Source organism: Rhamphochromis sp. 'chilingali', assembly GCF_963969265.1.
Source record: "Rhamphochromis sp. 'chilingali' genome assembly, chromosome: 2".
NCBI classification, from domain to species: Eukaryota; Metazoa; Chordata; class Actinopteri; order Cichliformes; family Cichlidae; genus Rhamphochromis; species Rhamphochromis sp. 'chilingali'.
The window spans coordinates 6,190,540-6,242,793 of record NC_137930.1 but is presented as its reverse complement, the minus strand read 5'-3'; the positions used below and the strand labels follow the sequence as shown (position 1 = coordinate 6,242,793).

Below are 52,254 nucleotides of genomic sequence, written 5' to 3'. Positions count from 1 at the left end.
AAGATACTAACCCCAACTTGTTCTCCATCGGTGTATGAATGTGTATGAATGTCGTTAGAAAGCACTAAGTGTAGATTAAGTGCTTGTGAGAATGGGTGTGATTGGGTGAATGAGGCATGTTGTATAGAGCGCTTTGAGTACTCCGTGAGAGTAGAAAAGCGCTATATAAGAATCAGTCCATTTACCATTACCATAAATACTTGAAATGTAATGACAATAAAACTAATTGGAAAATACGAATCTATAACAGCTCTGCTGAAACCTCCCGTTGCTATTCTGTATGCAAAGAAGAATTCTGCATGTATCATGTGAATGCATTCAAGCTAAATTAATTAATGACAACAATAACAGCAAGTTCAGAGATGAGACTAATGAGAAAAGACAAAACCCACGAGCACAGTTTAGAACTGACCATTTATTTAAACTGAATAGCATATGCGTACAAAGTCTCTACAAAGCTAGAAAATATCTAACATACCTTTAGCCATGAGGGGGGAGAAAGTTACAAAGCAAAGATCAGACCCTGTGCAGTACCAATAGACACACATCACTAGCTTTTGGATTTCTCCTAAATGTACTCTCTTCACAAAATAGGATAAACATTAGAATATCAAAGATATACACAACATCTGTAATAAACGTTATTGTCACTTTTATACAAAGCACCTTATCAAAAACCCCTCGGTGCACGACACACGCGTGCTGCACCGGAGCGAAAAAGATTCAAGGCCATTTTGGAATTGATTACAGACAGGATTTCTGCGCCTCACGTGATCCGTAATAGAAGATAATATCCAACTTGCACATACAAGACGACATTAACAACACAGACGACGATGACTGAAAAACTCAGTGCTTCACTGGACTTTGTGACCTTTTGAACGACCTTTTAGACTTCACTGCTTTAGTGTTATTTCATTGTCACCACATATTCTCCAGCTGATTACAGCAAATGGACAGTTAACAGTTAAGCTGTGCAGCTGAGTCCTTGTAATGTTTAACGGACAGTTAGAGCATTTTAATGAGTCACAGTTTAAAGAAGCCTTTTCCTGACAGCCAAGATGGTAAGGGGCGTCCATTTTTGATTTTGTTTTTTTATGTTCATTAAGCGAGCTTTAATAAATCACTTTCCTCTTTACTTTGTGTCACATGACTGTCTTTGGTAAGCAGGTGCTAGATACTGTTTGGACAGAGGGTCATAGCTGCAGCTTTTGTTGGGCTATCACTTGCACGTTACGTGTCCATCCTCCTGCAGAAGGCCTAGTGTTCGGTCTACAAACAACAAATACTGGAGTGTGAGCCACAAGTCTGGGAAAGTCAAGAGCAGGGGAATTTCCTAGCGGGATGATTCACGAGTGTGAGGGGGGAAAGCGTGGTTTGTAATCCCGACAGACACCCACAGGGGTCTTTAGTTTAACAGAGTCAAAACCTAGTGGTTTTGGATAAACACTAATCCATTTCAGCACAAAGGCAGGAGACGTGAATCACGTGTGAGTCATAACTTGTTGAGGCTAAATTTTGAACAGCTGGCCATTTCTGAGCAAAGATGTGTCATTTGAGGTTTGAAGTTCCTACAAGTTACTGGATCTTCTGTACCGCAAAGCATTTTCGGCCAACATCATTGTATCAAGGTTTTCTTATTAAAACATAAAAATCTCTGGGCCTCATTTATTCACATTGCTTCATTTTTCCGACCTTCTAGTGTTTAAACAGATTCCCACATGTAAACAAAAAAAAAAAAAGAAATCTTTAAGAGCTGCAATGAGTTACAAATCATGGATTTTAATTCCAAGAGAAAGAAGCTTATCCAGATAAATCGGTAAACCTAGTCAGTGTAGCTTATTATAGCTGCCTTTTCAGTCTAACTTGAAAGAATCAGTTTGGCACTCTAACAAATACATTTCTTGTTCGGTTTGTTGTGTGAAAGCTGCTAATGCCATGAGTTTATCACACCATGAAAACATGTGGAAACAGCAAAGCTAAAAGTGAAACTGCCTACTTCTCAAAAGTATGCTTGGACTGCTGGAACAAGTCTGAGAGCAGGCAGTCTGACTCAGTTTTAATTCATTAATCTATTACTTTTTAAAACTAGCCTTCCAAACACCGGTGGTTGGGAATACAGGCCAAACTTGCAGAAAATCTGCAAAAGCTAATTATGAGTACGCTAAGCTAAGCTAACCAGCTATAGGTATGCGAATATATAACAAGACAAGATGATTTGAGAGCTGGTTGACTTTTAGCATTTCTTCTTATTTTTTAAACTGCCTAACTTGACTATATGCTTTTTTTTTTAAAACATACCAAACAAACACAATATAATATGTGAATTTGCTAGCTTTAGAAGGGATTATGAGCACTGTTTCCACTTGCTTTCATTGCTATGCTAAGCTAAGCTAACCTGCTAGCTGTAGCTGTATCAGACAGAGATATTAAAGTTGTAAAAAGTTAATTGATGGCATCCACTACTTTTAACAGCGTCTATATAAAACAGATAATCAAAATGATTCTACAGCAGGTTTGTAAGAGCAGGTCGTCCAAACAGTGACAAGTCCAAACAATTGCATTTTATGAACGAGGCGCCAGGTAATATCTAGTGCACAAGCTCTGTCTACATGAATCCGTCATACATGTAATAAACAAATGCAAATACATGGAATAAATACTGCCAATAGATACCACATGAACAAGAATTTATCCCAAAGACATCAGAAAAAATTGAAAAATTAATCAGGACTGTCCACAAATTAAATTAAAGAACCACTTTTACATGGAATTTGGATAAACTGATCCCAGGACACAGAAAACAGGGGCATGTGGGACCAAAATGTTCCTGTACAATAAAATGTTTTTGTTTTTTTGTCCCATGCACCACCTACAACATCAAATTATCAGGACTTTTGGGAAACACAATAGAAATGTCTAATGCTGTTTCCAGCCAAAGGCACTTCATGCTGCTGGGCATGACACAGACAAACCACCAGACGACACCTGCTACAGTACACTCCATCGAGAGTTTTTGGTTTTTTAAAATTCATAAATTACTTTTTAAATATTATATAACCAGAAAAACCTGTGTTGTAGTGGTTGAGGGGAACTGTGTCATCTAGAGTTAAAATAACCCTGACACTGAGGTGAGAATGCTTCTGGTCAGGGCTGTCCCATCTAAATATGGATGTAATATTCAGGCTTGCTTGTATGGGCATGGTCATCACACTTACCTAAGATAACATTAAAGGGGACATATTATACTTTTCCTTGTTTTCCATCATATATAAAGTTAAAATGGTGGACACTTGGAATAAACTAGGCCAACATTTTAAATAATATGTCCGGGTATGTATAAGTAATCCCTGTGAACCAAAAGCTCAGGTTTCTGCTTCAGATAGCAAAAAAACAAAACAAAACAAAAAAAACCCTCTGTGTACAAAAGCCCCGCCCACCTGCTGAGCCTTCTGTTTGCAGGAAGTGGCCAATTAGAAGAAGTTGGGTTTAATAATGGGAGGCTGACTCAGACATTGAATGAACTGAAGGGCTACATCAAGGACCAAAATAAGATAAAGGAGGATTATTTTGAACTGTGACGCATGCAAAGCTACTCTAGGAGACTAAAAGAATGAAAATTTGGAAATGAACACAATAGGTCCCCTTTAAGTTGCAAAAGTAATTTACACAATAAAAACAGCAGTAAAACTTTTTTCCCTACGTGTACACCATGAATGGCAATGTATAAGGTTTAAAATTCACAGTGCTTTTCAGTAGACCAGAGTATGCTTCAGATTATAATCCTTAAGATCTGCAAACTCATATTAATAGTTGATCATAGTTTGTAATCACATTTCTATCTGTTAATCACCCCTCTGGTTGACAGCTGTCACGGTTTGGGATGAAGCCTGCAATTCCACGTTGAATCCATTTATGGAATCCAGTTTTAGCATTTCTAATGACGTCTCAGTGACGTCAGTTTCACCGTTTGCCGTTCTCCCACAGAGCTGGCATTTCCTACAGCTGCTGCTTCACAATAAAAGCCCACAAAACAGGATTCTGAAATCTTGAGGATTATAATTTCGTTAGTCTTTTAAGCAAAATAAAGAGTCACCTGTTGCACAAAAAACAATTCAGTTCAATTTCACTTATAGTTTCTTATTATTAACATAAGGTTTAGATAGTGATTGTGGAATTAAAATAGAATCTCTATGCTATTATCAATAAACAACTCCCCAAAGTTTAGAAGATTTTTTTCTTTTCTTTTTTTTGTAAAGAAAACATACAAAAAGGTAAAAATTTGATTTCTTTTTCTTTGGGACAAACCTCTTGTATAAGAATTCAGCTCACACAATTTGCAGTGTCCATCTGTACAAATCCACCTCTATATTCTACTATATGATAATGCAGTAGTGTTATTTCCTCCAGCTTTCTCTGCTTATTGATGATACACAGGGTCTGACCTTCAGCGCCTGTCAGTTTCCTGACAGATAACACACGGGGGGGAAATTATGAGATCTCACTCTCTCTGTTTTTTGTTGTTTTTTTGTTTTGTTTTTCTCCCCCTCTCTTTCTTTCTTCTCCCTGGGTCGACTTTCACCAAAACTCATGACAGAAACACCACTTTCATTTCCATCATCAAGATAGGAAAGAGAAAAAAAAGACAGAAAAGAGAAAAAACTGGGAGAAAGAGAAGAAGGAACCAATTAGTGGAGACGTGACATCCCCTGGTGATATCAGAGTCAGGATGTTCTTGGGGAAATGCACCAGGTCGATTCTGATGTGTTTTTATGGCTGCACTGCCACTGTGCTTTTTTTATTATCATTATAGCTAATGAGCTACCGATCACCAGGTTTGGAGTTAGTGTGGATATGCTCCTGTTGAGGAGGTTTCTGCGGTGTCACATCTGGTGTTAATTAAAAAAAATATTTTTACCCCCGTTATTTTCAGTGAAAATGCAGCCTTTTTCTTTTTTTCACGAATTTGTTTGGCTGAAACTAATTTTTAGAGACATTTTTAGCTCTGATGTCACAAAAAAGGAAAAAAAAAAACACCAAGCAAAGGCCATACATGTGTTTCAACGTGAGTGTGTATATGTGTGTGTGTTATTCCTTGATGAGTCGATAGATGTGGTGCTGTGCTCCGTGCTCGTTGTTGGACACCTCGAACACACACGCCATACACAGCAACGTTTCCTGAGTGTCTCTGTTGCTCACCACCTGGAAACACACACACGGGAATGAAGAACACACAAGAGGTCAAGGTTAAGCACACTCGTATACATATATCATTCGAGATCAAGAACTGCACAAGTATACTTCTAAACTCTTATCCTCCTTAAGGCAACAACTAATATTTCAACATGTATTCACAGCTGTAGGATATAGAAGACAATATGCTTATACAAAGCACATGAAACAATTACAGCACCTGAACAAAAGCACTTTAAAAGGTCTACCAATGCAGAAAGGTGCCACTGAGAAATTCACATGCACAGTTTTAGTAGCACACTGAAGGTGCTGGTTTATGGAGAAAACCAGAGTTTGGTTAATCCCATTTGTTTTGGGGTTGTGTGATTTTTGCAAAAAAAGTGGATAAAGTAGCAGCGAGAGCTCTGCACAGACGCTGAAGAAGATTCTCATTATCTATTCCCAGTGAATGTAGTGTCACAGAGACCTGGCACCGGCTGGTGTTAAAGGGGACCTACGCTGCTCATTTCCAGTTTCATGTTTTTATTCTTGGACTCCACTAAGGTGGCTTTGCATTAGTTTAAAATCACTCTTGTTTATTTTGTACTGGATCTTGGTGCTGCCCCCAAGTTCATTCCATAGACTGTATATAAAAGTAGGTCAACACAGATGCTGACTAGTGAAATCCTGTTGTGAAGTCTTGAGCTAAGCTTTTTCACTGCTGTCATCTTCCCATTTTAAAGCCAGACATGATGAGGGAGGGGTTGGTCTGCCTGGGAAACTGAGACACACTGAAGCTCATGTTGTAAGAACTGCTCCATCACCTTCCCTGCCTTATCTTCCCGTGTGTTTGATGGGAAGTAGGATCTTAATATACTCCTCTTTGCAACCAGCTTGATGAATCAACCACTTTGATGTTCCATTCCTTTTCCAGACCTAGAATCTGTGTGTGGCGGGGCGTGGTCTGTGGTGCCGTTGCAGGGGAGATGGATGCACGTGCACGACATCGGCAGTCACGCGTCGTCGGCTGGAAGATCTGCACTGGGTCCTGGGTTATTGTTGTTGGTGATGCGTGCGGCTGGCAGCGGGAGAGCTGAGGCCATTCGTGTGTGTTTAACAGCAACCGAGTTAATAAAGAGATGCTGAAAAGCACAAGCCTGTGGTCGGGTCCGTCATTAATGCCATACTGTACATCTTTGATATACAGTCTTTACCTTATCCACTCTCTAAAGCAAGCGGTTTTAGCTCTTCTCCCTTTAAAATCTCCCTCTCTGTAATCCAGCTTTCTACTGATTGGCTGTCAGTGTGAGATGATCATATTAAGGATATTAATAATTAGCTTCTATGACTCTGACATCACAGAGGTCTAAGAGTTTAAAAACTCAGTTTTTAGACAGGATGAAACCGGAGCTTTTATCTCATGGGGATTACCTGTACATATGTTGACCTCATTATTTGAAGCTTCATGTTTAATATAAGCAATCGCCATGATAACAGTAACGATATAACAGAGAATGAGGAAAAGCGGAAGAGACGTCCCAGACTTGGATTAACTGCATTAGTGTAACATTTTCACCCATCGAGAGAAGGAAGGTGGTAAATATATATTTGCATAACATAAACAGTACAGCACACAGAGAGACGCACCAGCAAAATAGTGAAGTTCTCCAGCACGCTGTTCATCATGTATTTCTCCGGCAGGTGTTTGAGCTTGTGGATGAAGTTGATCATGTATTCGCACATCGGCGAACGACTGATTCTGTAGACAAAACGCCCGTTTTCAAACCTCGCGTACTCCGTCTGTGAGAGAGGGGGAAGCAAAGGAAGATGCTTTAGCCAAATAATATTACACAACGCACCAATGAAAGGCACCTCCATCAGTTTTACACATCAAAAGCAGCTTTCTAGCGAAAAGCTCAGCCTTTGAAAATGGTTGTGTAACATTATGTGCAGCTGTGGAAAACTGTCAGGCCTGACATAATCATTTTTGCTAGTGTCATAAGGGATTATTTGATGCCATCGAGGGCTTAAGGTGAAGAAAATGAAGGATGTGGTGGTTTTAAAGCCCACATAGGGAGTTACAGGACATTTTGCAAGTATCAATATTTTTTCAGTCTGAATGCAGAAATCACCTGCTGTGTGAATAAACCCCACATGTTTCTATTTAGCAGTTATCCTCAGTCCTCACCTCAACCTTCTCAACCACCTGCTTGCCAAAGGAGCAGACCTTGGTGGAGCAGGTGATTGTCATGTTCTCCGAGCTCTCGTACTGGCTGGTCACACCGTAGAAGGCTGCGGGGTCGTCCTGCACGTTATAATTCAGGTCCGCCTGGAAACCACAGAGCAAAGACGACAACGCAAACATCAGGTCACAGAAAACAAGCACGTTTAGTCCTGTTGCTTTTCTGAAGCTAAAGTTTTCCGACAGTGCCCTCTGCTGGTACTGCACCATAAAAGGTCTCCAGAGGACGAGCAAATCCATGATTATGATGCTGAAACTGACATGAAAATGCAATGTGCAACCTTATTTTTCAGTACATGAAGTAAAAGAATCATCTCCGAGACTCTTCCTCCATCCATCAGTGCAGAGTGCTGTTTTAATTGGGCACTAAAATGTTCTGAAACCTTGCATATGCATGTTTATCTCCTTAATCACCTCATAAAACAGTTAAAATGCAATTTGTTGTGTAATCTTTAGAAGAAGAAAAAATGTATTGTTGTAAAATGTGGGGATTGACCTTTATAACATCCACATTTGTTTGTTTGTTTGTTTTATTTGAACCAAACCTTTATGCAGGTGTTTTATGAGACAGGAAAGAGGCAGGTACAGGGGGGAAACAGAAGAAAGAAACATTTTCTTATACAACTTTGTGCGACTGAAGTTGAAGCAGAAAAATGTTTAATCAGAGCAGAGAGAACACGCTGCACCTGGACTGCAGGCAGGGAGGAGCGAGGAAGGGTTTGTACTGTTTGTAATGAGTCCTCTGAGGAGCACCGTGCGTCTCGGGGCTCAGAGAACACACAAACACAAACACCATATGCTTACTCACTTACATTTACATCCATTCACGTGCACACAAACATCAAACCGTGCTCTATTAAAGCTGCAGATTATCAGAAACACACTCCATTGTGGTAGATCTGAGAGCTTTTTAATTAAATTCAAGGGAAGGCTCTCTACATGACACACACACTCTCTCTTTATTTGTTCGCATGCTGCAAGCACACCTCACCACTTCACAAGCCTGCAGGCTCCTGTCCTCTCCTGGATTATTTCTACTGTCCAACAACCTCCTCACCTCACAGTGATTTTGTCGGTTGACCAGCCCCACCCCAGAACAGGAGTTCTCCAGTCATGGAGCTTAGCAGCTGCAACTAACAGGAAGCCTTGGATTTCTGCTCATGTTGAAGCAGTGCAAGTGTAACACATGCAAAGAGGATGGTGTCGTTTTAGAATTACATTTATGACAATGACGGAAAGAGGAAAAGGTGTCGAGAATAGATCGTCTGCTGTAACATGAGCTCATCTAGCTAGCAAATCAGTGTGACTCCTACTAAGCTAACTTGCTTACGAATTAGGGCTGTGACAACATCTGATATCCAACTCGAAATGCTTGTGGTTAAAAAGAATTACACAATATCCACTTTATTTTACTTCTCCAGGCAAGGATTTTAGCTACTCTGATTAGCGACTAACAATACAATGTAGCCACACGGTCACAGAACATCAACTCAAAGGCCACCGCAATGCTACAGCATAATAACTATGACATAGCATCATCAGACTGAAGTACTGTCTGAAAACATGAAGATAAAAGCCAGTATGTTTTTCCACCGTGAGCACTGAAAGCATCCAACAGCTCAGTTTGTCAATCACCAAATCCAATTACTTTAATTGACCCATTCATCTGAGATGATTCTAAGAAAAACTACTTACTACACCTTTACACACATTTAATTCATATTGCAAATGACAATGACGTTTTTATCTATAGATCACATTTCATTACATGTAAACTCAATCCACCTGACGCAGAAGATAGAGACATAAAAACCTGTGTATGTTTGCAATGCCTTAAGGCAGTCAAAGCTGCACAACAAAACAACGCCAACGCCTATTAAGCGAAGATCTGTGTAAATAAAAAGGTTTGGGGTCTGTTGTTGAATGTATGCACACATGTAACTGAGAAGAGAGTAGCTTGTTCCAAAAAACAGCAACACAATAGCTGAAAGCGTCCGCCTATGGCGTTATTTTTGTGCCACTATTCTGAGCGCACGTAAAAAAAGTTTGCAGGTGTAAGTGTTGCATTTTGAGGAGAAATTTATTTTGAGCGAAGAAAAGCTGAATTTGAGTGAACAAAAGTCATTCCTGCAACGCCTGTTACCCACCAGCTGACCGGGTGGTCACTCAGGTTAAACATAATATATGAGGCTGAACTGACAAAAAATCACCGACTACTCCACCAGGTATTATAGGAAAAACAATAAAGCCTTTGAACTAAAACAAACGCTGTTGTGACAGTGACGTACACTGTCTTGTTGGTATATATGTATGATTTATTTCACCTTCATGTTTCCAAACCGATATGATGAGCAGCAGCTTTTACAGCTGTGGCTCCAGCAAACATCAGCTGATACTAGAAATTAATTTTAAATAAATTCTAACAACAGCTGATCAAGCTTGAACGTGCTGCTGTTGTTGTTTAGCGCAACATCTGCTGGTTTCCTGTTTCTGGCGCAAAGTGGGAGATAAACAAACAAGAGAGACGATCAGCTGATCATTGATCAGTTTCATGATTGAAGTAGCAACAGGAGAGAGAGGGGAGAAGATGAGAGAAGAAGAGGCAGCTCACAGCGTAAAGACAGAATAACTCCAGCTTTGTGTCTTTTTCATTGTAGCTGAAGTCCGGGACTAATCGCGTTCCTTTTCCCCTCAATACGGATGTATTGTAATTGGTCCAGCCCAGAGTTGATCATGACGAATTGGCTAATCCACCACCTTTCATTGTTTATACAGTTACAAAAACAAACAAACATAAAAATGAAAAATCATCATCGGCTCACCGGGGCCGGTTCCAGTCCAGCTATGCGGTCAGCTGGTGGGTAACAGGCATCTCCGAAAACGTTAGAGCACTTATGCAAAAATGTGATGTCTTGATGAATCGAGCAGATATTAGAAGTTTACACAGCACCATTCTCGCATGAAAATATCTTAAAAGTTTATTTTCAGACCCAGAAAGAGCAATATTTCAAACTCCGCCACTCTGTGTTCCTCCGCCACTGCCTCGATTGAGTTTTGGACGAAATGGATTCTGGGATATTGCATTTTGTCATTTCGAGCTGATTGGAGACCAAAACAGCCAATCAGATTTTTTTGCATCCAAGTCTGTGATTGGCTGGTTTTGTGGCACAAATATAACGGTGTAGAGAAAGAGTTGAGCGCGCACGGGCAGAAATGTTTAGAGTGCGAGCAACACATTGCGAGCGAGCGCAAATGCAAAAACTGACCGAACTGAGGGGCAGCTATTGTGCGTTTGTATGGATAATAGCAAACACTGAAATACATTTTTTGCACGCAGCAATGAATTTTGTTCACTCAAATTCAGCTTTTCTTCACTCAAAATAAATTTCTCCTCAAAATACAACACTTGCACCTGCAAACTTTTTTTTACGTGCACTCAGAATAGTGGCACAAAAATAACGCCACAGGCGCCCACTTAGATCCAATTATTGTCATCTTACTGGGTTTTTTGTTACTGACTTTTTTTCGTAGAGGCTATAAATTATTAGTTTGAGAGTCGGATTTTTGGAAGTCCTATGGTACAGAGGAGTTCTGAGAAAGGACAGTAAAGTCAGCACACACACACAGGTGAAAACAGCTACCTGTGAGTCTGGAGGTGAGCAGGTGTTCAAACAAAGCATCTGCGCTTTCATCAACCCACCACCTCCATATTCCAGGTGGACAGATGGAACTCACACAAGCACACACACACACACACACACACACACAGTGCTGCGTAGAAAAATAAGGGAACTTTCCCTGGGTGGGGGCAGAGGTGCATGGAATGCGGTTCTTGCTGACCCTACTCGGTGACGTCCAAAGCATTTTCAGGAGGAAAAAACATTAACCTTAGTCCAGAAATATTTTTAAGATATTTGACAGGTACTGGAAAAAAAAACTCAAGTAAACAGGAAACTGATTAAAAGTTTGTCTGCTTACCCAGAATTTGATCAGGTAGAAGGCGTTTTGTGGGCCCTTATCAAACAGCTCCTTCAGACCTCCCTTCTTCTCGGGGAACTTGTCGTAGATTTGCCGGATGTCCACACACTCCAGCAGCGGATCGCTGTAGCTCAGGCTGCTCTGGCTGATGTGCACAAAAAGGTGCTTGTTGTACTGAGAAGAGAGAAACATTTGAATCAGACGGACGCCAGAAATGTGGAGATAAACACACTGGGTACGCCTAAAGTTACTTCAAGGATCCTGCTATAACTTTTCACTGTAATTTTGAACCTAACAGAGAAACAGAAAAATATAAAGTTAGATCAGCAATCTGGTGGATTGTTAAAAGAAAGACTGCACATCATCACAGCACAACCAAAAGCCAACAAGACCACAGAAGTCATTGAAAGTGCAACGAGTTATCTCCATGGTTTAGAAAAACAACTTACTCTAAGCATGAATTGAGACGCTCCCGTTCATCGAGGTTGTCAAGTTCTGCAACCAAGAGACAAGCTACTCTCTCCCCCCGAGGACCCAAAAAACCCTCAGAAATGTTTCTATCACTAGCTGTGATCTCAACCCAGCAGATCATGTTGTTCATTACTGAACTAATGGCAGAGAAAACACCCAAACAAGCCGCCACTGAAGGAAGCTGCAGTAAAGGTCTAGCAGAGCATCTCAAGGGAGGAAACACTCGATGGTGTCCATGGGTTCTCCACTTCAGGCAGACTGCAAATGGCTTTCATCCAAGCAGTGAAAAAATCCTCATAATACCTTTGAGCCTCTGAAAACAGGATTGTGTATAAATGGCTGTAATTCCTCAACAGTTAATGCAAATTTAGTGTTAATTCCCCTGAATTAAAGCTGAAAGCACTTCAGTCAGATCTTCGTTGTTTGATTTAAAGTCAAACGCTGCAGTCGCTGCACAGGCAAAGCTGCAAAAACTGTCTTTGTCCAAAAGATTAGGAACCTAAATGTGTGGTTATCATTTAATCGTTAAATTTAAGTCAGGTTTTATCAATTATAACAAACTGAATGCAAGCATAGCTGCTAGAAGTTATGGCTAAAACTACAAAATTAAACTGAGGGATAAACTGCTAATAATTCAACTGTAATCTCAGTATCCATGTAAGCTGCTGATTAATACGCTTATGTTGAAAGCAAACTTCAAATTTCTATTTCTGAGCTCAAATAGAGGCTTTACTGACTTACTCCCACTGACCAGTTTCAGAACAGGACCACGGCAACTTTACTGGGCTGTTCTCTGACCTGCTTTTCTTAGACAGGGTGTGAGTTTGTTTGGCTTTGCAGCACAATAAATCATACAGTTTAATGCAATATTGGCCAGCTATACAGATCACAGAGGGCAAAAAACTTAATAGAAAGATCTGCTAGTCTGGTTGGTTAAAAAAAATACATAATTTTCTGCATTTTTACCCAACTTTGTCTTTGCCTACTGATAAATCTGCATGTTAAATGTGACTTCAGTGGGATGGATCTACATTTAAGGACTCCATTTATTCCCACTAATGTAAATGATGCCGTTTGACAACAGAATCTATTTCACTGTACAACAAAGTCACTGTACAACAGTTTTTTTCCCACTAAGCAAACAAAAAGCAACAAGATGAATGCCAGCTGTCTATGAGCCCAAGGTAGAAAAATGGCAGTGAGTACGCAGCGTGGCAGGATGACAGATAGACTGAGCAGACAGAGAGATAGAGCTTTACAAAGGTTATTCATACTAGGCGACACACAAAGGGCTTTAACGCTGTTCTCTGCTGTGGGGTTATCTGTCATCTCTGTTTATGGGACAATAGGGAGTGCTTATTGTAGTCTGGTGCTGGATATGTGTGCATGTGTGCAGAGTAACTCACTGCCTCCTGGTCCCTCTGTGTCTCCAGGAAAGATGAAAACTCCACCAGTCGTAGTTTGGTGGTGCCGATGGAGCGACCCTGCCATGCCGGCTCTCGGTGCGTTTGGGCTGCACTGGGAGGTTCATAGCCTTGAACACACACACACACACACACACACACACACACACACACACCATTTAATCCCACTTCACCACTGCAACATGTTCAATCGTGCTTTTTAACGGGCTTAGCAGTAATGCAAACGTGTAAAACTTTAAGCCATTACTGGAGGCCCGAGGACAAAAGCCGGCTGAGGTAAAGGCGAGGCACTAAAAAGCGGTTAACAACAGTATATGTAAAGGGGTAACAATGCAGGGGCCACAGCGAGACCCCCGGTTGCTGCCTCAAAACTCACTCGCTCCATTTTCAAAAACCTCGCCACTCTCGTCACTTAGTTTCATGCTATTGTAACTAGCACACCCCATCATCCAATCTGAAGAGAGGAAGCTCAACAGTGCCGGGTGAGCCAAGTGACGCGGCGCCTTCTTAAATTCATGAAACGTAACTTTTGTTGACCTCATCTGTGGTCAGTCATGTGGCTGGCTCAGTTCTGGCTCAGTCTTTTTCTGATTTGTCATGAGTGGATAAAAGATTAGAGATGTTTTGGGGCATTTCCAGTGGCCGTGGTTACCTAATTTTCTGACAAACTGTCAAATTTTAACTTTTTCAAGTCAAGCACGCACTAAGGAACTCGTTAGTTTGGGTGCCCTGTTCCACATTTGAGAGGACAGGCCACGCAGCTGAGGTTGTTTTCCACTCTGAAACAGCAAAGCTAACAAGGTGTGTGCAATCAACAGGTCAGCCAATAAAACTAACTTTTGTCATTTCATTAGTTTTTCATTGTTTGACAGGATCGTAATATAAAAATTAGGTAATATATTTAATAAAAATATTAAAAATGAGACCACCTCCAACTTTCTCAGTTGGTACCATCATGTAGCGATGGTGAACAGAGGCCACGCTAAACCTAAACTTGCTGAAGAAACTGGCTGTGCGCTGCTTGTCTGTCATCTTAACCTCAGTGACGTTGTTCATTCCTCGCCACATATCTCTTGTGGTCGCGTGTGGCCTCCAGCTTCACCCTTACGTGGACTCTCACTCTCCTCTGGGAGTTCACTTCTTCCCTGTCACCTTAAAGTGTTTCTTCTTTATACTAAGCAGTTTTTGTGGATGGCTGCGGCTCAGGAGGTAGAGTGGTTTGTCTACTAATTGGAAAAGTGGTTCGATCCCTGGCTCCTCTGACACCTGTATGTCAAGTATCCTCGGGCGAGATACTGAACCCCGAGTTCTCCTGATGCATCATTTTTTTCAGTTAGGCAAAGAAAAAGCACTTTTGTGAATGTGTGTGTGAATGAGGCTTGGAGTAGAAAAACACCAAGAGCTTAAATTGAATAGAAAACAAGTACAGTCCATTTACCATTTCTTTTAGGTCACTAGGTATCCCAGGCTTGGTCTCAAAGTAGCATACAGGCCTGGCTCGTATCATCACAAAATTGGATCTATTCTTTGATGCAGCCAGTCGAACTAATAATGTCGTCTGATGTAGATTCCAGACTGTAGACTCAAAGCAGCTCCTCTGGATAAAGGTTGTAACAAGAGGAACCAACTTCGGTGTGAGCAGCACTACATTATGGACACGTCACTGGGTATAGTTGTCTTTCTTGCTAACATTATCGGCAGCAAAATCATATCCGAGGGATATTTCTATCTGGATAGCTTGCCAGCTGTTTAATGGCAGATGTATAAGTTGACTTTTTGCAGTAATAGTCAATGTGTGAGCACGAGCTGCACACTAATGTCCTCAACACTGGAGTTCACTCAGCGGCAATGGAGGTCATTATTGATAATGGTTTTCTGAGGTTACACAGAGTTTTTAAGTTGACAGGACCAAATGAACGCTGCTTGCTATCCTGCTACTCCTTGTATTAAAGGGTATATGGCTCCAAGATTAAAATTACTAGCATTTTCAGGCAGTAAACAGACAGGCTCAGCAGCTGCACGCAAGCTGCAAAAGCTATGCCAAGCAATCAAAGTGCAATTTTCCCAGGAATTGCACTTTCCACCTGATATTTTCAAAGCTGCTTCTAGAAAAAGCAACACAAACTTTTAGTACAGATGACGTAAGAAAAGTCAGATCGACACCTTTTCCCTCTCACGACCTCTTCACGATACAAAAGCGGGAGTGCTGGAGACCCAGGTGTTCAGACAGATTCAAAAACCATCCTGTAGTGAGGCAGCGGTCTAAATGGCAGGAGACAGGACTGCAAGTCCGCTTTTAAAAAAAAGAAGATAATTGCGCTGTGGTCCGTCTCACCTGAGATCGTGGTGGTCCCTGCTGTCTGCACAGAGTAGGCTTGCTGAGAGAAAGGCTTGATGCTGAGAGAAACAGAGACAGAAGCAGAAAGGAAGCATTGTCACTGTACTTACATTATACAGCGAGGAAGTCTGCTGTGCGTCTTGTATGAACAGTAGTAGAAGCACAGAGATCAAGAGCAGCTCCGAGTTCAGTAAAAGCTATACCAGCCCTATTTCCAACCATTATCATCATCTCACGGGCACGTAAGAGCAGCAGGTGATGAAATGAAAAGGGGGTTTGAACTTGGTGCAGCTAGCCATGTGAACAGAAACTAGGCCAAGAAACCAGCTTAACCATGTTGGAAATCAAATGTACCGTTATTTTCTAAGGAATTGGAAGATTCCACGTGTCACTCCTGCAAACTAATCAGATTTATGACTTCTGAATTGCCACCTTGTTTAAACATCCATTCATTTATTCTGATTGCATGCATCTGGATGTGTCTGCGAGACTCTTGTTATGATTCTGTGTGCTGCAAAAAATGCATCAATAACTTTAAGCCAAATCCAGACTGACAACACTGAGAAATCTTTGTGTGTTTGAGTTCTGGCTTGTCATATTTCAAAAAGCACTTAGTAGTAAATGGGATGAACTAGGGCTGGGCGATATGACCCAAAATTCATATCTCAATATTTTTTAGCTGGATGGCGATATAAGATATATATCTCGATATTTTTTTTAAGCCATAAAGTAAGAACAAAAAGAGAGTTCTTAGTCAAAGCTGTGTCCCAGATGTCACACAGGCACTTTTATTAACATACAGCACAGATGTACATGAAAAATTACTCAAAATTAAATTATGAGCATTCATTAAATAATAATGCTCCATAAATAAAAGAAAACAAGGTTGTTTTTGTGCTAAACAAAGAGCTCACAATTGTGCAGTCAAAATGTAAACTAAAAGACGCTGAGCGTAATAACAAAGACAGACAGATTTTACAGCTGCTCTGTTCCCAAGTTTTACTGTGTGACTGATAGCCTGGAGTTTGAAATCCGCTTCATAACCACGTCTCTTACAGGTGCCATTTATGGTCCTTATACACACACAATACGGTAATATTACGTTGATGCACAGTACGTATCACTCCGCGAAGCTCCTCGGTAGCCGTAATGCGCCGACAATCTATCAAGCGGTGCAGCTCCGTAGCTTACCAAAGTCGTACTCAAACATTTTTGACAGATTGCTGAGCGCCGTGTACCACATAAAATCGGTTCGCGGCCATCAAGCACAACCAGAATTCATACATAAGGCGCGCTATCAACTTTTGAGAGAATGAAAGGATTTTAGGGTTAGCGCTGTTAGCTCGTTAGCATGTTTAGCTCGTTAGCACGTTGACGCCGTCCAGCCCCACGCATGGGGCGATGCGCAGTAACTCGTTAACGGAGATTTGCCGTGTCCGTCTTGTCGCTGCCTGCACGTGAAGCGATGGGGGAGGAGGGGGAGTTGTCTTCAGTGAAGGCGAGGCGGAGTAACGTTGCGTAGAGACAAAAGTGGACGAAAGAGAGGCAAACTTGCGGCTCCACAACTATAATTATAACGTAACATAGACTATATCGATATAAAGGATATTGTCACATCTTATATCTCGTATAAAAATATATCGATATGTTTTAAAAACTCGATATATCGCCCAGCTCTAGGATGAACCCTCTCTGACATTTCAAAAACATAGCGAGTACTCAGTAATAATGTCTACAGCCAGAGGAGTGAAAAACTCCTGATGTGAGGGTTTACAAGTTCACTTAAATGAAACAAAGTGCATGTTTCACTGTGTTTAGTACAGTTAGTGGTTAGTATGGCCACTGTCAGTGAAAATGGAAATTACAGAGCAGTTTAAGATTTAAAAACTTACAAATTTAGAAGACATCTCATAGATTTTGGGGGGGGGGAAATAGGTCTTTTTTTCTCTTGGTCAACGAACTATATTGTGTTACTTTGCAAAGGTGTAACAACCTCTTCACACCAGTGCTGCTGCCGGTGCTTGACATGTGTTATGCCTCCAGTGGATGAACTAATCAAATTTTAGCCTTCTTGGCAATCGGATTAAGCCATAAGAAATTACCCGTGATTTTAGAATGACCTGTAACCACATTGAGCATACTATCAGAAGCATCCCGGCTTCACGGTGCTGTAAATTGGGCCTATTTAGAAGAAAACAATACGCTGATTTGGGAGAACTGACAGCTTATCAAGTTCCTTGACTTAAAAACGAAAATCTCCCAAGTGTTTGCTTGTGAATTCTTAACTTTATCGACAGATTTTACTTTCAAATCATCGCAATCTTTCCATAAAGTCGTGAATTGATCTCAAGTTATTTCTCAAATCCTATCCCACACCTGCAGACCAGTCGCTGTTATTTCATTTTACTACAAAAGGGCATAATATGCATGATAGTTTGCAGTTGTGCAAGCATGGACAAAAGAGAAAACATGTAAAGTTGGATGAGAACGTGTAAGGTGACTGCGACTCACTCTTCTGCGGTGGAGCTGGACTGTCCTCCAGGAATCATCCCCTGCCACAGCTGGAAAGACACACATGCACATTAATACACTGGACTGAGAATGCAAACCATGCATGCAATGCAATCTCTGCATGTTTTTTGTGCACTGCCACTTCAGATTGCTTTATTTCTATTCATCCCCTACTCCCTGTATTTATTCACAGAGAATAAATACAGCACATCTGTGTATGTATGCATGTATGTATGCACGTGTGTGCGCAAGTATTACCTGTGCATTAGCAGGGAAGCTGGCACGGACTATCCCAGGCAGCAGCTTGCTGTGTATGGCCGTGGCTGAGACGATCTGAGCAGAGGACATGGAGGAGATGCTCTGCAGAGCTTTCTCCTTGGCATTCTGGTCCTGCATGTAAACAAACACCACACACTCATTAACATCGTCATTCCTCTGAACATTGTCATTACCGTGCAGCTTGTGCAGATCAGCAGTGAGTCATAAAAAGCCGGAAAATTCATGAAATTGAGAAGAAGAATCTGAATTGTCTTGAATAATGGAATCTTAAATATTAAAGCTTGAGGGGAAAACACTGTCCCTGTGTGACTGGATGTGATCAGGCTGCCACTTTCCTGCTACTTTTTGATTGCACAAATTAACGTACAGCAATTTAAGTAAACTGCCCAACATGGAGCAGCTCATTTGCCAACAAAACACCGTGTAGCTCCAAGCGAACAATTACAGGAGCTTCTTTTACACCCTTATCAGGGTCAGACTACATTCTTTCGTATCTAAATCTCTTGCTTTGTAAAAAACTGTCCCTGTGACGTTTCAGAGCGATTCAGGGGACAGGGCTTTGTCTTTTTGTGCGTGTCATTTGGGTGTGGTGATGTTGCTTGTGGCCTCGAGGGAAAATCATGGCGACATGAGTGGTGAGCGGCGAGGACAAAGTGTACAGCAGAGCTGAATGTGCTTCAGACGGCGCGGTGAACATTGCTGATCAGAGCTGCTGCCTCGGGGCAAACGATAACATATAGCAGATTTATAAGCTTGATGGTGTGGGCTTATTTATAACGTGAACAAAAAGGCAGCATGAAACTCATGAAACAGCTGAAAGAAATGGAATTAGAGCCACTGCCATAGCTGGAGAATCACTAATTGGCTGCTTCACTCAAGTTAATTGGCACTGAGAGAAATCTCTCCTCCTAGGGGAGGTAATAACATTATAGGAGGTACTGAAATGGGAATCATGCTGGATTTTCATATTAAATACCAGGAGCCATATGGGTATGATAACCACCTTGACCTCAACTCATTCCTTCAAAATCACCAATGATCCTGTTCCTGTTGAATGAGGAAGTATTGTGAAATCCACACAAAGAGTCGCATACGTAGTTTGATTTTTAATAGATGATCAGAAAATGTATTAAATCTGCGAAGCAGCAAATGTTACTCGGACAGCAGACACACTATCTGATGATCTTGTATCTTGAATGGTCTCATGGTCTGGGATGTGATCTACACTGAGCTCACACTTTCCCCATTCTTCCCACTTTTCTACAATATTTCGGTTTTCTAAATGGTCAAGTGTTACGCACAGAGGGTGGCAAAGAGGACAAACTCCACCGAAACTCACCGGAGCATTGGTTTTGGCAGAACAAAAGATCAAGCTCAGCCAGCAGTACCGGTAGCTCAGTCGATCTCAATCCCTGCCCACGTACGCTGACGCCTAAGCTGATAACCATCTTCACAACCAATTGGGAAATCTTGCATGTGTAATGATACCTGCATACAGTTGCTGCCTGCCCTACAAACTACTTTGCAACCCATTTCCTGCCATTTCTGTCCTAATCAATCTCACAGGTGGCTTCTAGGTGCTGTTAAAACCTTCAGGGGCTACAGGTCAATTCATTTTAATGGATTAGTGACGGGCTCTGTGACCTAATCATCTGATCAAGCCTTCATTTTACTCCAAAGACTGTCATACAACCTTTTGGCCATAAGAGCCATCCATATACACAGTTAATCACGTCACACGTTACAGTCACGTAAGAGATGCGTGCAGCTCTTCAAGAAAGCCACGTGGTGACGAAATTAGCACTCACACATACACGTTTGTCTGTTATAAAACGTGTACGGCCCAAGAACTCGCGAGCATCATCAGTGGCGTGATCTCATGTAAGATTGTCTACGGTTAAAGAGGTCTTTCCACCTCCTTTGTTGACAATTACCAACTTATTTGTGGGTTAAAAGGTATAATATTCAAGAACTGAAATGAATGTATAGACACATAAAGAAGTACTTGCTCTCAATCGTCACTTATACCCCACTAGAAGCTTTTTGTCATTAGATGTGTAACCAATTAGAAAATTGTTAAGGGGGGTAAAAAATAAATAAATAAATCAGAAAGCAACACTAGAGACATGCACAATTTTTCCTAAACATATAGTGTATCATCAACAAAAGGATCTATATGAATTTGAATAACCTTTATTATAAACTTCAATTAACCATCTGTTGTTTCTTTTATGAAAGCAAACAATTGTTCTCATTCCGACTGCTCTTCTCGGAAAACAAGCGCTCCCTTGTTGCTTTACATAAAGTTAATTACAACCAACTGTGAGGAAGAAAAGGAAAGAGGGGTGAAGAAGGACAAGATACTAAGGACACGAGATTAGCAGACTCAAAGAGAGAGAGAGTAAGAGGACAAGGACAAAATAATGTATGGATACAAGAGAATGACAGGAAGAGGAGGAAACATGAGAGAGTGAAAAACCTAAACAGACCTAATTATACACCTAGGAAACTGGTGTCAACGTGACAGGCGTCCTCCCAGCTATAGCGTCACATTAACAAGCAAAGAGCAAAGCAGCCAGCTACAGATTCCCACTGCTTCTTCAGGACAGCTTCAGAGACTCCAAATTTTAAAAAGTGATTTTTCTTTCATTCCATTTCTTAATGTTAACGTAGAAAAATCTGTTTGCAGTTGTGTGGATGATGCTGTTTTCACTCTGTTCATCCACTGTAGTCATCACAGCAAATCCTCACTAATCATCTGTGTTTATAGCAAACAAACTGGAAAAGAAAAAACAGCAACACTTCCTGAGCAGCAGAGGATTTTTCTGGAAACGTTTCTGTGCGGTCTCTTACCTTTAGCTTGGACTGAAATTCCCTGGATTTTCTTCGGGCCAATACTTGGATGTGACTGGATACCTGGGGGAGAGGAGACGAGAGGAGAGGACGAAGTGAAGGAGGGGTTGAAGGGTAGGAAGGAGAGGAGGAAGAACCAAACAGTGAGTTGCCATGGTTATGAAAGGACTGTTGCTACACTGGAAGGGTGCACACACACACACGCACACACAGACACACACCTACCTCCCCTGACAACAGTGAATAGACCCATCTATGCACATCTTTTGAGCAAGCAAAATGACACCTGGGAACACGGGCCAAGAGCTCAGATACTAAGATTACACTTCACTGACATGCAATAATTAAAAAATAAATAAAAATCCAGACACCCAGTTAGTGTTTCTCAACAGACGGGTGGTATAATCTATCATTCTCCTGTATTTATATCATTGCTCAACTTGTAACAGTAGCGCAGCTGCTAGGCAGTTAGTCGGACAATACGTTCCTGGTTTCCTTTCTAGTAGCACAGAGAAGATGTCACATTTGGTTGTTGTGACAACAAACACAACACTTTCCAACACAGTTTATTTGACTGGACGACTGTTATGTTAAAATGAAATGAAACTGCAGAATAAACACATTATATATGGCACACAATATGACATAATACACATATACTCCAATTAAAATCCATCAATGGAACATAACCATAGTCAACAATATGAGGTCCAAAATGCACGTGTATATAATATAAAAGGATGGTTGGTCGTCAGTAAAACTACAGTTATACAGTGGGGCAAAAAAGTATTTAGTCAGCCACCGATTGTGCAAGTTCCCCCACCTAAAATGATGACAGAGGTCAGTAATTTGCACCAGAGGTACACGTCAACTGTGAGAGACAGAATGTGAAAAAAAAATCCATGAATCCACATGGTAGGATTTGTAAAGAATTTATTCGTAAATCAGGGTGGAAAATAAGTATTTGGTCAATAACAAAAACACAACTCAATACTTTGTAACATAACCTTTGTTGGCAATAACAGAGGTCAAACGTCTACTATAGGTCTTTACCAGGTTTGCACACACAGTAGCTGGTATTTTGGCCCATTCCTCCATGCAGATCTTCTCGAGAGCAGTGATGTTTTGGGGCTGTCGCAGAGCAACACGGACTTTCAACTCCCGCCACAGATTTTCTATGGGGTTGAGGTCTGGAGACTGGCTAGGCCACTCCAGGACTTTCAAATGCTTCTTACGGAGCCACTCCTTTGTTGCCCGGGCGGTGTGTTTTGGATCATTGTCATGTTGGAAGACCCAGCCTCGTTTCATCTTCAAAGTTCTCACTGATGGAAGGAGGTTTTGGCTCAAAATCTCTCGATACATGGCCCCATTCATTCTGTCCTTAACACAGATCAGTCGTCCTGTCCCCTCGGCAGAAAAACAGCCCCATAGCATGATGTTTCCACCCCCATGCTTCACAGTAGGTATGGTGTTCTTGGGATGCAACTCAGTATTCTTCTTCCTCCAAACACGACGAGTTGAGTTTATACCAAAAAGTTCTACTTTGGTTTCATCTGACCACATGACATTCTCCCAATCCTCTGCTGTATCATCCATGTGCTCTCTGGCAAACTTCAGACGGGCCTGGACATGCACTGGCTTCAGCAGCGGAACACGTCTGGCACTGCGGGATTTGATTCCCTGCCGTTGTAGTGTGTTACTGATGGTGACCTTTGTTACTTTGGTCCCAGCTCTCTGCAGGTCATTCACCAGGTCCCCCCGTGTGGTTCTGGGATCTTTGCTTACCGTTCTCATGATCATTTTGACCCCACGGGATGAGATCTTGCGTGGAGCCCCAGATCGAGGGAGATTATCAGTGGTCTTGTATGTCTTCCATTTTCTGATGATTGCTCCCACAGTTGATTTTTTCACACCAAGCTGCTTGCCTATTGTAGATTCACTCTTCCCAGTCTGGTGCAGGTCTACAATACTTTTCCTGGTGTCCTTCGAAAGCTCTTTGGTCTTGGCCATGGCGGAGTTTGGAGTCTGACTGTTTGAGGCTGTGGACAGGTGTCTTTTATACAGATGATGAGTTCAAACAGGTGCCATTCATACAGGTAACGAGTGGGGGACAGAAAAGCGTCTTACAGAAGACGTTACAGGTCTGTGAGAGCCAGAGATTTTCCATGTTTGAGGTGACCAAATACTTATTTTCCACCCTGATTTACAGATAAATTCTTTACAAATCCTACCATGTGGATTCATGGATTTTTTTTTCACATTCTGTCTCTCACAGTTGAAGTGTACCTCTGGTGCAAATTACTGACCCCTGTCATCATCTTAAGTGGGGGAACTTGCACAATCGGTGGCTGACTAAATACTTTTTTGCCCCACTGTAGTTACATCAGAGGTTAGCTTGCGCATGTTGGCTTACAGCTCCAGCTGCACTATCACACTTACCGGAGCTTTACTAAGCACACGCATCTTTACCTCGAGGTAACAATGATACAAGTAAAATCAGGATCAGTAACCAGCGTGGCCAGTGTTGGGAAGGTTACTTTTAAAATGTATTCCACTACAGATTACAGAGTACATGCCCCAAAATGTATTTTATAACGTATTCCGTTACGTTACCCAATGAGATTAACGTATTCTGAATACTTTGGATTACTTAATATATTATCATGCTTCTTACAACTACATGAATGTGATTTATTACTATTACTGAAGGTTATTCGCCATACCAACACCAACTAGATGTTTAAATCTTAATATAAATGAGTAACAGTAGGTGGACATTAGGTAAGGCTGCACTTTTTGCAGCGATCTCGTATAGAAAACTATTCCTCCCCAACACTGAGTATAGCTGACTGTAGCTGCACCTGAATGGGCTTTTTTTGCACTGCTGAATCAACAGCTAATCGGGGAAACAATATTCTTTAAATCTCTGTGCTTTTTTCCGACAGTTGGAGATCTTTTTTTTTTTTCCAAGCTACTCTTTGTATAATGGGATACGTGGCGATCCATACTGTAGGCGGCATGACTAGATTTAAAGCGCACTCCCATTATTACCTGTTTCCTTGTTCGCGTCTTCCCCGTTCGGAGTTTGATGTATCTGGCTATCAGCTCGTTTCGACCTGGAGGCACAAGACACAGAACATAGTAATGAAACATTATGCATGCCCACATGCATGTTAAACCCCATTTGACCGGTCTTTCGTTTACGCGGACAATCGCACGCAGAAATCATATGACCCTGACAAACAACTTAGTGGCTGATTTAGAGCTGTTGACCCAGCGGCCTGGTTGACGTGCAGTTTCACATAGAAACGCTGTAATCACCGATACCCCTGTTGAGCCGTCCACACATACACACATGCACATAAAATCACACACGCCACGGCCCTGAATACACATGACCCAACAATACAGGCATTCATGCGGACCGGCCGTCCCCTGATTAAAGGAGCCAGCAGGCCAGCTGTACCCGTGTTTACGCGTGCACACATACACGCACACATAAAGACACACACACACGCACGCACGCTTACGATGCTGAATAATTCAACCCATTCAATGGGGAGCACAGCAGACTCAGCATGACCTGGCTAGTATAGATTAGCCAGGGAGAGGGAGGCAGTGAGAAACAAAGCAGAAAAACACAACTTTTACATCCAGAGAAACTGCGAAGGGGAGGGGAGGGGTCGTTTGCACATATTAACTTAGGCCTGCTCCGCCTGGCTATATTACAGCTTTACAGTCCTTAGGAATTAAGGACGACAGACCATTTTACAGATTTCAGGAAATTATGTAATTTGACTGTAATTTTATTTGCTAACAAGCAAATGCGGTTCAGTTTGGTTTGGTTTGGTTTCGCTCCCGATCTGTTCTCTGTTGCAACCAAGTGGAAAACCAAAGTCGGGCCAGCTGGCCAACTGATGGTCAAGATCAGCACAAAGCCAAACCTCTACACACTACCCAAATGGCTTGCAACAATAGCCCTAACTAACTAGCAGATGGTGTGTGTGCATGCGTGTGTGTGTCTGTGTGTGTGTGTACCTTCTGAGCAGTCCCACTCTCACTGAGATATGGAGCTTAGACTGATAAAATCTACAGCTCACCATGCAGGTGTTTTCCTTCGAGCAGTCAAAAGCTGTGACTGACGACAGCACGCAGACGCACACACACACACACAGTACACATAGATGTATACGCAAACATGAGTGCGTGCTGTGAACGCGTGCACAGAAACACACACACACTGAGTAGTCCTGGCTGTGGAGGCTGACATCTGACTCCAGAGGGGCCAGCTGGTCTTTCTAGGAGGCTTAACGGTGAATTATCATCCTTCACTAACCCTGCGGCACACATCCCTCACTCTCACCCTCCCTCTCTTTCAAAAACTCTCCAGCACACACACACGCACGCACACACAAACACACTTTCTTCCCTCCCTTCATTCGGCCATCCATCCATCCTGTGTTCTGGCTGTTCCTTTTCCCCCCTCCTCTGTCCCTCTTGTAGTGAATGGGCTTCCCGTCTGCTCCCTCCCTCCCTCTTCCACTCTCTGTCTCCATCTCTCTCTACTCGCCCAGTGAAAGACTTCAAGGCCAAAGTCAGATGGTCATTAACCGTGACGAACAGAAGCAACCCCCGTGCTCCCCCCAGCTCCCTATTTCTAGGCTGAGGCCACCGCGTGCAAGCCGATATTAATGGAGACGACAAACTGGGAAGAAAGAAAAGTAATGAAATTACATGTTTGTTATGTGATTCTGAACCATTTAGAGCTGATTTGAGAACACGAAAAAAGTTCCAGAAAACACAGGAAACAAGAGCCGGGTTGGTGACGTAATGCTACGACGACACAGGGTTACAATACAAAAGTGAATACGAGGTGGTACGAGGCAGAACGAGTGAGAAGGAGAAGCTAAATCAGACGCTTCCTGCAGTTTGTGTGGTTAGAAATGCGCCTTTTCTTTCCTGTCCGCTAGCCGCAGTACATTACTGTTACGCCGTCGCTCTCTTAGTGGGGTGATTAAGAGCTTCAGCTGCTTCATAGAATAGCTCAAAACCCCTTTCAGAATAAGGTCAAGGCCTCGCTGACCGCGCTCACTAACAAGGCTGGAGTTGAGTGGTGTGTATTGTTGTGTACCCTGGACAGACCTCAGAGACCACAGGGGCCAAACACTGGCCTAGAGCCTGGATTCGCAGCAGCTTTGTGGGAGTTTCTGTTCGTTACATCCAAAAAGCAGTTTTTAAAGTGCTAAACCTTTAGGATTTGCATTTGCACTCATTTGAGGCTCTTCCCTTTGTCCTCCAAGGCACAATCCCTGAAATCCTGGTTGGTGCAGACTGAAGTTAATCTTTCATTTATTACAAACAAGCTGCCAGTTCTTTTAAAGAGTAACCAAATCCTGTTAATCTTTTACTGCCAGGTGATGCCACCTGCAGAGATTTGGTAACATCGACTTACTCTAATGTTGGACGACCGTAATATGTAGCGCATCACGGTATCCGACTTGTTTCAAAGGAACCAAGAAGTGTTGACTGAGTGTTCCCAGCACCGTGTAAATATTGTTTTTCAAAGTGCTGATAATAGTATGATATTTGTTGCCGGTGTCAGGGAACGGAATAATGTGATGATTAAAACATGCAACAAGAAGAAGCTGTGAGGATAGAACCAGTAAAAGACTTAAACCCTCAACTCTGACAACAAATAAAGCCTTTAATATTCATTTTCTCCTTTCATTCTGAAACCACTCCAAAATTTCAGTATTAATACCAGTTTATTCCAATTTAGTTACAGTGCACACTGAAATTAAACGTGGACTAAAAATGTTTTTTCCGTATTACAGTGGTCTAAGATGACTCGTTATTTGTGGGGGAATGATCGCAGGACTCGGCGGTTCCTCTTTGCTTTGTTTTTGCGTCTCTTTCTTTTCCTTCGGTCTCATAAATCCTGTTACTCGCAGCAGCACACGTCAGCTTTGACGGCTGAAGTCACGGACTAGCTGGAGAGCATTTAGCAGCTTAAAAAAACAGATATTTCCTTTTAAAAGTGTTTGTGGAGACAGCTAAAAGGAGAGCGAAGGCTACCAGATTTCCATTTGCCAAACAGGGCTTAAATAAATGCTAATGCAGACGCGTGCTCACGCACATGTTCACCATAAGGTGATAAGATCTGGGTGTTGTGCTTAAAGCTTGTCAGCACTGCTGATCACATAGTGAAAACCACACTAATCTGACCAGACACTGGCTTAAGAGTAAATTTGTTTTCTACTGAATTATCCTTTAAAAAGAAATTTCTTTACTTTTATGTGATTTATTAGAAATAAAGACAAATGTAGCTGAAAAAAGCGGCGATTTGAGGAACTTTTCTCTTAATAACGTCACATAAAGTAGGCGGCAGTGAGCCTGAAATTTAGTGAGTCTTATGATTTGTATTTTATTATTACTGGAAAACAAACTTGGGTAGGTTACAGCCCCTAAGAAGGTAAAAAACAATATAGATACATCGGCGGGGTACAGTAACACACACACAGGAAGAAACATTTAAAAAATACAGTCACGCATCGGGCACGTGAGGATTCAATTCCTCGCCATCTAAAGGATTTCGAAATGAACAGACAAAGGCAGAAGGGTAGCTAGCCCTTTGTCTTAGGGGAAGATGAAGAGTATCTTCAAAATGAGTCATATAAGTCAAGTAACTGGTTTCGCTGAAGTTGATTTTGCAACGTTGTTGGTATGTCGACTGGAAAGAACCAAAACCATTCAGCCCCAATGAAGGATGCAACCTCCAGTTTAAGACGATTACATTTTTACAATGAAGAAAATGTAGGTGTGTATGACACCATGTGACTGGAAAACTTTTGCCAACATGTGTCACAGTCTATACTTCTTCCACTGTTATTCTCGATAAGTAAAGCCCCCTGTGACATAGCTGGTTTGAGCATGCTCGCCGCTGAAGAGACAGATGCCGTTCTGTGTATTAGTCAGTAGATCTATAGGATATGTAGGAGACAAAGACACTGGTCATTATATTGTACTTTTGATGCATCTTTCCCAAGGATAATAGAGCCATTATTCGCCTTTTCATTCCCTGTTATATGCACCCACATTATGATGTTTCTAAGCTTCTCATCCACTAAGTTTATCCCGGCACTTTTTGTACCCGTTTCTTCTTCTTTTACGTTTCACTCCATTTTCCTCCACCCTGTGGGGGGTGTTTCTAGAACCGCAGTAGTCCCCTGCCTATCAGGTATTACTCGTTTCTCCTCTGTACTGTAAGACAACTTACCAGCCACTCAGTGTGCCTTAATGTAATGTCGAAGAAAGCGAATCTACCCTTAAAGATGTTTAAGTTTGCCTTTAATAACTAAGCTTGTATTTTGCTTCTGTGCAAGCAGGAAAAAAAGCAGAAAAATCATTAAAAAACAAAACAAACTCAACAAAGCCTCAAGAGCCCGATTACACACCAGGCATGAAATAAAATAAGAGCCTATTCAATCCTGCAAGCTCCATTAGCTAAAAATTACAATAAACGAGATACTGTTTTATAATTCCGCTTTGCACAGATGTTGTAGGCAATGATTAAAACCCCTGGTCTCTGTGGCCAAATGCTGCTCATCCCTTCTTGCCATTTCGCCTTTCCTGCTCTGCCTCTGAAAACAGACACCATCTAACTCGATTAGGTCACCATGATAAACGTGTCAACAACCTGCACACAGAGTCAACAAGGTAAACAACCGAACATGCCACCAAGGCAGAGAACAGAATGAGTCTGATTGATCGGCAACTGATCGGGAACACAAAGGAGGTCGATCGCGAGGTTTAGCATCAACGCGACAGGAGAGCGCTGCTGCTTCCAATCTGTGCATGTCCGTAGCGTTTAGGGTTTTTTGGGTACACCTCTCTCTGTTTCTGCTCTATTCAGAGAACAGCAGCAGTGCATCCATGAATGACCAGGGGATGTGAAAGAACATTTAGCTCATTTCTGTTGAAAGCTGGCTGGCTTTTTTTGCATCACAACTCAGCCAAATAATGCAGCGAGATTATTTTTGTTCCATAGCCCTCCATAACAACACACGTGGCCGGATCTACACATCAGAAAATGTATTAATTTTATTTTCACCTTTATTTTGGACAGCACAGTAGAACAGCAGAGAGAGAGCAAGGGGAACAACACACAGGAAATGGCCCAGGGCGGACTCGAACCCAGAAGCCTTTTAGCAAATAAGTCACCTGCTCAACCACTGAGTTATACCAGCACACAGAACATTAGTACTGTTGGTTTAAGACATCTAATTATAGTAGATCATGTTCCTCATAGATTATCATAGCATTAATGTTACATAAGTTTGCTTTACAGGCTTAGAAACTCTTCTTATTGTGTCTCTGGGGTTCAAAGAAAAGGACAGCTGAAGCAAAACAACAACATGAAGCTAAAAAAAGAAGACGATTCGCTAAAATTGCAAAAATTCCGAAGGAAACTGTGACGTTGGGACAATTCACAAGTTTTTAAAAGTATAACTTTAAGGTGCTTTAAAGAGTCCTGACCTTAACCTAACCAAACACCCTAGAGACGCACTGGTACACAGACTGTAAGCCAGATCACCCATGAACAGGACCTGACCTCACTAATGGGACAAACAAATATGGCCGCCCTCTTTCGGGGCTCATATTTAGCGTTCTAGTCTGTGTGGGACCTTTAACCTAGATGATAGAGGAAATAACTATCTCATATTTAGGATACTGATTTTGATTTTCTCTCAATTCCCAAAACTCAAGAAGTATTCACTAGAGAGCGATACGACGAAAGAGAGGAAAAAAGAAAAACAACAGGGTGAAAGGGAGGGGGGACGCAGCTGGTGGCAGCCAGAGAACCATCTGTTCATCACTCGATTAGTTCACACACACACACACACACACACATATAAGTACTCTCTCTTAGTCCCACGCTCACACACACTGCGCACCTATAGCCTGCTTCTATTTCCTCTCTTTTACGGCTCTTTCCTCCCCCTGCATCTCTGACACTTTGCCCTGCGCGACAAGCCTCCGCCACAGCCGTCTATGTCGTTATTCGCACCGTCTGACACAACAGCGAACATTTCAACAGCTCGGCCAGTCGCTCGGTGCGTTTATATCACATTCTACCACATATACCGTGTGAATTAGTGACGAACTATCAAATTTATTCACACTTATTAAATATGGCCCACGGTTGTAGAACAACACAAAGAAGTGACCTCTGCTTGTTTGCGCCTTCGTGAAGAAACCAAAACAAAGCACACGGGGTGCATCGCACTTTCACAACAGCTCCTGTAATTCGCAGTCCAAAGCAATAGGAACATTTATTAAGCGAGGAGTAAAACTGTTTTTCATTGTTTATCTACACTGATATGAGAAAAAGACCTTTTTCAGTTTTTCAAGTGTCAGTAACTTGTACTGATTTATACCCAGCCCTGATTTCCCATCACTCACCGTACATCTTCCCTTCATCCGACAGTATAATCTTCCTCCTTCCACAGGGCGGATAGATGGCCAGGGCCTCCTGGAAGCTCTGCTCGATGTCCGGGCTCCAAACTCCCTCGGGATCCCCATCCATGGTCTTGTCCCCTCCAGAATCACTCAGTCTGTCCATGTCCTCCCCTGGACTCTCACTGCCACTCCAGCTACTGCGCTCCATACTGGCAGCTAACGGTAACTAGCTGATGTGTACTCAGTGCAAATGCCTTGATGCCAAGTTGATAAAGTAATTAAAAGTCTAGTGATAAACTGAAGCTAAAATGAACTATAATGGTAATAATTAACTCCCAGTAACAACGGCCAGCTGTGGCCAACTAGAAACTGACGGTAGCTCCAAATGGTAACTACCAGTAATAAAAATTTAAGGACTAGTGAACTGTAGAAAAGTGAGTGAGCCGCTCCAAAATCCAACCTCAGAGCTCTACAAGAAAAGAGGAATAACAAAGAAAAGTATCGTATTAGTCATTAATATTCAAACTTGATTCTTCCCATATATGCAAATTAAATTTTACTGCAGCAACACAAGCTCACGTATAAGACAAGACAAAGTGGCACGCTATTGAAAAACCTTTTAATATTGAAACTGCGAATAATTTTACTGTTTGGTACAGTAGGGGTCTGCTTATAACCACTGACTGTAAACGACGGATGCAGCTTTAGGGTCTGGAAACTGAAGCCAACACTGACCAGCAGGGGCCGATTCCTCTGGTTCCAAAAAGACTCCCGATTGTATAGAAGTCTCTGGAAAAACGTCCCTCTGATCCCTTATTCTGTGAAAGCGATCAGGAGAGTGTTCACTGCGATCAAACTCTTGAATAAAACATTGAGTTCTGTTCCACAGACAGATGCGCCTCTCGCTTGTCATGTCCGATTCCAAAGCACCAAGACGGCGACAGCAAAAACAAAATCAGCTCGAGGCTTCATAAGGGTGCCTCGCTTTTCCAGCGAGCAGTCTTACTGTGGCTGTGCCTATGTTTTATCAAAAAACTAACACAAAAAGAGCAAGAAAAGGACAAAAGAAACTAGAGTCAAAGTTTTGATACAATTACACCCCCAAGCCCAGAGGAAAGGATCAACTGATCACCCAGCGACTTGCATCCAATGAGCTTCTCGGTCATGTTCAGGAGACAAATACGGATTTCACTGCTAAATTTTGCTTTTCAGCTTGCATTGTGCAGGTGTGATCACCACATCCCAGAATTTCATTTCAGAAAATGGGACAAACATAATGGAGGGGTGCCATTCTTCTCTCTCTGCAGCCTGCTTTGTGATTCACACTGATATTAAGTCAGATTTTTTTTTTTTAAACCAGGAAAATATTTTTTAATGTAGCTTTAAGTACCGATCAACATGTAGCAAGCCTGTATTCCAGCTGCAAGAGGTAAAGTATTGCTTCCTTTCATGAAGGAAATTGCCTATTTTGTTAAAACCGTTGTGGTACATCAAATCCATGCACGTAAGGAGTGCAAGCGTGTGAGGGGCAGGCTACTACTACACACAGCGACAGACTCAGGGAGGGGAAAAAAGACAAACTGAAGGGGCTTGCCAGCTGCCTACAATTCTTCTAAATCCCCCATGGTAAACAGCAGGGTTGGCGCAGTACACACCACACTCAAACACCACCACCATATGCACACACACACACACACACACACACGCACACACACGCACACACACACAATTACTGTGCCAGCCCCTTGGGCGAACACATGTCATTTTGCCTGGTCTTCTACTGTTCACACTTCCCATGCACTGTCCCCTTGCCACAGCCCGAACAAGCCTGCAGTGTGAAGTAGATATGTGTGTGTGTGTGTGTCTATACTTAACACAATTATATTTGACAATAAGCACACATGCAACTGAAGCATGTAAAGCAGCAGGCAACATTTTGGACACATTTTAACCCCGTCTGCACACCAGCGTTCAGCTTGAGGCTTTTTAACACCTGGAGGAAAACGCTGCGAATCCACAAGAAAACATCCGCTGGCAGAGAATTACAGACATGTGTAATGAAAGGGATCTGCTGGTTTTACTAGAGTTTGTCCCCAGGTTCTCTCTTCATGCTCATTCTGTTCACCCTCGTTTCCGTTTCCTCTCCAACTTCCCATCGTGGCTTTCTTCCCCGCCTCTTCCCGCCCATCCCTCTCCAGCAGTTTTCCCCATTCAAACAAAGATTCATTCATCCAGCAGCCCGCACCAATGAGCAGCAGCAGCTGGATTTCTTACAAGTTTCGGTGAGACTTTTCGTGCTGAAGTCAGAATACAGACGCTGTGATCGTCTAGTTTCACGTTACAGTCATTTCACTGATACGTCAATGGCAACATTCTTTAAATAAGTCAGTTCTTGTTAATTTGTTGTCAACCTTCAACCTTTACGCTTAAATATGTTGCTTCTATATGGTAGCTAACAGAAGGTGATAGCACAATATTACACTAGACTCATTTTTGTTTGTAAAGTGCTTTTTAAAGCCCATCAGAGTCAGTCACTGACATTGGCAGCCTATTAAAATCAAGGTCTAAAGCATCACTGAGCAATATTTTATAATAAATAGAAGATAAAATGACTAGTTTTGATTTCTACTACTGATTAAGGTCAATTCCAGCTGCATCTCACAGCTGTTTAGAGACAATGAACCCACAGCACAGCACAAAACCAGCATGAACTTTGTTGACTTTTCTTACTTTTCGTCATAATTTTCATCAGTGACTCTTTGTTTCCTCACAAAAACAACATAATAGCCAAGTTAAAAAACTATGATGACTTTTTGTCGATAAATAAAAACGAGATGGAAATATTCTGGAGAGACGAGATCCAATCAGAACTGATTACGCTACAAAATGTCAACGATTTGAAGGAAGAGAAGAGAGTAAACATGTGGACACATTCTGCATTTAAAGTCAAGGGAAGTAAGACATTTTATAAACTGTGTGGAGCAACTCTCACCATTAAAAACATTTTGTATTTTAATCAATTGAAAGACTTCAAATTTTTAAACTTCATAAGTTTAGACAACTTAAATTTGACTGAAACTAAAGAGCATTTTAGTCAAAAGACTACAAAAACGCAAATCAAAATGTACTGTCAAAATGAACACAGCGGAAATATACAGTCCGAAAAATACTTCTTAGAAGAGTAACCAGTGGACGTGCATTTTAAATTTTAATGCTACATTTTCAGCTAAAATTACTTTATCTTTAAAACTAAAGAACTAATAAAAACATGTATAAATCAACTGACCTTTGAGGAGCTGTTAGCATTTTCCATCCATCTTGCTCATCTTACCCAATTCAGGACAAGACGAGAGGATTTTCTTAACAAGAATTCTGTTCTGTGCAGGATTTAAGTAATGAAGCACATTTGGCTGAGTCTCTTATATGGATTCATTTAGTAGATTTTATAAGTTTAAAAAGCGTTATTTGTGCCATTGCAAAGAAAAAGGAAACACAAAATTAAAGACAAAAGACAAAATTAACTTTCTTATTTAAGATGAAACCTGGATTCTCTTATTTGTGTTCTTTTATAGTTCTTACAAGAAAGGACCGTAAAGGGGCTTAGAAAAAGGAAGAGACAAGCAGCAACGTGGTGACCAGAGATTGTGGAATCTCAGTGAAGTTTAGCACAGTCGAAATAACCATTAGCGATGCAAAATGAGTATCAGGTGAAATTTACAAACACCAACAGGAGGTGAAGACAACAGCTGATGTATGACACGGCGCCTTAGTGGGTCGCCTAAGCACTCATACACTCAACAAAAATATAATAATAACAATAATAATAAACGCAACACCTTTGTTACTGCTCCCATTCCCCATGGGATGGACGTAGAGACCTAAAATTCATTCCAGATACACAATATAACCATCACTCCCAAACAGTGGTCACAAATCAGTCCAAATGTGTGGTAGTGGGCACATCTGCTATATTGAGATAATCCATCCCACCTCACAGGTGTGCCACATCAGGATGCTGATCTGACATCATGAGTAGTGCACAGGTGTACCTCAGACTGCCCACAACAAAAGGCCACCCTGGAATGTGCAGTTTTTTGCGCTATTGGGGGTCTGGGGACCCAGAACCGGTCAGTATCTGGTGTGACCACCATTTGCCTCATGCAGTGCAACACATCGTCGCATGGAGTCTATCAGATTGTCAATTGTGGCCTGTGGAATGTTGGTCCACTCCACTTCAATGGCTGTGCGAGGTTGTTGGATATTCGTGGGAACTGGTACACGCTGTCGTATACGCCGGTCAAGCACATCCCGAACATGCTCAATGGGTGACATGTCCGGTGAGTATGCTGGCCATGCAAGAACTGGGACATTCTCAGCTGCCATCTGCCCTGAACAATGTGAACCATGATTCATCCGTGAAGCGCACACCTCTCCAACGTGCCAGACGCCATCGAATGTGAGCATTTGCCCACACAAGTCTGTTACGGCGACGAGCTGGAGTCAGGTCAAGACCCCGATGAGGACGACGGGCATGCAGTTGAGTGTCCCTGAGATGGTTTCTGGCAGTTTGTGCAGAAATTGTTTGGTTGTGCAAACCAATTGTTCCAGCAGCTGTCTGGGTGGCTGGTCTCAGACGATCTTGGAGGTGAACCTGCTGGATGTGGAGGTCCTGGGCTGGTTACACGAGGTCTGCGGTTGTGAGGCCGGTTGGATGTGCTGCCATATTCTCTGAAACGCCTGTGGAGACGGCTTATGGTTGAGAAATGAACATTCAATGCACGGGCGACAGATCTGGTTGACATTCCTGCTGTCAGCATGCCAATTGCACGCTCCCTCATTCCTTGTGGCATCTGTGGCATTTTGCTGTGAGACAAAACTGCACATTCCACACATTTGGACTGATTTGTGACCGCTGTTTGGGAGAGATGGTTATATTGTGTATCTGGAATGAATTTTAGGTCTCTACGTCCATCCCATGGGGAATGGGAGCAGTAACAAAGGTGTTGCGTTTATATTTTTGTTGAGTGTACGTCCACTAGTGAACCGACCGTGAGCTATGGGGTGTTCACGTGTCTGCCTTTAGTCACACACATAGAAAACTGAACTTTCTGAGATTTGCGGCATGAACAGAGACCTGAAGGACTCCACAGGTGAACTGTTAGCAGAGGATTAACTTCCAATGGTCAAACTGAAATATCTTCTTTACAAAAATAAATAATCAGAAGACCGACCCATTGCTTAGGACAGGAGATCAAAAATAAAATAAAATAAAGGTGCTTCAGAGCTGTCAGTAATCAAATATCATTACAATCTCTAAGCAGCGTATTCAAACTGTTTCGCCCCATTCTGACACCCTAATAAAATGTATCAGCGTCTGCTACCTCCGTGTAGTCACTGAGCTCTTTGTTCCCCATAACCTTGGTTAAAAAGGAAAGTTTAAATAATATTTCAGCATAAAAGCATTCCTGCATTCAAAGATTCACCCAGGAAAAAAAAGACTGGAGATGAAGCTCTCAAACCAGTAGGTTTAAGACGTGTTACAGAAATGTGGAATTTCTTCTTCATCTGAAAATATTTCTGCATTTTTCTGGAGAGCTCTTCAGAAAACATTTGACCTCTTTAAAGACCCTATGCTGAAGTGATGACAATAGACCACCTACGCTTAAATTCAAAGGCGTTTTAATTCTCACAGCTACATTTATAACCTCTATTGCATCTAAACACTCAACACTACCACTTTTATCACTGTGCAACAGGCTTTAAATACCAAGCTCAGCCTGAATAAATACTTGCTATATTTCACTTCTCTGCACATGAGGTCTGTGAACCTCATTCTTGGGGTTCATAGTGTAAATACCCATTCAAGTAAAAATGTACTTAAATTATTGCTAAAAGCTTGTACTCGTCAGCATTACAGGAAGACAGACTGTGGTTCCGATCTCACACGAATTACTCCATTACGGTACACTCATCAGCATAAAGAAACCATGCAAATGTTCTAATGAGAGGAATTTTTGCATAAGGCAAAAAAAACCAAACTGACAAGATCACGTTTGCATAAACTGGAGCTTCATCCACCAGCTGTTAACTGGTTAAAATGGCATAAAGGCTGAAACGATATGAGATTCTCCAAATTTTTCCATCTTCGCGAGTCCTCGCAAGCCGTTTTTGTACACGGGGCTCAACTGTAGTTTAACAAACCACAATCATAAACAAATGCTTCAGATCATGAGCCACTCCAAGCCTTTTCTAGACTTGTGTCCTCCTGCCATCTTGGTTTCACTGAATCTAATCTGGCCTTCCAGTTCAGGAGACACGTTTGCACTTTGTGATGAATCCTCAGTTTGTGAAGTTTCCTCTTTTTGGTAAACCTGGGTGATGATATGATGTCCTGGATGGATGCATGTTTTACTTTGGTTGATGTTGGGGGGGGAAAAAAACACTAGTGTGCACTTCAACCACATCATGAGATTGCATCATCTACTGTGGTGGAATACATGAGAAAATTATGCAAAGTATATCCCGGTGTGTAGGGATTACGTGGTATTAAACACGAATACGTAATAGCCGCCAGGTAGAACAACAAAGCTAACATTATACTGCCAACATGCCCAACAGATGCAGCACTGTTCATATCGTTTGCAGAATGAAGCAACTGTGTCAAAGTCAGTAAAAATAACTTTATATTTATTTACCGAGATGTGAGATTTACATGATTTTGCACCAGAGAGATCTGCAAATCAGAAAGTCTATTTTCAAAGTTCGGTGTGGGCTTTATGGGTAAGAAGGAGAAGAATGTGCTGTAGGTCAGTAAGTAGACCAAGAATAGCCTCTAAATAAGAATATAAGAAATGTGAGTCTACAGAAGGACAAAGCCAGCCATTAAAAGCCAAACATAGACCATGCAGTGGTGAATAAGGCCTGTGAGATTTGTAAGTTCCATGTAAGACGGCACAGTGTGTAAGTAACAATGGCACACCCCAACTTTAAGTCTTTTAAAAGTAAAATTCTAAGTATTTGTATTTAGAGGATAATTTAATCTCTACATGAAAGGTTCTCTGGGTTTGGTTCTCGGCTGCAAACTGACCTCGAACTTGGTGTAAAGCTCCGTGAAGAACTTCTGGTTTCATCACTGTGCATCCATTATCTCGGACTAAAATATAAACTTGCTCAGAAATTGCAGAAAGGGAAAAAAATCTTTTTCACTGTAAAAACTTTGTTATATTTGTCACAATAAATAACCCATTTGAGATTCTTAATCTTCCTAAATACAGCCACTGTATCTCAGGGAATCCAGTAGTTTGATATTAACATTGATGTTTGTGTGGACGAAGGTTTTGATGAAGAGGAGAGGTTAAAGAATAAGAACTACAGTTAGGCTCATGTGAGCCATGAAAGGGGCCCAGTAGCAGATGGACGCTGGAGAGAGACATTAGTCACACAACAATCAACTCTGACTACTGGGCGACTCTTCTGCACCCCGGGCATCCCCCCCTCCCTGCGTGTCTCTCTGTCACCAGGCAGGCCCGGGCCACTCGAGCCAGGACAGCAGGCTTCATAGTGTCAGTGCCAGCCCTCAGGAGAACACACACGGGGCATACAGCCACAATCCTGCAGCTGCCTCAGACTCTCATGTTTTCCCCGTGTGTCGCCTTTCTTCCACTTTCACTTGATTCTCACAGCTCTTCCACAGGCCTGCTACATGCGTGTGTTTGCAAATATGCAACGTTTATGGAGGTTATAATGAAGATGGAAGCTTTTACTGGCGTGCGATTGTCTGCATTATCAGAAGAAACCTGTTTGTGTGTGTAATTGTGCTTGTATGTGTGCATCAGCAGGAGGTCGTGTTGCTATACAAGTTGAATGTTTTATCCCAGCCTAGGCAGTTCCTTTCACTCATTCTTCTGTTGGACCACTCAACGGCATCTGTTTCAACTGCTTCCAACATTTGCACACACACACACACACACACACACACACACACACACACACACACACACACACACACACACACACACACACACACACACACCGGTTTTTATAAAAAGAGGATTTTCCCATAATCCTCAAAGCAAACATTGTTCCACTTTATAATGTTTAGCCATGTTTTAATGTTGTAGCCCATATGGCCCAAAGAGAATTATTCACCATCAGGGATGACATTTCTTGTACTCTGCTTATTTTAATATTGCTATTTTACTTCAAGGACCATATGGCACAATATTCATTCTTTACAAGTATGCAAGTGTGACTAAAGCATTCAATATCTAAGCAGACTCGGGGGTGCTTCATTCATCTTCCTATGTTAATAGCCTCCACTACAGAGGTCCCAAGGTAAAAATCATTCAAGTACACCTCATGTTATTCAAGCAGTCAGAATGTATTTAAATGTGTGATTCTGGGCCGAGCTGATGTGCCGTCCGTCCCTGACTTCCACCCTGGTCATCACTATAGGAACAATTCTGAAAAAGAGAAAAATGTAGTTCTATTTTCTCTTACTAATGCATGCACATATCTACTACTCTAGTAAATTAAACCTTTGAATATAAGGACTTTGCAACATCTGAGGTGGGATTTGCTACAACATGGATGTTACAAAGACCGGGGGCTGCAGTACTGAACTTTCCTAGCACTCATCCAACAGATGTGCAAATGCCAATGAATATTTCACAATCTGTTCAGACTTTAGGCATTCCTTTACCTGCCTGTCCTCTAATCTGTGTGATGGGTAATTATTGTCCTTGTGTAAAAATCCAGAGCATTGCCTGCTAAAGTAGGCTTCATAGACTGTATATAAAGGATGGATGTTACCATTGATACACCCTTTTATTAGTGGACGCTAACGGTTATATATTGGCTGCTACCATGTGATCAGAAGTGACCATAGTTGAGGGTGCATTAGCATTTTGGTGAACGCACATATCCCAAACAACAGGCTAATGGAGGGGTTGTCCCACATGCCAAGCACTTCTGGTCAACAAAAACAAATAACTCCAGTTCAGTGACGTCAGGTCAGGTCGCAGTGGCTACTACTGTTACACGTGAGGAAAATATTTGGAAATGATTCTTCTAAAACTGTTTGTGTGTCAAAGAGGATTTACACAAAGTTTTGTAACTGTTTGTGGTCATGTATGTGCTTAGGTCCATTTAAAACATACCCCATGCTCTGTAAAAATAAACATAAATACTATGTAAAGCACTGCTACAAATAGTTAAATATGTAAATGAGTCCAAAGAATGGTTGGGGGGGGGGGGGGGGGGGTCTGCTTGATTGTTTGTTTTTGTTTGTCTCAGAATCAAGTATTTGAAAAATGTAAGTCATTTGGAGATTTCTTATAAATAAAAGTTAACAGATAGGAACATTGCACCACAGCGCTATAAGTCTTCTTTTTCTAATTATTAAAAAAGAATACTACAATTAAAAATAATCTCAAAATTTAAGTGTTTACTGTGAAAAAAAAAACATCTACATTGTGTGTGCTGCACTACTTTCAAAGCTTGAACTTTAATTTACAGACTCAGTCCCCTAGGAGCAAGCACTGGGTGACAGAGTGGGAAGGAAAAACTATATTTTAACAGGAAGTTCGGGTAGAACCAGGATCAGGGAGGGTCGGCCATCTGCCACAACTGGCTGGGGTGGGGGTGGGTGGGGGCAAGAGGCAAGAGAACAGAAAAAAACAAAGATTTTTTTTTTTTTTTTTTTAAAGGACAAAACACAGAGAGACAAGCATAAAACCATAACTATAGAAGAGAGGGAAGACAGTCACATATTCAAAGGTTTGGTCCAGAACCTTCCAGAATAACAGACTGTGACTGTGTTACAACCGTTAATATATGGCATCTCAAATGTACTGGGAATAGTTCACTATGAGTTTTTTGGTTCCCCCTTCTTTCCTTAACACTGAGCACATGCCATTCATGCAATGAGCACAGAACATTGTGCATTTTATACTTCTAATCAACCAGATTTACTTTGCTTTTCACACATTAGAGTGAAGGTCATCCTAATCTCTACAAGCAGATATCTGCTGCGAACATGCAGACATATGGACATCCAAGGAACGAAAGCAGGCAATGAATAGGAGGCATTGTTTCCACGCAGATAAACAGCCCATGTTAAGAGTTAAAGAACTGAAACCAAGGGTTGAAACCTTTAAAATGTTAAAAAAGAATCGACATTCAAACACAAATACACAGAACAGAAAGTCTTAACTCATACATCTATTATCCAGGGCATCGAAGGTTTAGAGACTGGATGTCTTTAAGGGTCAAAAAGGATAAACTACACATAAAACCTTTCAAGGATGCAAGCCTTTGTCTACTTCTGGCTTGAGCAGCACCTGCTTAAGCAGGTACATTCCTACCTTAATGTACTGATGGCATAAAATAATATTAAATGTTACTGCGATATATTGTACACTAGTGCCAAACACTAACAAATCGAGTGAAATAACGTGATCAGCAGTCAACTAACTAAACAGCATGTCTTCGTCTCATCTTCCACCACTCATTCCCAACTAGTTGCATGAGATGGCCATCCCCACTTGAGCCTGGTTCTGCTGGAGGTTTCTTCCTGTTGAATGGGAGTTTTTCCTTCCCACTGTCACCAAAGCGCTTGCTCATAGGGAGTGATCTGATTGTTGTGTCAGCCAACAATTCTCTGTTTTCTCTGTATTATTGCGGCGTCTTTACCTTACAATACAAAGCCCTTAAGCAACTGGGCAACTGTAGTTGTAATTTGGAGCTATATGAATAAAACTGAATTCAACTGAAAAACTTACAGGGAGAAAGGATTTTTTCCAGCACTGATGGACGTCACCGGAACTCCAATCCAAGAACTTGATAATTAAACTGAGTGGATTTGAACTGAATACACATACTGACCACATGAATACTCTGCTTTTTTCCCTTTTTACACCAACTCTCTTGCAGTTTAGAAAGTATGACCAGCCCACTCTCATTCCAGAGGTTACAATTAACACTGCTGGTGTGCCTTTGTCTACAAAGGCATCCTTTTAGGAGGGGGTTATCCTACCCAAACTAGGATCATTCCATTACTTTGACTAACCCCAACCACGGAGTGTTAGTCAAAGTAAAAAGTGATAAAAAAAAATAAACTGAAAAAATAATCAGCGAGTGGGGGAAAAAAAGTGCAAAAACACAAGAGTCAGATAAGGACACAAACCACAAACTCATGGTTGATGAACTCCCATCTGCACAGCCTCTTAGTACAGCCTCTGTAGGTCACAAAAGCAGCACCTTTATACATCTATAGAAATACATACACACACAGCTGTAGCTGGTGCATCAAGGAACCGACACCAAGAGAGGTGTAATGACATTACTTGCCAGAACTGTATTTTGTAGCACCCAAGGGTGAGAATGCGTTGGTATGACAATATCACAGTATGACTGCTTTGATAGGGATCTTGTCCTTTGTGCTCGTCCACTCCCATAAGACACAAATAAGAAAGTTGTAGTGAACGAAACCCTAATATCAAACGGCTGAAATGACCACGGCGCAGAAGACAGGATATAAAATTTCATCTAAGATATTTGTAAGAACGGCAGCATTAGATACCCTGCATTGAACAGCAATCAACAGAAATCAGTATCGTACTAATTAAATTCATTATACTAACAATATTCAGCAGCGTTTCTCACGTGATCTGAAGCTGGAAAGGTGTTTTGTTTGGTTTCACTAGTGGCTACCTACTTTTATGGATAATCCATATGAGACCCTACAAATGCCTTCCATTCAGACCAAGCCGATTATTCTTGGTTCCATTTCTAATGTAGACTTTAATCAGTTTTCTACTCCGTCACATGTGATTTTTGACTTGGCATTGATGCACGTGTCCGAGTTCAGACTTTTTGATATAATTTGGTCACGATTTCAATTAATCCATTACTGATAAGTTCATTCTGCTGAAGACAGACTGAAAAAAAAAAACCTTTATCCACGTCTCCAGTTCTTCTGATTAGTTCTGACCCGATTTCATTTTGTAAAAAAAAACAAAACAAAGACATATTCATCAGGCTGAATAATAAAGCTGCATCAGTGAAAAGAAACCTGCAAAGCATCTTTTATTCTTTCTCGGCACTAATACGCACTTGAGTAAGACAGAGAAAGTTGCTTTATGAGTGGTGAAGAGGCTGTGATTCACAGCATGCGCTCCTCATTATTTCACCATCTCTTCTCACGGAGGCATTACCATTTATGCACACACGCAGTAATTGGTCACAGATTGCACACTGATACAGTGAAGTGCTTATTTCCTCCTGAAATATGACGGTAAAAGGTTCAGCTAGCAGCTCTCCTCTCTGCTCGCCGTCCTTACCGTTATTCCTCATCCACCAGCTTTAGGTTGGTTTTTTTGCTGAGTCAGACAGAGTCATTATCCAGTCTCTTCCTTGGGAGGGTGGAGGGGGTGGGGTCACACGTCACACAGACACACACGCAGGAGACAATATCCTCCACCAGAGGAAAGGGAGGCCTGGGGAGGTTACAGCAATACAACACCGTTTAATAAGTGTGAACACAGGAGCGTTGTGCCGAGGCAGACACCACGTGTGCTGCATGTGCGTGCATCTGTGAGTCTTAACCCACACCTAGTAAAGGAACAGCGTACGGCTGCATGGATGCGAAAAAGAGTACAGTGACCTCCATCTACCCATCTCGTTGCCACGATTACATCCTCTAAAGCCAACACGAGCTCCGCTCTCCTCAAAACACACGTACAAAACGAATTAGCCCCTGAACTGTGTTTTCCATCTGTGGTCCATTAAAACTTGGGTACTGCTTTATTTAGACAGTAGCAGGTAAAGAGGCAGAGATTGTGGCGGCTGCGCACCCCTTATTTAAATACAGTGCTTTGTCAGCACTGTTTCATTTGTTTGTTTGTTTTGGATTCCTCTCTCCTAAGCTGAAACTCCAGCTGGACTTTATCACAGACCACAAAGGATCAGAACAAATGGTCTTTAAGGTGATCCGGGGGACAAATCAACAGCGGAATAATTAAATTTTTAAAAAATGCTGCTTTATGTTGAATCAGCTCAATTGTTTACTCACTGAAAATCTACTATAATGTGCCATTAACTCATATCTCTGAAAGTAAGTATAATCATCAATCATTTTTTAGGGTAACTTTTATTTGAATGATTTTTGTCATTTTATTGTGCTCTCAGAGGGTCGTCTGTCCCTCCCAGAGTTTAACTTTGTAAACAAAAAAACTAGTTAAGGACAACTTGAACGATCTAAAAAATAATTTGTAAAATTTGAGATTCTAGCATTTCAATAGTCTCTGTTGCTCGAACTGAGTTTTAAACTAGTTTTGGTTTTGTGTCGTCTCCCTACGCTTTCCTTTTTCCACCCCACACCAGTCATGGCAGGTGTTTGCCCTTCACTGAGGTTGGGTGTGCCAGAAGTTTCTTTTCTCTTGCCAAGTTCTGCTTACAGGAAATCATCTGATTGTCGTTTCCCCTCTAATACTCCAAGTGTCTTTACTATACAGTATAATGCGCCTTGAGGCAACTGTTATTATGACTTGCTGCTACACTTAATTTCACTATATACAAATATGGGAACATAGCAGCAGCTAAATCTCTAATGTTGAGGCTTCAAAATACAGCCTGGAGAGCTGACATTGTGCGATCAACATTAAGTAAGGCAGAACAAAGCACTGGTTTGAAAGTCTTCATTTGTGACATTTCTGAGCTACTGTAACAAGCTCAGAGCCCATGGTAGGTAAGCTAGCCTTGCGCTGGTAGCTTTATTTATGGATGTTTGTTGTATGTCATTCCCTATCTCTCCTTCCACTTCTATGTAATGCTATACTGAAACTTACATAATAACATAAACTGCACAAAAAGATTAAATTTACATGTAGTCATACTATGACTTCTAAGTGTCCCTTGGAAGTCAGACCTGGGAAATTACTTTATTCCCGAGTTAGCGCGTTCCAGCAGAAATGTCATAAAAGTAAAAAATGGAGTTCGCACCACTCAGGTCTCGCTAACAATACACCGTGAAACTTGTTGTTTTGCACAGAAAAACACAGCTACAGCACGTCAGATAAAGCCTGCGTCACGGAGTATTTAGCGAGTCACAATACATGACAGTGGCTGTACAAACTAAAAGTTTTATAGCTTTACTGAAGTCTAATTCAATGTCGCCATCTTGGACTCTTAACTTGGAGATTCTCCAACTTTCCAAGTAAGGAATTCAAGTCGATGATCATTCCAAATTCAATTTATGATTTGAACGTTAGCATTATCTAGCTTGAGGTTGCGAGCATTAGCTAGGCTAATTGGCTAGGTGCTACATGTCAAGGCTAAAAATAAAAAAAATATTGAGACAGTAAAATTAAAAGCCAGGTTTTAATTATAAATTGCTTAGCTTTAAATGTGCAAGAGGAGAAAATATAATTTCATCTTTTAAAAATGAAAAGGCCACAGGATTCTTTTTTGTGCTATTTTCTGCTGCTGTTCACTAATGCTAATAGCAAATCTAAAACACAAACCAGTGTTAGCTGAATTACCATAAAAAGGATATAAGTTCAAAGAAAAAGATAAATAGACTTCGTACTCTGTGAAAACTTACTTGTTTCCAATTAGGTAATTATATATCATTTTTTAATAATTTATCACACTCTGCACAGAGTGAAAAGAAATTATCAGAACAAACAACAGTGAGTAATCACCATCAGGCCTGCTGAACACAAAAACCGAGGTCGTGAGCACAACAGCAGGGAAACATTTTTCCACTGTGGGAGTTTTCAGAGAGCAGAGCGAGCAGTTGGCCCACTCTGTGGAGTGTTTATCGTGTCAATTCTTCCAGCCGGGAAAATACATAAGTAGTAGTTGAAATCTAGACTTCCTTTTCACTTCCTGCTGAGGTCAGGAAATGTGAGGGTTGATTCAGACTTCCCACAGTGGGATGGTTGGACTCATCCATTCCTCTGCTTGGTGCTCAAAACCCCCGAAAGGCTGAGATCCTGCTTACAGTATTTATTTCTGTTCTTACTTTCGAAATAAAATATGTGAACTTACTGTTCTCGGTGGTATTTTCAGTATAGGTTAAATGTAGCTTTAAAAGTAATGTGCAAAAATTCTATTTTTATCTAGTTATTTATTTCCGTTTTTGCAGAAGAAAAACAAAAACATAAAAGCTTTACAAATAAAATAAGATCACGTGACTCAAAGGGAATATCAAAGACATCAGCGTCTTTATACACGAGCTCCATTCTGCAGTTTATTCACACAATGGCTCAGCTCCCGCGACAAGGATTAAGCCAAGTCACTTTTTTCAGTGGAGATCTTCATTGAGTTTTTTAAGTTAGGGATTAGGGTTAATCCATGCCTGCCTTTGTATGTTCAGTAAAAAAAAAATGTACATGGATTATGATCAGTGTACACTGATCAGCCACAGCAATTATGCCCATGACAGGTGAAGTGATTGCACTGCAGAAAATTGCAATGCCAGCAAATCTTGATGTTTTGCTGATGACCACCTAAACAATGTTAAAGAGAAAACACAGGACCCCATAGCAACAACACTCCCCGGTGACTCTTCCCTCCTCTGGAAGGACAGTGTGCCTCATATCGCTTAAAAAACTGCTCAGCTACAAACTCAAGGAAAACAGCACAGAGCCCAAAGGTGTTAATTGACCTCCATGTTTTCAGGATCCACTCAAGCATACACCAGAATGCACAGGACCCAAAATCACGTATCTGTGTCCCGATGTATCACACGATATCGTTGACTAATATCAGCTAATGACATACCATTTACTGATATTGCTGGGAAATATTTAGCTGTTGTGGCACATCAGGTTTGGGATGTGAAATGTTTAGGAATCAAAACAGTGAAATAGTTTTTTTGTTTAATTTAAATGGGGCTATATTAGTTTAGATAGAAAAAATTGATAATTACAAATAATAAAAACTAAATTTAAGTAAAAAGAAAAAAACTGTTATTAGCATCAGAATGTCACAATGAGTGCATCACTAGCTTATTATACTGCAAAAAGTAAAGCCATGTAAAGCTGGTTTCACGTCTTGTGGGTATGAATGTGCTTTTATGGGCTATTTTGTTTTATTTTTGCTTGTTTGCTTCTAATAGAGACATGTTGCCGTATCTTACAACATGTTGCAGAATCACACGTTCGGTAACAGCATTCTTATCATCTTCAAAGTGCAACAACAGTGTTGTTGTGTGACTTAAGTGATTATTGGCACAGATACAAACAACGAAAGAGACACATTTTCAGATACAGTCACATCTGTGTGGATGTGAGAGACACACTGAAAGACGAGGAGCTCGGGCAGTCAGGCAAGCCAGCACAGGCTCCGCCAGCCTCCTGCAGCCACAATCCAGCCACCACCACCACCCCCCATCCGGCTCCCTTGCACACCAGCATCCCCTATTCCACCCTACTCCCCCACCCCACCCAGGAGGATGCCTATTGTTCCCCCATCTCCTAAACAAAGCCTGCACCCTCACAACCTCACCCCCAAAACCACCCTCTCTTTCCCCATCTAACCCCTTTGCCCTCCCTCAGCACACACACTCACACACACACACAGCTTTGCTGCTCTAATAAACCGGCTCAGCTCCCTAAATTTCATTACATACAAGCCCGGACCCCCACCCACCCAGCCACCCCCCCCTTCCCTTCTTTCTTTTACAGTTTTTCCCCTCTTGGCAGAGTTTATCTTTGCGTATCGTGCTGCATGCTAAATATTGGGACATCAGAACAGAATGCACTACAACAACAACAGAAACTGCTCGATGAAAAACCAGGAAGCTGAAAAACTGGACTGCAGTGACACTGGAGGAATTAATTTATCGTGAGAATTAAAAGGAAGATTGTGTCTTTTTTTTTTTTTAAAAAGAGAAATTTTAAAAAAAAAAAGAAAAAAGAGCAGAGCAAACATCTTGCAAGCCAGCAGCATCCGTTCATTTGCAGGATTTACTGTATCACCTGTTGATTCAGCCAAAATGACAACTTGCACTGGCAAAAAAAAAAAGAACTACAACTACATTTGAAATTATAAACGAAACAAGTGGGACGTCACAAGACATCATTTCATTTGCCACGAAGATTACTCCTCCTAATCCCAGTTCCACAAAAATCTGTGTGCCGGATTTTGTCCTCCTGTTTAGAAATGAGTCGACAGATGAAACAACAAGGAGGACGGCAGCGAGCAGCGCCACTCCAAACTCCACCATATTGCAGCAGCATTGGTGAAGTAGATGAAAACACACACACACACACACACACACACACACAAACATGCACACATACACAGCGGTTGTGACTAAAGCACACAGAGGCCATATGGTGCGTCCTCATCCACCAACGCCTGTTGCTGCTTCAACAATGGGGCTGCCTGGCCTGGACAGCAAGAGGCAAACACACACATCCACAAATGTGTGTGTACACACACACACACACACACACACACACACACACCAAATGGTCGTTAGTCAGTCAGTCTGCGTTGCTTAGGCCCCGAACAAACGCCTGGATTTGCATTCTGCACCTCCCTTTATTCTCCTCCTCCCCTCCCTCTCCCCCTCACTCACACACACACACACACACACCCCTGGTCTCTACAGGTGCACGGAGCACTCAAAACAGATGTCAACGGACTGGAGAAGGAGAGGCACGGGTGAGTGAGGGGGAGAGGGGAGGAAAGTGGAGGCTGTTTGCCCAGAGCGACTGACAAAGCTTTGTACACTTGCGGGCCTAGACACGGCAAAGACAATGACACACACACACACACACACACACCTTACTCTGTTACACATTCAGGCCGGCCTGATTTGTCACTGTTGGAAACTTTAAAGGGGGGATGAGCGTGAATAGAAAACGCAATTTGCATCCACATTCAGATTCGCCCTCTTAAAGACAGGTTTTAAAAGTAACCTGCTCCACTTGGAGAAATCCACATTTCATTAATGATTCCAATGTTATAATTTGCACATCTGCCAAAACAGAGCCTGAACAAAGTAATTGTTCACACACTTTTAAAAAGGTGGAATGAAATATTTGGAATACCTCTGCAGAAAAACTCTTTTGTTTTCCGGATCATTTTAAAAAACACTTAAATGCATCCCACACTTTTTTTGGCACTGGCTGTTCTGAAACTGGGGCAGTGATGAAATTCACCGCTTGATCGACAATGTCAGGTGTTACTTCATCATTTGGACCATTTTAAAAGGCAGAATATGCAGAATAGTCTTTCCCTCCTTGTTTTTTATATATTTCATGAACAAAACGATACATTCAGTGACGTGGGGAAATAGAGCACCAGACATCTTTAAAAAAAACAAAAACAAAAGAGACAAGAATTAGAAAATTACACTGATAATGGAAACAGCTACAAGTTACATTCCTCACTGATTCCATTGTAATTACTGGACTTGTTGCACAACTTCACATTAACAAAACATTCATCTCCAATATCCCCAATTTCATTTAGCCGCATCAACTCTATTCAAAAAGAAGCCCAAACTAATATTCTCTGAAATATAATCCTTTTATCCAACATCGCCCTCCCGACATCTAACAGAAGGATTACTGTAACAGAATTAATGCATCTACTATGTTTCATCCTACAGGCTGTAATTTTCTCCAATAATTACATTGTGGTTTGGCCCTGCTTTGCCACACATCTCCAGCCATAGAGGACAGGAGCAGTCCTTTGATCAATATTAAAAAGGAAGTACAGAACACAACTACATAGGCTCATGTGAGGAGCTGCTGGAGAACAAGGACACTTGTGATTTGTGATGTGTTTAATTTTTGCAGGCAGCTTTTACTCCAAACTGACAGACGCGTGGAGTGGAAGGAGTGTCAGCATCACAGATCTCCATTTAGACTTATATATATATATATATATATATATATATATATATATATATATATATATATATATATATATATATATATATATATATATATATATATAAGAAGAGCTTTAAAGCTCTTCATAAAAGTCATTTTCTATAAAGGTGGAATAAGAAGTAAATGCGTTAACAGATCTCCCAAACGGGCTGTGTGATGGTGCTGAGAGTGAGCGTGTAATGTGTTCTGTCCACTGGGTAAACACTGGCTGTGTGCATGTTATCAGCCTATGGCCTGTTTCTGTGACTGGGGCCTGCCTGCCTGCCTGCCTGCCTGCCTGTGTAGGAAAAGAGAAAACCCCGCCGATGCAACAAGTCCCCCATTCACTCCCAGCTTTGTTAAGCTGCCTCCCAGCGCTGCTGCGAAAAGCTTTTCATCCACAATCTCTCAATCTCCCGTGGACACATTCCCGTTTTTAAAAACAGAAAACACGTGATTTTTAGCTTACGACAGAAAGAAGTGTTAGGAAACAAGGTTTGTTTTCTGGTGTCGGAAGGAAGGGGAATAAAACTGTAGTGAAAGCGACATCCCTCGCTTTGAAGCTCAACACGGCGCAGTATTAATAAGCTTGTTAGACTTGTTCAGCGTGTAGAATAGGTGTATTTGTGGCGATTTGTATTCCAGTGTCGCCGAAACTGTTTTAATTTGAGCTTCAGTGACCACTTCAGGATTTTAGAAACAAGCGAAACGTCCGGGGGCTTTCAGGCTACAGGCTGAAGAGAGCGAAGGGAGGGAGGGGGGGACTCCTCCTAGGGAACTTACCTCGATTCATACGCCTCTTTATGGATTAATTCCCACACTTTTCACCGGATCGGAGTCGCTACAGCAGCGGGAAGCCCTCCGCCAACTCCAGAGTCTCCTCTCGGTTTTGGTTTGAGGAAGGATCGGGCGCGCTGAGTGCGTAAAATACGCAGCGTCTCTCCAAGGATGCGAAATATGCGCGGAATGGGAGCAGGAATGAAATGAACGCAGCGGACTGAGTTGAACGGGGCGGGGTGAGAGGGACTGGCGTCACCCTGGATGGATGAAATAGAGTGAGTGAGAGATGGGAGGATGGGTGGAGAGAGAGAAAAAAAAAGAAAGAGAAAGAGAGCGAGGGGGAAGGGGAAGGGACTGTACAGGCTGCGTTCAACAACAAAAGAGTGGAGCGCCCAAACTCTATTCAGGAAGAGGAGGAGGAGGGTCGAGATAAAACACAGTCTGCTGTGCGGGGCTGACAACTAATCAGATAAGGTGACGCTAAAAGAAAGAGAAAAACACTTTGGATGGGAGCTTTGTGGCAGGAATTCAGAGACTCAAAAAGTTAGTCAACCACAACCTAGAAATATTTTTTAAATCTGATTTATAATCAATAAAAACGTGACGTGTGTAACTTTCGTCTGCTGTTATGCAAGCCTAGGTTTGAGTATTCGTGTTTAATGGTCTGCAGTTAAGTTTAAACGCAATATTTCACCTAACAGACTGAGTACTCACACAACTACAAAAGTCTGCGTCCACAGTAAATAAAAGATGGATGTAGCCATCACGCAAGTAGTGTTTTTGGACATGTTTGAACCAAAGAATTTTGAAAAGTTATAACTTAGGGCCATCCTTAAAATCCACGTACAGCTATAATGCACAAATACCCATAATTGCTAATCAATGCTAAGTAAAATTCTAATAAAAACACTATAAATCAAGACGCACAGCTCTTGCACCACAGAGCAGAGACTGACACATATATTTGTAAGATGATTAACAACCTTTTCCCACTTAGTCATTTACAAATGAGGTGTCCACATATAATAAAACATAATATGTAGTTGCACGGGTTGTGTTTTTTAAAAACCCCGAAAGAACAACCTGTTACACATTTTTAGTAATGCTACGTCTGTGCCATTAATGCTAGCGAACTGAAGGGGAAATGCTTGACAGATTGATGGACTCCATGCAGGAACAGCAACAGCTGGGGCAAACCACTAAAAAGACAAGCAAGCACAGGCTTGACATTTAGGCTAATTTAACATTATCAGAGGCTTGAAGTTAATGCTGCTTTGTGTTGGTTTAACGTTACAGACCGAATGGAGCAGGATTTATGAAGGCTAGTCACTCTAAATCTTCATAACTTTAAAAGAACAAGTATTGGGATTAAACTTCTTTGGCTTTCTATTATGCACAAAGCCCCAGAGGGCTTATCCTGACCTCACTTTTAGGAGCCACTGCCCTAACCAGAAAAAAAAAAATCTTTGTGTCTCTATGAGATCTTCGAATGCGGCAGACAGCCGCCTCTGCCTCATAAAGGAGTTGTTGTTTACTACTAAGCTCTGCCTATCTCAGGTTTCATCCCCTCGGGCTCTGCTGGACTGTCATCTCCCTAGAGGGAGGGGCTGTGACATAAAACAAACACAGATATGCCAGGGTCGCAGCCTCCGGAACACCTACTGCAACCCGACACCACGGCCAAGCCAGGCAAGCCAGCAGACAAGCATTCCACATGGCAGCATGTCTGTGTTTGTGTGCACAGGAACAAATTCTCCCATACACACCCAGCCACACAGCTGATTCACATGTGGACCGTACACAGTGTGTTTCTGAGACATCTTAGAGGAGGCGTGCGTGGCTCGTTCCCAGACT

The 52,254-nt window shown here is 41.7% G+C and overlaps 1 protein-coding gene across 2 annotated transcripts; it reads right to left on the bottom strand.

Moving 5' to 3' along the window:
- Nucleotides 1-395: 395 nt before the first annotated feature.
- tead1a (TEA domain family member 1a) lies at nucleotides 396-50,665 on the bottom strand. Of its 2 annotated transcripts, XM_080876596.1 has the most exons (12): nucleotides 50,404-50,665; nucleotides 30,731-31,196; nucleotides 24,320-24,384; nucleotides 21,269-21,331; nucleotides 18,395-18,526; nucleotides 18,137-18,186; nucleotides 15,623-15,684; nucleotides 13,270-13,397; nucleotides 11,393-11,566; nucleotides 7,361-7,501; nucleotides 6,820-6,972; nucleotides 396-5,202 (listed from the first exon to the last, which is right to left on the bottom strand). In XM_080876596.1, the coding sequence occupies exons 2-12, from the start codon at nucleotides 30,933-30,935 to the stop codon at nucleotides 5,089-5,091; spliced, it is 1,287 nt and encodes a 428-aa protein (XP_080732722.1). In that variant the 5' UTR covers nucleotides 30,936-31,196; nucleotides 50,404-50,665; the 3' UTR covers nucleotides 396-5,088. The 2 variants fall into 2 exon arrangements, with proteins under 2 accessions (XP_080732722.1, XP_080732723.1); XM_080876597.1 differs by lacking the exon at nucleotides 30,731-31,196.
- Nucleotides 50,666-52,254: the final 1,589 nt, after the last annotated feature.

What these genes read in the sequence shown, in the direction of transcription:
- tead1a (XM_080876596.1), bottom strand. Translation starts at nt 30,935, where the DNA reads ATGGAGCGCAGTAGCTGGAGTGGCAGTGAGAGTCCAGGGGAGGACATG. An exon ending in AGACGCGAACAAGGAAACAG is followed by an intron (nt 21,332 to 24,319) that starts GTAATAATGGGA and finishes CCTCTCCCCCAG; the next exon opens with GTATCCAGTCACATCCAAGT. An exon ending in AGAACTTCACTATTTTGCTG is followed by an intron (nt 5,203 to 6,819) that starts GTGCGTCTCTCT and finishes GTGTGTTTCCAG; the next exon opens with GTGGTGAGCAACAGAGACAC.